Source organism: Sceloporus occidentalis, unplaced genomic scaffold (genome assembly GCF_023333645.1).
Source record: "Sceloporus occidentalis isolate IW3139 unplaced genomic scaffold, rSceOcc1.0.p SCAF_28, whole genome shotgun sequence".
Lineage (NCBI taxonomy): Eukaryota > Metazoa > Chordata > Lepidosauria > Squamata > Phrynosomatidae > Sceloporus > Sceloporus occidentalis.
In genome coordinates this window covers 10,153,047-10,225,135 of record NW_028317008.1, presented here as the reverse complement: position 1 = coordinate 10,225,135, position 72,089 = coordinate 10,153,047, and the positions used below count along the sequence as shown (strand labels likewise).

Sequence of the window (72,089 nt, the reverse complement as noted above, 5' to 3'; positions counted from 1 at the left end):
GTCATCCTGGTGTCTACCGATTGGATGTTGTTTACTCCGTCTGGTTTGCTGTTAACATCTGTGGTTCATATGGACTGTTGTTTTTCTTAATTTTGTTCTCTTCGGTTCCAGTTCAAAGAAAAGAGGAAGTTTGATGGCAGTTATATAGGAGGAGGGGTTACAGTGATGGGCCCTTATTGGATGCCTGGATATATGCTGATTTGTTTTCTTGTTATATTTTCTAAATATGTCTTTGCTGCTGAGGAAAAAAAGAAAAGAGTTATGCATAATGCTCGCCTCCGTGTTTTTATAAATCATGACTTTACCTCATAATTTAGTAAAATCTGGCAATTTTTGCCCATTCTTCAAGGCAAAACTCTTCTAGCTCCTTCAAGTTGGATGGGCCCCGCTGGTGTACAGCAATCTTTGTTATACCACAGGTTCTCAATTGGATTGACTGGGCCATTCCAAGACATTTAAATGACAGGTTTGAGGGGACATGGTTGGACAAAAGGAAAGAAAAAGAGCACAAACTAGTTTAATGTAGAAGAGTAAGGAGAGTTCAGTGTATGGGAGGGCGCAGAGTCAAGGGAGGGCAAGGAAAGCAACTGCAGATATTTCACATCTTCAACTTATAGTTTGTTTTATTGAAGTTTGTGGCAAAGTCAGAGGCAGTATGGTTAGTGGAAGAGAATTGATAACTTTAGGGTTATGACACAAGGAAGAGATGATGGTGGTGTCATAGTCCTCATGATTTTAAATACTGTCCATAAGCAGTAGGCTTTCACTAGGCATCCCTCACATGCACTCTCAATGTTGGCCAGTGGGAAATTCTTAGAATTTCTTAGAATCCTTGCACACCATTTCACATACACTGCAGGTCACTGGGAGGGTAGGGCTTCCAAATGATTGAAGCCCCACAGGAAGCAATATTTTAAGTCTCTAATTGGTTGCTTAAATTAATAACCAGTTAGACTGGTTGTAGATTGAAATCCAATTAACACCATATGGTTTAAAATAACGCACCTGATTATTATGGCATATTGAGTAACACTGGCACAAAATAAAAACTATTTGCCAAAAGTTCAGCAAGTTCAACAAGGAAAGAGATTGAAGGAACCCCTTCAATCACAGCTCTACTCATTGTGGACCCACTGTTGCTATAGCAGTTTGTCATGTTTATGAACTTCTATTCCTATATTCCATTCCATGACCTATTTCATACTACCATGCTTGTTCATCTGTTTTGATGCTCTGTCTCCTTCATCATTATGAGAATCATTTCTCTCCCCACCCACCAGCATTACCGCACAGACACTTTAACCAGATTTCTCTCCTTCAACTCCACCTGCTTGCATGAATCTCTCTGCCCCCTAAATATCCCATTCCCACTTTCTTTTGTTGTCTCTCCTTCTTTTCTTAACAACTGGTGATATCGCTTCTAATCCTTGGCTTCCCTTTTCCTTCTGCCATTCATCCTTTCAGACACCTTGATAATCGTATCTGAATACCCTGCCACTCCTCCTGCTCAAAGTTAAACATTGCCCGTTGGAATGGCTTTATGTGTACTAAACCTCTGATTCCTACATAATTCCAATCCAGTACAGATAGCTGCAGACTGGTACTACAAAACACCCCCCTTCATCAAGGAAGCTTCTCAACCGGAAGTTTGAGTCATTTCCCACCTACCTCTGGCTTATTCCTGCTGTCAGTTTGTACATATGCTCCATGATATTTATTTAATCAATGTTTATACTGAGATATACCTGGTGGATGGTTACTTCAAACAATAGCACGATTGGTTTTTCATTGTAAGCACCCCACCTTTTGTATCAGTAAGTCTGAATTTGTATGTCCTGTTTACCTATTGTGCAGCACTACTCAGTGTAATTGAACTATAGGAATCAAGCTCTGCTCACATTTCTCCAAAATGCAAAACTGGTCATCAAATATAGCAGACTAAATGCTTTTCTACATATTACACACAAGGAATCTTCCTGTTTTCTTCTTCATATTCCGACAACTGTTTGTGAAGCCGAGGGATCCTGCCCCAGAGTTGTAGTTAAGGTTGCATTTAGTGAATTCCAGGGTGAAAAACATTTGGATTTTTTTCTGACTCCTTGTTCCTTCTAATCCTCTGTTAAATGAGTCTATAATTTCTTCATCCTTAAATGTGTAAATATCTGTCTATTGCCTTCCCATATCAGCTGAACTTAAACTGAGGCATTGTTGTTTTAGTAAGTGACCATAAACATAGTATGTTTTTGCTACCTATGCTCTTCAACATTGACACCATTTTTAACCCATTCGTGACAAAGGCTGATTTTACTTTTTGTACCCTTCGTGACAATGGCCGTTTTAACATTTCTGCGCTGCTCGTGTTTAGCTGTAATTTTCTTCTTTCCCGTTTACTGAACCCACACACATTAGATATTGTTTTTTTTCAGGACAAGAAGGGCTTTCTTTAGATGACATTGTTTTGATTGTATCATGTTATTTACTATTAAAAAAAGTATAAAATATGGTGAAAAATTTAGAAAAAAATGACTGTTTCTAACTTTTAGTTGAAAAATCTTTTACTCATCTATAAAAGGTAATGAAAAAACCTGCTAAATAGATTCTACTATTTGTCCTGAGTTTAGAAATACCCAATGTTTTTATGTTTTTTTGCTTTTTTCTACACATTATGGGGCAATAAGTACAGGTAGCGTTTTGCTATTTCAAAGCCTTTTTTTCCAAATCTGGTAATTCTTCCCCCCATGTGCCATTTCGGGTATCGGTTTCGGGGATGCAATTTACCCCATCAAGTCATATATTTTTGAAAACTAGACAGCCCAGGGTATTCCAAATGCTAGTATTTTAACCCTTTTCAAGCACTAATTCTACCATCAGCCTTTGTCAAACTTTATGGTAGTAATTTTTTTTGCATTTGTTTTTTCACACACATTTTACTTTAGGTATGAATAAACAGGTTCTGGTATATGTCACTATCATAAAACACCCCAATATGTGTTTAGCAACACCTCCTGAGTACAGCGATACCTCACATGAATGATTTTGCCTGGCTGTTTGGGGGCAAAAGGGCCACATTTGGGGCATGCGCATTTTTCAATGTTGAACTTTGGCATTTGGGATCCACTGCCCATGCCCTATTTGGTACATCTTTGAGCCGGGCCATTTCAGTGTGGCCAATAAAGCCATATATTTTTGAAAACTAGGCACCCCAGGGTATTTTAAATGCTGGTATTTTAACTCTTTGCATGCACACATTTTACCACCAGAATTTTTTCAAAGTTTGCAGTAGTATTTTTTTGTGTGTATTTTTCCCCCACACACCTAATTTATGTATGAATTTGCAGCTCCTGGTTTATGCCGCTGTCACATGACACCCCAATATGTGTTCAGCAACATCTCCTGAGCGCAGTGATACCCCACATGCATGGGTTTGTCATTTTTTGGGGGAACTAAAAGGCCACATTTGGTACGTGTGCATTTTTCTAATTGGAAATTAGATGTGTGGCCATCCTTCCCCCCGTGTTAATTGGGACATTGTTGAACCCGGCCAATTCAATTTACCCCATCAAATCATACATTTTTTAAAAGTAGACACCCCATGGGCATTTAATATGCCAGTATTTTAACTCTTTCCATGCGAGAATTGTTTTAAGCTAATGTGCTAATTTTATTCAACTTGAAGGTTCCCCTGATAGTGACATCAGTGGGAAATTATTTTTACATTTTACTGTTTTTTTTACTATTTTTTTCTAATTATTAATTTTATTTTATTTTTTAATTTATTTTTACTAATCACACTGTGATTAGAAAGCTGGGCTCTATTGACTTGCATGGTTGAATGCAGTACCTGTATTCAACCTGCAAGTGGAGCCAGAGTTCTCTAGAGGGTCAGGAGACCGTCTAGCGAACTTTTTCACCTTTATTGTTTTTTTTCCCGGGCCGCCGCCATCTTGCAGATGGCGAAGATCACCGGCAGCTGCGGCTGTGACCGCTCTTCGGAGCGGTCACAGCCCATCCAAAGGTAAGTGTTTGGTGTCGCTGGATGCCTCCTGATCGAGGCATTCCAGCGACACCATTTAAGTTTAGGAGGTGATCGTTGATCGCCTCCTAAACGCTTTTAAAACGGGCGTCCGCCGCCATACAATGTATGGCAGTTGTTGACGCCCCGTGGAGGGGCCAGACATGGCCCCTGGCGCCGGTCGTGGCATTGCTGAATGCCTCGAGGTCGAGGCATTACAGCAACGCCGTTTGGGTGCAGAAAGCGAACGTAGATCGCTTTCTGCACCCGTTTAAAGGCGTGCCGGTTCTGGCACGTCATTTGTCATAATCGACTTGTTTTTCCGTGCCGTGCCAGAACCGGCAATTGTCATTAAGGGGTTAAATATATCAGTTCTTTAAGGTCAACTTAAGGGGTGGTTTCGGAGAGGGGACACAATTGGTGATTGCCATTACGGTGATAAGAGATCTTACATTCATAATTCTCAGCAACTTTTCATCGAATGGCACTTGACCTTGTCTCACAGACAATGAGTGACATTTTTGTAACTTTTCACAGTGGATACAGGATGCTCAGAAACATAGCATCAAGCGTATATTATAGGGTGAGAGAATGAAAAATCAATGGTGTCCCACAGGATGAGGTTCAATACATTTTACTGGTGCTGATAAAGCAATTATATACTTTTATGTAAATGCATTTTAATGTCTGATTTACTTAGAAGCATGACAACCTTTATTTTGTGTTAATGCATATTGTAAGTCTATTTTGAACGCATGACTTTTACAGCATGTATATTATCATAGGCATTCTTTAATTACTGTAATCATAAATGTGCACACTAATTATTAGTACATCTAACCAAGCAGCAAATTGCAACTGTGGATTCGTAATTATTTGCTGGTTCACATACACATATGGTTAATAATTTAATTAGTGTGCAGATTTATGATAACGTGTTGTATATGATATAACCTCATCTAGGTTGATTACTCTATTTTTAGATAGCATATGATTGCCTGCTGTTTCAGCGACTTCGACATTAGTGCTACGAAGTTTATATACTAATGGTTGGTTTTAGCAATAGGTGGAACAGGAAAATTGTATGTACCGTATTTCCCCGTGTATAAGACGCATCTTTTTTAGAAAAATTTGGGGTCTAAAAATTTGGTGCGTCTTATACAGTGGTGGTAGATTTTTTTAAAAACTTTTTTTTTTTTTACTAAAAAGGGGACCGGAAAGGGGACCTGCTGCTTACCTGTTTTGCTCAGCAGCGTCTCTTGAGCCGTCGCGGCGACACAGGAACACTGTGGAGTCACGTGAATCCACATCACATGACTCCGCTCAGTTCCTGCTCAAGCAAGGCAGAGGGGGAAACAGTGCCCCCCACGGAAGTGTGCAAGTGGCACCAGAAGATCTGCAGTTCAGGTAAGGTGGGGAAGTGAATGAATGAATGCGTTGTGTGTGTGTTAGCATGGATCCGTGTGTAGGGGGCACAGGGAGGCTGAAAGAGACTGGCTGCCTGAGCATGATAGGATTGTGATTGCTAACAATTGCTAGCAGCTAACTTCAATCACACACATAGCATGCCCAGGCAGCCAGTACAATAATTAAGGTGCGTCTTATACAAGGGAGCGTCTTATAGTTGGGGAAATACGGTATATTGCATGTGTCTCGTAGAATCTATTTCAACAAAACAATGGTCGACAAAGAGGTGCACGGTCTTATTGCTATGTTAATCAATAAAGCTTTGTATTTCAATTTATAGACAACCTTGTCCCCTGGGTTTGTAAAGGATTTTTCATGTTGCACTTCACACTGATATTAATAGAAGTGGCAAACCTTTATTATTAATGATGGGCACAATCTTTTGGTGTTGAAAATTATAGAAGATTATGCCTTCAAACTTAAATCCGCGAGTAAACCAAATGGTAAGTGAATCTGATGGTACTATATAATTCATAAACAAATGCCCAGAAACCTCACTGAACTGAAGCAACATTGTAAAGAACCGCGTGTGAGAGTGATAAATTCGTACAGAAAACGATAACTTCCAAGTTATTGCTGCTAAAGGTGGTTCTACATGCTATTGAATCATAAGGTGTACTGAGTTTTTCACACATGGCTTCTCCATTTTGGCTTTATTTTTGTTGAAAAAATAATGACATGGTTTAATATATTATGCTTTGTTCATCTGAGGTTATACGTCCTCAGTAAAATCAAAGAATTCAAGGAGGGTGTATTTTCTTTTTCATGCGACTGCAGTAGCGTCACAACATTTTTAGGGATTCATATGAAAAGTAAAGTTCTAATTTAGTTTGCTGTTGGGTCATTTGAAGCATCAGAAGGGAGACGTGAATCATGAGGTGTGTTCCCTTTATTTTGGGCCAGTCAGAAGGAGATACGTGACAGAACAGATAGTAAGAAATTGACATATAACGAGATATAGGGCAGAGATAAGGTGGAAAGATACAGGGCAGATAATAAGGGGAAAAAAGGATATGGGGAAAGGGGGAGAGAGTAGGGGACGATAATGAGAAAGGGGTGAGATAAGGAAGAGGATAGATAAAAAAGAAAGGGAAGGATCAAAGTGAGAGATAAAAAGAAACCGGATGGGAGATAAACAGAGAGGATAGGGATAGATGGTGCAGAGATAAAGAGAACAAAAAGAGTAGGAATAGAGAAAAGTGGTAAAGAAGAGGAGATATAAAGAGAAAGTGGGTGACACGAGAAACTTCCCAACAACTGTAAAACATATAGCGAACAGATTTAACGCGCGACATTAGTGTTATTTGCGCGCAATGTGATGACGATATTCGAGTTCTAAACACGCCACAAAAAGACGGGTACCGGAACTCATGCAAACTGTCTCCGGTTACATAGTTAGTTGCTATTTATTTCGAATAGAAGGTCACTGTCAAAATGCCGCACGCATTAGAGACACGGAAGAAAGCTCGTCATTACATCTCGTTTTTAGAACTCTGTTGCAGTTGAATGCGGATTGGTTGCATTGTTTTAAATTGCCGCTCCGCCCAGTGTAAGCCGTGCGGCAGCGATAAGGAGGTACATATCGTACCAGCTGCGGGCATTCCTTCCTTGTCAGTCATCTCGGTGACGTCAGCCGGTCCATGGCGTCTGTGTTGGTGAGACCGTGTTTCCATAGAGCTGACTCGCTGCAATTATTCTGATTGATTTGCTGTGGAATAGGTTGGAATCTCTAGTAGTAGTTACATGGTCCGCGTATTCTGTGGTAAATCTACTACACTAAATGGAGAGTATGAGGGGAACCGTATTATTTACCTTTGTTATTTGGCGGTTCCACCTCAGTCAGTAAACATTAAATATAACATGGTATTCACGGGTCTCTCCTTATAGCCTTCAGTCATTTTGTTCTCCTGGCCCGTGCATTCACAAAGCCGCAATTGGCAGGAGAGCTGTGGTTTCACCTCCTAGGCTTCATAATGCGTTATGAAGGGCCATTCTCTGTTAAATTCCTCTGCAAGAAGGGTTGAGCTGACCCACAATAATTCACAGCTCAACCACAGAGGTCATTTTGAAGGAAGTTGAGGTTGCCTCTTCATAATGTCAATCAAAGTCATTGAGATGAAACTGCAACTCTCCTGCCTGCTCCCTGTTGTTATGGGTGGTTAGGATTGCCACAGCAGGAGGACATTTAATCTGCACCCGACATTTAAAAGGAAAGGACGGTTTATATTGCCCTGCATAATACATAGTTTAAAGCGCATGGGGTCATCTGTAGGTAAATCTCATGCTGTGATAGTGAAATGGTGATTGTGGCTGCGCTGTGTGCCACGTTTATAGGAAAGGGAAATTTAAGTCAAATAACATTTCACCCGTACATTTGCTAGCCCGTTTGGCTATCGCAATGCTTTGGTGAATAAAAGTCTACAAAGTGACACGTCATTTTCAGTGACCGGTGCGTTTCGATATGTCAGGTGACTTTCCGGCAATCTCGCAGTTCCACTTGGATAAAACGATTGTGCTCTCTGTTATGTTACACCAATCAAACCTGCCTTTTTGTGTCACATGACAAGAGTGCCCATCAAAAACAGGCATGAGGAATGAAGTAAAGAATCGTTTCTGTTAAGGGTTTGGGCACTGAACCGGACGAGGGGTGTTGTCGCAGATGCTGCGTTTAGTTAGAATAGTACTTTGTTTTGCAAAGTAGGTGGAACAGCACCTTTATCAATGGATTATACATCGATGACAAGCTCGTCTTGCAGGAGAAGTGCGGTTGGAATGGACCTTCATAATGTGTAGTGATGATTGCGTGTTGAAACCATAAGTCTCTTGACAACTGCTGCTTTAGTAAATACACCTCGTTGTAGCAGCCAGTGTGATTGCATAGGTGGCAAGTTATGGCTTCCAGAAGGTTTCGCTATAATCTACTGCTTTTGGGAAGGCCTGGGTTTACATTGCAGGTATAAAGATCCCCGGCATTCTCCTATCTCCTTACTGTGTCCATCCTCACAAGGGGGGGTAAATGATTTGTAGACTTTGGGCCAGTAGTTCCGCATATAGTGTTCAGGGTGTTTGGTTGAACGAGGTCTTTTGGCGGCTGTTACTTGATGGCTGGATCCTGTCTGTGCCTTGTTGATAGGTTTCTTATGAATAGACATTGGGTGCGTTGTCTGCCAGGTAGTTTAGTTATTACTTGGCCTCTTGGCTGGCTCCTGGCCTGAATATTGCCAGCCCACCTATTTGGCATGCAAGTAAAACAAATATTGAGCCAGCCTGTTGATTAGATAAATGCCAGGAGGTAAACTTAGCCACTAGGCAATCCTCTTACCTTGTGACAGTATAGCTGTCTATCCATGAGCTAAGATAGGGGAGATCCTGAGGAAGGGGCACCGAAGCCTTTGTCCACCTAAAGAGCTATGAAACCTAGGCCTGGTTTGATTCATACATTCACACGTGCGCTTTTCCCGGTTAGATCAAGGTTGGTACTTTCCTTGTCCACAGTGGTTATGGTGTTCTGCTTTTTTTTTTCTGCTTGCAAGGTGTTGGTTATTCAAACATTGTGCTGATCTCTATTCACCAAAGGGAGAGTTTGCAGAAGAGTCATTGGGGTAGGGCTTTCATAATATAAAGTTAAGTCAAAAGAGTTGAAATATGACTCTTCTGCAAACTCTCCATTTGGTAATAGAGATCAGCACAATATTAGAATAACCCACACCTTGCAAGCAGAAAAAAGCAGAACACCATAACCACTGGGGACAAGGAACGTACCAACTTTGTTCTAATCCGGAAAAGCGCACGTGTGTATTATTGTGTTATTGTTTCTAAGGCTGTTAGTATATGAATTAATGCCTTATTGTTGTGGTTTTTTTTTTTTTTTTTTTTTTTTTGACAGGAAGATCCAGCTTTGCAGCGCCACTTTAAAGGACATAAAGATGCTGTTTCTTCTGTTGATTTCAGCCCAGACAGCAAACAGCTTGGTATATTTGAAAATGTATCTATAAATAATCTGTTGTATTGCTTATATATAAATTTACCATACAGTATTTGGTGGTTTGGTGAGGGTTTCAGATATGCCATGCGATAAGGGTACCTCAAATAGTGTTATTAGACGTAAGTTAACATAAGTAACATTTTTGCTAATGTGTAACTTTTAGTAAAGTTAATTAGGTGTCCTAGCCCCTTAAGTACTCCAAAAGTTATATGTAACATAAGAGAACCAAACATCAGGTGTCATTGTTGTTTTCCACCTAATGGTTTGTTCACTCATGCAGTACAGTTTTGTAAAGATCTCCCCATGAGCACAAAAAGGAAGTACCTTTGTTCATATGATGAGATGAAAGGTTCCAGGGGTTTTTGAAACCTTAGATAAACTAATTTTGATGCTTTCCAACATGACCATACTGCCCTCAAGCAGCCATCACTCTGGAGAAGAGAGGCTTTCATATTCTCCTCGAGGGCTGCTAATCTAGACCAGCATTTTGAACTAGAGGCCTGTTAGCTGTGTGCCGTCCTCTTGGAATTTTACCAACCATTGGCATTCAAACATCGTATCTCTCTATAATCATTAGTTTTCTTATTCGTATATTTCATGTATCTGTTTAAAATCCTCCCCAATAGACTCAAGTCACCTCGTGACGTTTCACCTGATACTTTGATACCTGAGAAATTGTCCCGTTTACCAAGCCCATGACACACATTTCATGACGGTACCCCATTAAAATGTGCGTTACTGTAATTTCTGCGTTTACGCAATGCGGTATATGCCGTCATAGGAGATAATGATTTGGCTGGCGTTTTTTGAGAGAAGATCTGTCTTATTTTAATGACACAGTTTACTAAGACATCTTTTTATTTTACAAAATGCAATAAAGAAAAATAAAGTGACATAATGCACAAATCTTCTCATCCAGCTTGACAGCTTCAATGTGGATTTTAAACACTTTAAAAGTAGCTGAATGCTTGAAATTAGAATGATGAGTCCAAGAAGAGATATGGGCACAGGAAAAATGCAGTCAACACGTCCATCGTATGCATAGCAGATTCTTACCCAAGCTGGGATGGAGGGGCCATGCCTTACGTCAAACAAATTATTATTATTATTATTACTATTTACTGTTGTATAAGCTATACACCCAGACTGGAATTAAGCAATTTCCGGTTTATGTTCTCAGAACGCATCAACCTCATGTCTGGTTTTATGTATTGGTGCATGTTTTTCACACTGATTTTGGTCAGATCTGAGGGAACGCGTGACACTGAAGTTAGGCACTCGTTACATTTGTTTGATGCGATTAAACATGCAACCTTCAGGTGCGAAAATGTTTTTGCCCCCCCTTCCTGCTCAGTTAATCGAATGAATGAAGGGATAATCAGGTTAAGGTGGGAAAACCTTTGTATACAACCAAGCCTTATTTGAATGGGCCCTGCCCAATATAAATCTGACTGACGCTGGCTTTTGCGATGAGATTAAAGGTGTCACCACTCAAGGTTCCAAAACCAAATCGTGCCACGTTCAAAAGACCTAACCCCCCCTCAGCCTATGGAGACTTACTGAATCTGCCCAGGAATGGTTTTCCTGCCAAAATCTCTCAAAGAACCATGCATGAAATCTCTAAATGACTTCAGAACAATATCCAGGAATCTCACCTCCACTTAGGTTAGCGTTGTGGTGGAAGTGTCATGGATTTGTTTTTTGTTTGTGTATGTTAAGGAACCATGAATTCTGCTTTATGTCACAGATTTCTGCAGGAGGGATTTCTGCAATCGGCCCTTCCACCTTCATTCCATTGAGCTGTGACAGGACCTGAAACATGCAGTTTGTGATTTAAAACAATAAATAAAACCTACATATGTCACTTGGTTAAAGCTGTTCTTCATGGAGGAGTCAGATGAAAATATCTAAACGTCTCTGTGAAGTTAAGATGAAATCACAGCTTCTATGTATTTTGTAAAGGTTTATTTGTTAGACCAAAATAGCATACATACAGTGGAGCTTGAGTGCTGTAGGCATTGTGGAGGTGAAAGATTTCACCTTTCTAAACACGGATTAATAATTACAGCATAAATCGTATTCTCAGTCTGTGGGCGAAAACTTTTTACAAAGTTACCTAAATTTCTTTAGCAAATAAGGTATGAGGTAGAAGCTGCAGTTTGTCCTCCACCTCCATGGTCTGACAATTCTTGATATTGAAATCAATTTCCACGTATAAGCACACAGGGGTCTAAAGAGACACCCACCCGCAGCTTTCATCTAGCCAGCACTGGAGCCGACTGGCATTAAGTATATTGTGCAAGGAGATGCCTGAACACATTTTGTGTATGGAATATAGCCGGGACGGAGTGGGCAAACATGTAAATGCGCGTGAGGGGATTTTGCAGAACCCCAAAGCCTTTTCCAAATGGACACTATGTAAATTCAAAGGTACCTTTTGGCGATCATGTGCGTTAAAGTGCATGTGATGGCTGTAGTGTCCCTTGAAGCAACTGCTTAAGGGCTTTTTCACTTAATACAACCTTGGGTAATCAAAGTACGTTTTGGTGCTTTGTCATCCCAACATTCCTTGTTTGCTTTGTCTGTGGTACCTGAAAAGGCTGTTTTTGGGGCTTTTGTAGTTTCCTTGCTTAAGCAACACCAGCTTAATGGTTCAGAAATGTACTTTCCTCCACTTGGCATGTGATATCAAATGTTTATTCAATTAATTTGAGAAAAAAATAACTGCAAATAAGTATCGTTTCTGTTTATTTTGCTGCATGCCCAATATCTGTCACTAGCTGTTTGTGCAACTCATTAATGCATTAGATAAACATTTGTATGATAAATTCAGTACTTTTTTGTGTATATTTTTGGCTTGTAGCCTCATCGTCTGCAGATGGATTTGTCATGATATGGAACTTCAAACCTCAGTCCCGCGCCTACAAGTTTCTGGGACACAAGGAGGCTGTGACTAGTGTGCAGTTTTCCTCTAATGGACAATTGGTGGCATCATCTTCTAGAGACAGGACCGTTAGACTATGGGCGCCCAGTATGTGAGTACTTCTATATATTTCACTTCAACTACTTGAATCGCAAGCTTTTACACCAGTCTATGCACACGGGACTTAGTTGTCTTGGATATTCGCTCTCTGCATTCTTTATTGTTTCTATTAATTTCAGGTTTTGATGTTGGCTTTGGATTTGACCCTTTAGTTAGTAGTGTGACTACTTTAACACTAACTATATATGATATGTAATGTATAATGTGCATGTGTAATGTATAATATAAAGGTATGTAAAAATCTCATAATTTAGTTCTTTATCCTGTTCTAGATAAACTGTATATTTATAACTAATTTTATTCTTTTTCTTTAGTAAAGGAGAATCCACGGTATTTAAAGCCCACACTGCTGCAGTGCGTAGTGTTGACTTCTCAAGTGATGGTCAGTGCCTTCTTACTGCATCTGATGATAAATCAATCAAAGCCTGGAGTGTGCACCGCCAGCGTTTCCTCTTCTCCCTTACCCAGCATACAAACTGGGTAAGATGTGCCAAGTGAGTGGACGCTTCAAACACAACGACTGGGCTGTATTCAAATCAAATAATAGCTTGGGCACCTCACTATCACATGCGCAAGTACAATTGTTACCTAGTAATTTACTACCTTCCCTGTTTTTTAATTACTGTGTAAGGGAAATCTGGATGAAAAGTGAACCAGAAAGAACACAATATGGTTTAATTTGGGTAGATCTACACAGGGCTGTCACTAATCGATAAAAATCGATAATAATCTATGAATGAAAATCGTCAATGATTTTGATTATTGATTAGTTGAATTGATTTGTTTGAAGATAAATAAAGGTCAGATTATAAGACTGCAGCGCTGCAGGGGACCTGGATCCTCCTCTCTGGCAGCTGGTGGGCGTCTGTGTGATGCGCACAAACAACCTCCGCTGCTGCCCGCCACTTCCGCCAGGGCTTCTATGATGGAGCACCGTCGTGACGTGACCTTCAGATGCTTCGTGATAGAAGAGGTTGTCTATGTGCATCCCGCTGATGTTCACTAGACACCAGGGAGTCTAGAGCATGGGGGCATATCTGCAGGGGAGGGGGCAACAGGAATATCTGGGGCAGAGTGGCATATAGGGGGTATAAGGTGTATCTGGGGGCAGATGTGCATAATGGGGGGGCAGGTTGGCAAATAAGAGGAAATAAAAAAAAATGCAGTTTTTATTTAATATGAAAAAATTGTTTAATATTTACTAGTAAAACATTTTTAGGCATTAAAACCTTGTTTGAGAAATATTGTGTTTGGGGTTTTGTACCTTTTAAAATATAGCTTATTATTATGTGGTAAAATAAGAAGGTGGTGGTAGCTTGTTTTTAACACCCAGTTTGTTCATTTAATGATTTTAAAAAAACGCAAAACTTGCATTTTCGGCCAACTAGATCTACACTTCATGTATCGAGAACAGAACACCGAAGTAATGACTTTGTATTTCATCAGGTTGCCAACAATGTAGGATGCATCAGTTTATATAGAAAATAATTAGGAAAGCAAAAGTGATAATATATTTAAATAAAATAATTAAAATATTTACATTTTCTGTGTTCCTTTACATTGAGTTGAGGGCTTTCAAGATACCCTTCTCTTACGCAGTACCCTTGTTTCCATTGACTCTGTTCCCCACTCAGGATCAATGTTGCACAAAGCCCTGCAGCAATCAGAACACACGCTGACGTAACCTGCGCTCTGCAACAAGTCATGTAGTCAACTTTAGTCCTTCGCTCCTAGGTTCGATGTGTATGCCCTTCATGCAAAATCTAAAAAAATCACATTGTGCGCCAAAGACCTACTTTATATTCTGAGCAGTAAACTGTGAGAGAGATGTTTTACTGTTTACCTTGAATACATTTTTAAAATTCTCTTGACTTTCAACATGAAGGTCCAACACTTTCTGTAGCTGCTATTCTTTTCTTCAATGCAACATTCCCAGATTACAGATAAACCAAAATTAGAGATCTCCCTTGTTTATATGTGGAGCTTTACTTACGAGTTGCTGGGTTTTCTCCATAGGTTAAAAGTTGTATTTTCATTCCAGCTTTTCACTACTGGCCTCCTTTTGGCTCTGTGACACGCATGCGATTCCCCTTTTTCTTGTTTCCCATGTGCTTAATGTAATTAGTTTTACCTCTTTCTCCTCCACAGTCCAATCTTTTGTCATTTACAGATTTTCCCCAGATGGACGATTAATCACCTCATGCAGCGATGATAAAACAGTTCGAATCTGGGACACAACCAACAGACTTTGCATTAACACATTCATGGATTACAAGGGGTAATTTTTCATTGCATGCAAGGAGAACATAGTCCTTTTGTTGTTGGTATAAATTAAGGCAAACATCATCGATGCTGGATTAAAATGTCACATTTTTACACTCATTACTGTTAACGCACCATGACAATACCATTATATTTAGCATTCTATATGTGTATAAAGTGATAAAACATATTACCTGATGCTATTCTTGCAATGTATGCATTGCCAATAGTTTAATATTATCAGTTTATTTCCAAATAGCCTATAATTGTATTTGCAAATATTCATAATATATTGTAGCTAAAAAATCTAAATGTACTTATCTTTCAGGCATTCCAGTTATGTAGACTTTAACCCTACAGGGACATGTGTGGCATCTGCTGGCTCTGACAGTACAGTGAAAGTCTGGGATATTCGCATGAATAAATTAATTCAACACTATCAAGGTAAAACCGTCGGCTTGTGCCAGTGTTACATATAAAGGTTTTTAGATAGTGTTAGATCCAAAAGCTTTATTTAATCAATATGTATTAAATACATGATGAACAGTCAACATTTTTTCCCCTTTACTGCAGAGTATCTCTATGAAAGATTTTAGAAGGAGCCAACTCTCCATCCCATTTATGTTCATGGTCTAGTGTGCTTTATAGTAGGCTAGAGTGCCATCTTATTAGATGGGTGCAATTGAGCTTCAGTCATGAATTCTGCTACTATAAGCATTGGACATGTGCCAAGGCATGTGCAGACAACATTGTGCACACATACAGTACAACTGGCAGAACTGCCTGCATGAGCAAGGGGTGATTCTGAATGAAACCTTTTGTCATATGTCTGAATGAAGGACATCGGTGAGGAAAACATTGATGCCTTAAAGAAATCTGGGAGTTGCTGCCCCACTTAGGAATTTCAGTGGTGTTTATTTGCTCTGTTAGTCATGGGAGCCTGTTTATCAGTGTAAATGAGACGTCTTGCATCGGTGTAGGAGCTTTCCAGCACAATGAAGATGATGATTAATGCAAACGTCTAAAAGCAGCATTTTACACCCATTACATGTAATGCATTTGTGCTCCTACAATAGGCCTTATAACTTACCAGATAGGTATTATGTGCTTATGCAGACTATACAGTGGCAAGAAAAAGTAAATAAACCCTATGGTTTTCTGCAATAATTCTGATCTACATCTAAGTCATAAGTATAGACAAACAGTGTGCTTAAGCTAATAACACACAAAATGATGATCTTTCATGTCTTTATTGAACACACCCATTAAGCATTCACAGTGCTGGGAGAAAAAGTATGTGAACCCTTGGATTCAATAACTGGTCGAACCTCCTTTTGAAGCAATAACCTCAAACAAGTGCTTCCAGTAGCTGCGGATCAGGCCTGCACAACATTTAGGAGGAATTGTAGGTCACTCTTCCTTATAGAACTGCTTAACCCCTTAACGTCCATTGCCGGGTCAGGCACGTCATGCAAAACGGTCACTTAACGACCTATGACGTGCCTGACACGTCATGAGACTTAAACAAGCTTAGAAAGAGATCAACGATCACTTTCTAAGCTTAAACGGTGTTGCTGTAATGCCTCGATATTGAGGCATTCAGCAACACCGAGATCGGCATCATGGGCCATGTCTGACCCCTCCCCGGGGCGTCAACAACTGCCATACATTGTATGGCGGCGGACGCCCGTTTTAAAAGCGTTTAGGAGGCGATCAACGATCACCTCCTAAACTTCAATGGTGTCGCTGGAATGCCTCAATCAGGAGGGATTCAGCGACACCAAACGCTTATCCCAGGACGGGCTGTGACCGCTCCGGAGAGCGGTCACAGCCGCTACTGCCGGTGATCTTCGCCATCCGCAAGATGGCGGCCGCCCGGGAAAAAAAATAATAAAGTTGAAAAAGTTCGCTAGATGGTCTCCAGACCCTCTAGAGAACTCTGGCTCCACTTGAAGGTTGAATACAGGTACTGCATTCAACCATACAAGTCAATGGAGCCCAGCTTTCTAATCACTATGTGATTAGTAAAATATTTAAATAAAAAGAAAAAGCTTAAAAAAAACATGGTAACATTTAAAAATTATTATGCTTTAGAGGAACTATCCAGTTCCAGCAAAATGTAAAAAAAAAAAGTCCAAAAAGAGTAAAATAAAAAAATAAAGTTTATTATTATGAGCAAGTGCTAAAATTTGCGCTGTATCTTCCCAAAAATCCTGACATGGAAAAATTTAAATAAAAGCATTTCAAATACCCAAGGGGTGTCTAATTTAAAAAAATGAATGGTTTGATGGGGTAAATTGGAGTGGCCGGGCTCAAAGATAGGGCATAGGTACAGACTGACTGAAATGGGGGAAAAAAAGCGCACTTCCAAAATGTGGCATTTTAACCCCAAACACCAGACAAACCCATATATGTGGAGTATGACTGCACTCGGGAGATGTTCCTGAACACACATTGGGGTGTTGTTTGATAGTGACGTATACCTGGAGCTATAAAATTATACCCAAAGTACAATTTGTGTGAAAAAAATACCAAAAAAAAAATACTACCGCAAAGTGTGGCAAAGGCTGGTGGTAGAATCTGATGCATGGAAAATGCTTTAGAGGAACTATCCAGTTCCAGCAAAATGTAAAAAAAAAAAGTCCAAAAAGAGTAAAATAAAAAAATAAAGTTTATTATTATGAGCAAGTGCTAAAATTTGCGCTGTATCTTCCCAAAAATCCTGACATGGAAAAATTTAAATAAAAGCATTTCAAATACCCAAGGGGTGTCTAATTTAAAAAAATGAATGGTTTGATGGGGTAAATTGGAGTGGCCGGGCTCAAAGATAGGGCATAGGCACAGACTGACTGAAATGGGGGAAAAAAAGCGCACTTCCAAAATGTGGCATTTTAACCCCAAACACCAGACAAACCCATATATGTGGAGTATGACTGCACTCGGGAGATGTTCCTGAACACACATTGGGGTGTTGTTTGATAGTGACGTATACCTGGAGCTATAAAATTATACCCAAAGTACAATTTGTGTGAAAAAAATACCAAAAAAAAAATACTACCGCAAAGTGTGGCAAAGGCTGGTGGTAGAATCTGATGCATGGAAAGGGTTAAATACTACCATTTTAAGTACCTTGGGGTGTCTAGTTTTCAAAAATATATGGTTTGATGGGGTAAATTGTAGTGGCCGGGCTCAAAGATAGGGCATAGGCACAGACTGACCAAAATAGGGGGAAAAAAAGCGCACTTCCCAAATGTGGCCTTTTAACCCCAAACAGCAGTCAAACCCATGCATGGGTGGTATCACTGTACTCAAGAGATGTTGTTGAACACATATTAGGGTGTTGTTTGATAGTGACGTATACCTGGAGCTATAAATTTATACCCAAAGTACAACTTGTGTAAAAAAAAAAAAAAATACTACCTCAAAGTGTGGCAAAGGCTGGTGGTAGAATCTCATGCATGGAAAGGGTTAAAATACTAGCATTTGAAATACCTTGGGGTGTCTAGTTTTCAAAAATATATGGTATGATGGGGTAAATTGAATTAGCCGGCTTCAAAGATGGTCCTATTAGGACATGGGGGTAGAATGACCAGATGTAAAAGTTCCAAGTTAAAAAATGTGCACTTCCTAAATGTGGCGTTTTACCTCCCAAACAACCTGACAAACCCATGCATGGGGTTTATGACTGTACTCGGGAGATGTTGCTGAACACATATTGGGGTGTTGTTTGAAAGTGTTGTATACTAGGAGCTGTAAATCCATACCTGAAGAGCAATTTTAGCGATAAAAAACACAAAATAAATTACTACCACAAAGTTTGACAAAGACTGGTGGTAGAATTAGTGCATGGAAAGAGTTAAAATTCTAGCATTTGAAATACCTTGGGGTGTCTAGTTTTCAAAAATATATGATTTGATGGGGTAAATTGCATTGGCCGGCTTCAACGATACCCGAAATGGCACATGGGCGGAAGAATTACCAGATTTGGAAAAAATGGTTTTGAAATAGCAAAACGCTACTTGTACTTAATGCTCCATAACGTGTAGAAAAAAGTAGGGCTGCAACTAACAATTATTTTCATAATCGATTAGTTGGCCGATTATTTTTTCGATTAATCGGATATATTTTTTTTTCATTTATTGAAAATAATTTAATAAAGTAACGTAGGATGTAAAAAACAAACAGCAGAATAAAAAAACTTTGATAAAAATGCATTTCTTGTTTTTATTTCCCAACCTGCCCCCCCCCCCCGTTATGCACATTTGAGCCCAGGCTTGCCACACTGCCTCCCAGATATGCCACATACCCCCAAATATGCCACTCCGCTCCCCACATATGCCTTATATACCCTATATGCCTTATACCCCCAGATATGTCACTCCATCTTCCCCAGGTATGCCATATACCCCCCTGATATGCCATAGTGCACTCATATATTTGCAGACTCATTCACAGACACAATACTTTTATAAATAAATACAGGATTAATCTTCACTGCCCCAGGATTTAGATTCCCCTCAGTTTGCCCCCCCTTTACCTCTAACTGCACCTTACGTTAACTTTATTTAATTCATTAAATTAACCCTCAGTCCTCAACATTAAATTAACCCTGAAGAGAAGACCCCATTAACCACAACTGCCCCTAAATGAACCCTGAAGACCCCATCAACCACAACTGTCCCTAAATGAACCCTGAAGACCCCATCAACCACAACTGCCCCTAAATTAACCCTAAACACCCCATCAACCACAACTGCCCCTAAATTAACCCTGAAGACCCCTTCAACCACAATTAACCCTAAATACCCCACTAACTATACCTGCCCCTAAATTAACCCTAAACACCCCACTAACTATACCTGCCCCTAAATTAACCTTAAACGCCCCACTAACTATACCTGCCCCTAAATTAACCCTAAACACCCCATTAACTAACTGCCCCTAACTTTCAGTAGCCCAAATATACATTTTATACTCGCCAGTTAGACGAGTTCTTGAGCCATTGGGACGGTATAGGAAATGGGCGGGGCCAATCGGCACTTTGACCCCGCCCCTTTATGGCTCCCTGTTCCTCCCTGCAGTCACTGCCGATAGGCCCCGCCCCTTTCTCCCTGTCTCTCCTTTCAGCCAATCGGCAGTGACTGCAGGGAGGGACTGGAAGAAGGAAGTGGGCGGGCCAATCGGCAGTGACTGCAGGGAGGAACTGTAAGTAGGAGCTGCTGCAACTAATCGATAATGAAATTCGTTGGCAACGATTTTCATTATCGATTTTATCGATTAGTTGCAGCCCTAGAAAAAAGCAAAAAAAACATAAAAACATTGGGTATTTCTAAACTCAGGACAAATAGAATATATTTAGTAGGTTTTTTCATTAGCTTTTTTGGATGAGTAAAAGATTTTTGGGGTAAAAGTCAGAAAATTTGTTTTGTTTTTTTTTAATTTTTCATCATATTTTATTATTATTTTTATGGGAAATTAGATAATATGATTAAAACAATGGTATCTGAAGAAAGCCCTTCTTGTCCTGAAAAAAACAACATATAATTTGTGTGGGTTCACTAAATGAGTGAGGAGAAAATTACATCTAAACACGAACACCGCAAAAGTGTTGAAACAGCCTCGGTCCCAATGGTACAAAAGGTAAAACACAGCCTGGTCCTTAAGGGGTTAAGCTCAGCCATATTCCTAGGATGTGAACTGCTCTAGAGGTTTTTCCACAGCATTTCTAATGGGTTAAGGTCTGAGCGCTGACTGGGCCATTCCAAAAGTCAGATTGTCTTGCTGCATCTCCCAACTTCTACTGAGTTCAGTAGGCATTATCTTGACATTCTCCTGTATAATACCATGATAAACTTGGGAATTTATTGACCCCTTGATAATCGCAAGCTGTCCAAGCCCCGCAGCAGCACGGCAGCTCCAAATCTTGATGCCCCTCCCTAGTACTTCACTATCTGGATGATGTTGGTGTGCGGTGCACTTTTTACGTCCTACGTAGTGCTGTGTGTTCTTCCCAAACAATTCAACCTTAGTTTCATTAAGTCAAAAGAAAAGCTACCTCGCAAATCTAATTATTCCATGCTTTTTCAATTTTTCACTCTTGTTCCTGTTCTTTGGTTTTGTTTTTAACACAGAAGGTTCATATACTGTAAATTTACACATTTACTTATGTTTTCACTAGTTCACAGTGCAGGGGTCAACTGTTTGTCATTCCACCCATCTGGTAACTATCTTACTACTGCATCTAGTGATGGTACAGTGAAGGTTCTGGATCTTCTGGAGGGAAGACTTCTCTATACTCTTCATGGCCACCAGGTACAAGCTTGTCTCTAAAGTTAAGCCATGTAAGAAGGCCTTACAGTGCAAGCACACCTTAGAAATGTTTTTCAGTGCCCTAAAAAAAACAGCCGCTATCAGAGAAGCCAAGGTTATTTGTAAAGGTTACTTGCACTTTAATAAGGATCGTCCAACCTTTGTTTAATTAGAAAAATTACAGCCTTGCCATTGGGACTGAAAGATTCAACTTAAGAGTTGACATTGAGACCACTTTAAAGTAGCAGTCTTCCTACAGATAGCTCTTATATAGAACAAAAGATAACTATTTATGTGTATGTTTGATTCTTTAGCTATATATTTCACATGCCCTAATTAGAATGAGAATCCCTAAACTGGTGTTTTTTTACATTGATGGTGGCTTAGTGTAGGAATTGAACTCTGGGGAATACTTCCAACTGGACGACTCATTGAAGGTGGTCATTGAACTCCCCTAACACTTCCCAGGGTGTAACACAGCATCTGAGTTATCTTAATTTATACCCAGTGATGAAACGGATCATCACAGGCCAGCTCCGCTGCTTCTTACGTACAATCATTTGTATCTGGTGGATAAACACGTGTATAGCTAGGTCAGCTCTTTTTTAACTTGGTAAATTTCAGACCTTAATATTCCTGTTTGCCACAACCAGCAGACATTCATGGCAGGGGTTTGTCTCACCGCAGGGTCCGGTTCTTTCGGTGGCATTTTCAAGAGGCGGCGAAAAGTTTGCAACAGGGGGAGCAGATGCTCAGGTTTGTTCCGTGTTAGCAAGTAAATAGGTAATGTTTTTACTGGAAGCGCTTGCATAAAGTTTGACAGATCATTATTCTCACTTGTGAAACTGAAAACCAAGAAGAGACAAATAAAACCCCAAATAAGCTTCAAAGATTCTACACGACTCTCAAGACAATCCAAATTAGCTTGGCTTATTTACATGTTGATAACTAGCTTATGTTTGGCATACAAGTGGCTCCCAAATGTTGTTGAACTATATCTCCTATGGCGGCCAGCCAATAATTAAAAGTAAAGACTGGTAAGAGTTGTGCAACATCATGAGAGTTGATATTTAACTGAAGAGCGGCCTGTGCATTATCCCTGAACTAGGTGTTAATCTGAATGGACTAAATGCGGTAAAGGAGACAAGACATATACCATATTCACAAATGTGTCTCCATTCCTTTGTCTCTCGTTTACAGAATATAGGAATTTAATTTGTCTCATGTCCTTTAACAGCGTATTATGCATGTTTTGTGACTCATTTTTTTTCTCCCCCACTTTTAGGTTTTAGTATGGAAGACAAATTTTGACAGGTTTACTAGCACAGAAATTGTGAAGTTGCAGCTAAAGAGGACACATCCTGACATGCCACCTCATTTAAATGACATCTATCCCCGGTCTCCTCACCTCCACACAAGCACCGGTCATTCCATAGAGGTACTGTTCAACTGCAAGGACAAAACAATTCATGTTTTATGTGAATACTTTTTACATGTGTTTTTATTTATTTTATTTTTATTTTTACTAGTGATCTACATAGTGTTGGCAGCATTCTTACAAATCTAAAGCTAAACTACCAAATGCATTTCATCAATAATCAATTATTTTCTCACTTTAACAATAGTTTGATCCCTGTATAGGTATAGTTAAGTGCAGGAATTTGCAGTCATTTACTTTAAGTTCTTTTCAAAAAGCATGTAATTTCAGCATAACGTAAAGGGGAAGAAAAATATATTTTTGAAGAGTGGCGCAGGGTAATAATGCTTGTTTAGGGACTCCTTGTTGCGAAAGGTAGTGAAATGGATGACGTAATATTTCAGTACACAGCTTTACTACAGCATGAATAGGCAACGTCCTGTGATTAAGGTCTGGGCTCAAAGGGTCTGTCCAACTGACCCATGATCCTCACTACCTGCAAAAGCAGGACAGTGCCTAAAAGTCAGAACTTTCGTGCAGAAAACAATTCAGCGCTGTGTTGTGTAGGTAAACAAACCATACCAAATGGTACATAACACGATTTCCACTTACAGAAACAAAAGATTAGGAGGGCCCTGCTAGAACAAGCTCACACTGTTATTATTATCTTTTATTTATATAGCGCCAACAATCTATGTAGCTTTTAATACAATACATAAATTCAAGGGGTATGACAAGACGAGAATTGACAGACTGAGACAAACCGATACATTATGTGGATTACAGTTATAGAAGGAAGTGACATTGGTGCCCTGAAAATGCAATTTGCTGCTAGCTTGCCTGCAGATTCCCACTTTAGTGAATGAATCCTTCTGTGTTAGGTGTTTAGGAAGTCAAATTACCTCTTGACTAACCATTTTGTAAATTCACATTAAAATTAAAGCCGACACCTGATTTATCTGGTAACTGAACTTTATCCTCCACTGGTAATGTTAATAATTGAACACTAGATGGCAATGTTTCGCTTCTGCTGCTGGCTGACCTTTGCCATGCAATACTTCAGCATCTGACATACATCATTTTATTGAAAACAAAATTAAATTAATTCAAAACACACTTCAATGATAACATGGTTCGGGGACAACTCGTATGTTAGGAAACAAAAAAATTGAAATATAACTCTTAATAAAAGGCATATGCTTTTGGTAAGGTGCTAAAGTAATAATTAAGGCAAAAACACTGTGTCACAATTATTAAAAAAACCACTAAATTAAAATGCCAAACAACTCTACTCCTTGTCATAGCATTAAGCGCATATGTACGAAAATTTCAGAGACAGCAATCTCAGAGTTGAGATGCTATCACTGCTCAATGTAAGTGTGGCAGTGTTAAATAATGCATCATTTTATTAGAAAAAAAAGTATGATGGGGTCTAATATAAAAGCATAATAATAACGTAAGTAATAACCAATCTCTAAGATACTGGCTAAATGCTGATCCCTAACAGACACCGACCTGCCCCATATCGCTAGGTTGTGAATGACCTTTTATAGTTTGCTGGTGCAACTAAAGACAGCTGCGTTGTCTACGTTTCTGAATTCAGCTGCCAAGAAATCAAAATACAATAAAGACAAGGAGTAGAAGCCGAAATGATATTCTACACATACCGTTTTAAAATGTGAATAGTAAAACATAATGCTTCACTTACAGATCTTGCCAGGTATTGTGGGTTATGGGTTAAAAAAAAAGGAAATGGTTATTAAACCAGTAGGAGTTTATGCACAGCAGTATGTATACTTTCAACACACATTTGCTACCACGTGCCCCACTAAAAAAGAAACTGATGCACGTGACAGAGACATATAATGGTTCTTGTATGTCATATTTAATTAAGATACTTTATCTGTTGATCAGCTCTCTTTTTACATAAAAAGGCTGTGTGAAAAAACAAGATAAGCTTCTGGTGATTCCCCGACACAGAGGAATAAAAAGGGGCAGTACAGTACAGAATCAAAATGATCTGAAGAAATTGTGAAAGAGAGAGAAATTACCCCGAAAGCTAAATCCTCAACGATTTTAGAGACATTTGTATGCTATGTGGTTAGTAATAAAAACAGCAATTCTTAACTATAATGTAAACAATTAATTACTTAGTACTTAAAGTGTTTTTAATTATTAAGTGAACAGATGGAGGGACACAGTGCTTTCTGTTTAATGCGTTTGTCCATTAGTGTTACAGCGACTGTTATCTTCTGTCCTGCAGATTAATCCTATGTTTGAATTAGCAGACACACAAACCTTTGATCCACCTGTTATAGAAGTCGGAGCCAACTTCCCTTCCAGCAAACCGGTAAATAAAACATTTTCTGATTACGATTCATGTTGTAATTATTGATTTTGCCAAACCAGATAATTGCTTAATTTCCATTAATACATAAACATTGCTAAAACTATTTTTCAAATACATTTGGATTACTGTAACTGACATTCATAGGAGAAAAGAAAAAAACAATAACGTTTGCTGTTTTTCAAGTTGTTGGAATCTTTAGTCGAGTGACTCCTTTTTATTTGGTAAACCTTTAGCACCTCAGAGGTCCTTTCTTCATATGGAATGGCAGAATAAGGAGCAGGGAGTATTAAATAAATACAGCATGAATAGAAATATATACTCCTCCTATAGATTATCACTAATCCTCTCAACTGTCTTTCTATTTATGTTTTATATATTTAATATTTTCAGTATTGGCTCAATAAAAGCTATTCACTTTAAATAAAGCTTCTCATGGACTAATACAGCTATATCTATTTCCTTCTTTAGTTGGTACTGCCTTTCCGTTTTCTTGCATTTGTTATTAGACTGGAAAGCTCATTGCCTCCGGCTATCCGAATGCAATTGGGATTGTAGTGAAATCTCATTAATAGTTGCTAAACATTCTGCTTTAGTCACTTTTATGTTTGCTTTACCTAGGTATTACAGCCCAACCCCTACCTGTGCTAAAGGCTCCATAATGACTTTGCATTAAATAATGCAATGGCATTATCGAGCCTTTAAAGGGAGAGTGTAATGTCCATTTAAAGGGGCAGTGTATTGACCCTGGAACCCCACTAAAGATGAATCCAAATAAATACTCTGTGAATACTTTAATGTCCATTCTTCCAAAACTGGGGTGAAAAGACAGCGCTGTTACAGCAGCTGCCCTCCTCCATTTATTCTTGTCGCTCACTGGAGGTGAGAATGTCAGGTGCAGGCAGATATATTCGGCGCGGTGTTTAGCTGGTGGGTTGGGAAAAGGGGCAAATGCATATGAGGAATGTTGTAGAAATGGATAATATTTCAATAATGTTTTCATGCCTATACATACTGATATCTGTTTAACCCCTTCGCGACCTTTGCCGGTTCAGGACCGTCATAACAAGAAGGTCACTAAATGACCTTTGACGGTCCTGAACCGTCAAAAAATTAAATAAGCTTAGAAAGTGATCAAGGATCACTTTCTTCGCTTAAACGGCCTTGCTGCAATGCCTCGATGTCGAGGCATTCAGCAAGGCCGAGATCGGCATCGGGGGCCATGTCTCCTAAACTTAAATGGTGTCGCTGGAATGCCTCGATCAGGAGGCATCCAGCGACACCAAACACTTACCTCTGGGTGGGCTGTGAACGCTCCGGAGAGCGGTCACAGCCGCCGCTGCCGGTGATCTTCGCCATCAAGCAAGATGGCGGCGGCCCGGGAAATAAAACAATAAAGACGAAAAAGTTCGCTAGAGGGTCTCCAGACCCTCTAGAGAACTGGCTCCACTTGCTGGTTGAATACAGGTACTGCATTCAACCATGCAAGTCAATGGAGCCCAGCTTTCTAATCACTATGTGATTAGTAAAATATTCAAAAAAAATAAAAATAAATAAAAAATGGAAAAAAAAATTAAAAAAAAATGTGCTAACATTTAAAAATAATTATGCAGTGATGTCACTAGATGAACCATCCAGTACCAGCAAAATGTGTAAAAAAAAAATATAAAAAAAGTATTAAAAAAATAAAATAAAATTAAAAAATAAAGTTTATTATTTTGAGCAAGTGCTAAAATTTCTCAAAAATCTCAACAAAGAGTTAAAATAAAAGCACTTCAAATACCCAAGGGGTGTCTAATATATAAAAAAAATGGCTGATGGGGTAAATTGGAGTGGCCTAGCTCAAAGATAGGGCATAGGTACAGACTGACCAAAATGGAGAAAAAAAGCGCACTTCCCAAATGTGGCATTTTAAATCTGAAACAACCCGACAAACCCATGCATGTCGGGTATCACTGCACTCAGGAGATGTTCCTGGACACACATTAGCGTGTTGTTTGACAGTGGCATATACCAGGACCTGTATATCTATAACTAAAGTACAATTTGTGTGAAAAAAAAATAAAAAAAATTACTATTACAAAGTTTGACAAAGTGTAGTTGTATAATTGGTGCATGGAAAGGGTTAAAATAACAGCATTTGGAATACCCTGGGCTGTCTAGTTTTCAAAAATATATGGTTTGAATGGGTTAAATTGAGTTAACCGGCTTCAAAGATATTCCAAAGAGGAGAGGGAGGCACAATGACCAAATGACCACCTGAATTACGCATGCCCCAAAAGTAGCCTTTTACCAGCCAAACAATCTGACAAACCCATGCATGTGGGGTATCGCTGTACTCAGGAGATGTTGCTGAACACATATTGGGGTGTTGTTTGACAGTGACATATACCAGCACCTGTATATCTATAACTAAAGTACAATTTGTGTGGAAAAAAAATTAAAAAAAATTACCATTACAAAGTTTGACAAAGTGTAGTTGTATAATTGGTGCATGGAAAGGGTTAAAATAACAGCATTTGGAATACCCTGGGGTGTCTAGTTTTCAAAAATATATGGTTTGAATGGGTTAAATTGAGTTAACCGGCTTCAAAGATGTTCCAAAGAGGAGATGGAGGCAGACTGACCAGATTTGTTAAAAAAGATTTGGAAATCATAAAACGCTGCTTGTACTTATTGCCCTATAACTTACAAAAAACAGCAAAAAAACATAAAAACATTGGGTATTTCTAAACTCAGGACAAGTAGTAGAATCTATTTAGCTAGTTTTTTTACTTGCTTTTTTAGGTGAGTAAAAGATTTTTCAAATAAAAGTCATAAAATGTGTTTTTTTTTCAATTTTTCACCATGTTTTTTTAATTTTTTTTATAGTAAATAAGATGATACGATCAAAATAATGGTATCTGAAGAAAGCCCATCTTGTCCTGAAAAAACAATATATAACATGTGGGTACACTAAATGGGTGAGGAGAAAATTACAGCTGAACACAAGCACCACAAAAGTGTCAAAACAGCCTCGGTCCCACAGGGTACAAAACGAAAAATGAGCCCGGTCCTTAAGGGGTTAAATCACTTGAATAAATGCACACTCTTTTGTGTATGTATACACTGATCAGCCATAACATTATGACCACCTGCCTAAAATTACGTAGGTCCCTCTTCTGCCACCAAAACAGCCCTGACCTGTCCAGGGATGGACTCATTGTTTTTAATGATTGTCCACATCCACTTAAAGTAAAATTATCGCTAATATACAATCTTTGATGGAACAGCACCTTTAACCTGCCCTTCAGAAGTAGTGTATGAGAATGGATATTGCCCATCTCCTGGTTTTAACCTCTGTCTTCGCACATGCACCGAACTACTACTGTTTTATGTGTAGCAAATTCCCAAGTCATCAATAGCATCGATCACTTGTGTAAATTATTCACTAAATTGCCGCTCTACCTGCCAGTGATAAATGTCATGTAAACAAGAGGAACATCCAGAATGTGAACTGGAGGTTTTGAAAATGGGGAAACTTCTAGCACTCTTATGAAAAGCCCCCTATTTAAAAAGTTAATAAGTCTAAAAGGATTGACATAACTCGGCCAGAATGTATAAAAGTCAGATATTGTGACATATTGTGCAATCATTTAGCTTGATGCGTGAGTCAGGCTGGTTTGTGGAGTAATCTGCGGGTGCGATTGAACGGATTGGAGTGCGGATTGATGTGGTGTTCTGTTTAATTGGTGTTTGCGAAGCGGGACTGTGCAGGTCACAAACTGATTGCGATTCTGCTCCCTGCCAATATCGATATGTGATCTTATTGGTTTGGCAGTTTCCGTTTGACTCAATCAAGGATTTGTGTTGGTAGAATGTACCACGTTTCCTACTAGTCAGTTAATGACTTGCCTTTCACCTCAAACGAACTAGCCCTGAGCCATTTAACCTTTTAATAGTCCATCACACCGACTGTATGTAGTGATTTACTAATCGCAACCAAATCATTCTAACGAATCAATGTTTATGACGAGATAACACTGATCTGAATTAAGTCACCTGTACTGTACCTGTATTGTAGATGATGATATTGAACAAATCTATTCGCTATTTGACTTAATGTCCCTTTTTTAAATTATCCAGAGGTCCCTTTTTGCAATTTTTATTAATTTATATTTTATATAATTGCATGAGATTTTTTATATCATTTATACATGTTATATGATGTAACATGAATATGAGGTGTAGGATTTGAAACGTACATGTAAAGGCTGCATTTGGATCGAGGGTATCTGGGCTTTTTATGGCTAGTTTAGGTTACTTGAACCCAATTGTCCAATTACTTTGATTTCATTTGTTTGGATGTCTTTGATCAGCTTGGACAAGCAGTGATTTTTTAAAAAGTTAATAGTGTTCATTGCAAGGAGCTTCAGAGTTCCACGCACTAAACGTGTGCACGCGGAGTTCAATTGCTTTCTTCGTTAATCAGAATTTTGTACAGGGTCATTGAATCGAGCCCATTATATAAACAATAGCGGTATGAAAGACTATGAAAAGAGAGACGGATGTCAAGACATTACTTAATTGAGCCTCTATCCAAGTCATTTAACCCCTTGATGACAATTGCCGGTCCGGGCACGTCACGGAAATTCATGTCGATAACGACAAATGACGTGCCAGGACCGGCACGTCATTAAACGGGTGCAGAAAGCGATCTATTTTCGCTTTCTGCACCGAAACGGCGTTGCTGTAATGCCTCGACCTCGAGGCATTCAGCAACGCCATTATCGGCACAAAGGGGCCATCTCTGGCCCCTCCCCGGGGCGTCAACATCCGCCAAACACTTACCTGGGGATGGACTGTGACCGCTCCGGAGAGCGGTCACAGCCGCAGCTGCCGGTGATCTTCGCCATCTGCAAGATGGCGGCGGTCCGGGAAAATTCAATAAAGAAAAACAATAAAGTCTAAAAAGTTCGCTAGACGGTCTCCAGACCCTCTAGAGAACTCTGGCTCCACTTGCAGGTTGAATATAGGTACTGCATTCAACCATGCAAGTCAATGGAGCTCAGCTTTCTAATCACAGTGTGATTAGAAAAAATAAATTAAAAAGAAAATAAAATTAATAATAATTAGAAAAAAAATAGTAAAAAACCAGTAAAATGTAAAAATAATTTCCCACTGATGTCACTATCAGGGGAACCTTCAAGTTGAAAAAAAATGTAAAAAAAATAAAAAAAAGGCAAAAAAAAAATATATATATATAAAAAATATATTTTTGTGAGCAAGTCCTAAAATTAGCATATTAGCTTAAAACAATTCTCGCATGGAAAGAGTTAAAATACTGGCATATTAAATGCCCATGGGGTGTCTACTTTAAAAAAATTTATGATTTGATGGGGTAAATTGAATTGGCCGGGTTCAACAAGGTCCCAATTAACACGGGGGGGAAGGATGGCCACACATCTAATTTCCAATTAGAAAAATGCACACGTACCAAATGTGGCCTTTTAGTTCCCCCCAAAAATGACAAACCCATGCATGTGGGGTATCACTGTACTCAGGAGATGTTGCTGAACACATATTGGGGTGTCGTGTGACAGCGGCATATACCAGGAGCTGTAAATTCATACATAAAGTAGGTGTGTGTGGGAAAAATACACACACAAAAATACTACTGCAAACTTTGAAAAAATGCTGGTGGTAAAATGTGTGCATGCAAAGAGTTAAAATACCAGCATTTAAAATACCCTGGGGTGTCTAGTTTTCAAAAATATATGGTTTTGTTGGGCACACTGAAATGGCCCGGCTCAAAGATGTACCAAATAGGGCACGGGCAGTGGATCCCCAAATGCCAAAGTTCAACATTGAAAAATGTGCATGCCCCAAATGTGGCTCTTTTGCCCCCGAACAGCCAGGCAAAATCATTCATGTGGGGTATCACTGCGCTCAGGAGATGTTGCTGAACACATATTGGGGTGTTTTGTGATAGTGACATATACAAGAACTTTTTAATTCATACCTGAAGTAAAATGTGTGTGACAAAACAAATGGAAAAAAATGACTATCACAAAGTTTGACAAAGACTGGTGGTAGATATGGTGCATGGAAAGAGTTAAAATACTAGCATTTGAAATACCCTGGGGTGTCTAGTTTTCAAAAATATATGGTTTTGTTGGGCACACTGAAATGGCCCGGCTCAAAGATGTACAAAATAGGGCATGGGCAGTGGATCCCCAAATGCCAAAGTTCAACATTGAAAAATGTGCATGCCCCAAATGTGACCCTTTTGCCCCCAAACAGCCAGGCAAAATCATTCATGTGAGGTATCGCTGTACTCAGGAGATGTTGCTAAACACATATTGGGGTGTTTTTTGATAGTGACATATACCAGAACCTGTTTGTTTATACCTAAAGTAAAATGTGTGTGAAAAAACAAATGCAAAAAAATTACTACCATAAAGTTTGACAAAGGCTGATGGTAGAATAAGTGCTTGGAAAGGGTTAAAATACCAGCATCTGGAATACCCTGGGCTGTCTAGTTTTCAAAAATATGACTTCATGGGGTAAATTGCATTGGCCGGCTTCAAAGATACCCGAAATGGCACATGGGGGGAAGAATTACCAGATTTGGAAAAAATGGCTTTGAAATAGCAAAACGCTACCTGTACTTATTGCTCCATAACGTGCAGAAAAAAACATAAAAACATTGGGTATTTCTAAACTCAGGACAAATAGTAGAATCTATTTAGCAGGTTTTTTATTACCTTTTATAGATGAGTAAAAGATTTTTCAACTAAAAGTTAGAAACAGTCATTTTTTTCTAAATTTTTCACCATATTTTATACTTTTTTTTAATAGTAAATAATATGATACAATCAAAACAATGTCATCTAAAGAAAGCCCTTCTTGTCCTGAAAAAAACGATATCTAATGTGTGTGGGTTCAGTAAACGGGAAAGAAGAAAATGACAGCTAAACACGAGCAGCGCAGAAATGTTAAAACGGCCATTGTCACGAAGGGTACAAAAAGTAAAATCAGCCTTTGTCACGAAGGGGTTAAAAAACACTTTCATGTCAAGCTAAAACAAACATGCAAAAGCTGAAATGCATATAGATATTATGTAGAGATTTTATCTCTATACAGTCTAGCGTACCGTATTTGCTCGATTATAAGACGACCCTGATTATAAGACGACCCCCAAAATCTGAATATTAATTTAGGAAAAAAAAGAAAAAGTCTGATTATAAGACGACCCTATAGGAAAAAAGTTTTACTAGTAAATAATAATTCATGTCTATTTTTTTGTTTTTAATTTCCTTTTATTTACCAACCTGCCCCCAGTTATGCTCATCTGCAGCCAGTTATGCACATCTGCCCCCAGGCATGCCTTATACCCTCCTATATGCCACTCTGCCCCATGTTATGCCTTTTAACCCCCTATATGCCACCCTGGCATATAGGGGGTTAAAAGGCATATCATGGGACAGAGTGGCATATAGGGGGACACTTACATACCCAGACACTAAAATACCCACCCAGACACTTACACTTACCTACCCACTCTGACACTTACCTACCTACCCAGACACTAATATACTCAGGCACTTCACTCACCGCGATGCCTCAGCAGGCGCTTGCTGCAGCTCCCACGGGATTTCAGCATGATGCTGTGTGACCCCGCTAGGCCCCGCCTCCTCCAGAAAATTGAAGAGGTCTACCGGATCTGCTTTGGGACGGCACAGTGCCGCCGGGTCCCGGTCCTGCAGCAATCTCCCCAACCGGCTCTGCTTCCCCGCAGTGGGCGGGCTATCCCGGGAGCAGGAAGGTACGCGCGTATGCAACCTCGGCTGCTGCCGGCACTTTCGCCGGCGCTCGGTGATAGACGCCGGCAGCAGCTGAGGTTACCATACAGGAGGATCCAGGTCCCCTGCAGCGATGCGGGGGATCTGGATCTTAGTCTAATAGTCAGACCTCATTTGAGGTCTGATTAGAAGACGACCCCGATTACAAGACGAGGGGTATTTTTCAGAGCATTTACTCTGAAAAAAACCTCGTCTTATAATCGAGCAAATACGGTAATATCCGAAGAGCCACCTGGATCTAGCCAACCCGCTCATGCAGGATCTATCCAACCCGCTCATGCAGGATCTATCCAACCCGCTCATGCAGGATCTATCCCACCTGCTCATGCAGGATCTATCCAACCCGCTTATGCCCATTGTCTTGCTGTCCACAAAAGTGGTAGTTCCCAAAAACCCTGTGAAAATTGGGATACTGTTTGATATGTCTGTTTAATATGCAAGAGAACGCATAGGTAGCTTGGTAAAACTCCAGTATTCTGAGACGATATCTCATACCAAAACAATATCAACAGGGAGAGACTGATGGAAGATTTAAATCTTTGTTTTCCAGATCTAATGCAAATCAGTGAAGGATTCTATTTTCTTTCATCTGGATGATTTTAAACTTGTGCACCATGACTGCATTTCATCCTGCATGCCTCCAACAAGCTTATAGTTTGGAAGCTGACAAAAGAGAGAGCGTCACCAGCGTTCTCCTATACCCCATCTGAAAAAGCAGCTCCCATGTGCCTGGATGCAGATGGCCTAATCCCCACAGCCTCTTTGTGTGTGGATGCCGGGAGAACACTACCTACTGGGATGCATAGTGCCTGCTGTAAAGTTTGGTGGAGGAGGCATAGTGGTCTGGGGCTGTTCTAAGGGTTTGTTCTAGACTCCTTAGTTCTGGGGAAAGGTTAATGCTACAGCATACAAAGACATTTTGGACAATTGAATGTGTCCAACTTTGTTTAGTCGAGGCCCTTTACTCTTCCAGCAGGGCAGGGCACCTCTGTATAAAGCAAGGATCAAAAAGACTGATGAGTTTGGATGAAATCGAGTGGCCTGCACGGAGCACTGATTTAAACCCCACTGAGCACCTTTGGGATGGATTGGAATGCTGGTTGCAAGGCAGTCCTCCTATTCAAACATCGGTGCCTGACAAAATGCTGTTTTTAGCTGAATGAGCACAAATCCCCACAGACGCACTCCAAAACCTTGTGGAAAGCCTTCTATGAAGAGCTGTTATAGCCAGAAAGGAAGGCAGGGGCTCCATATTAATACCCAATGGGTATGGAATAAGATGTCCAACATACTCATCTAGGTGTGATAGTCTGATGTCCCTGTGTAAAAGTTATATTTTTTCTGAAAATTTCCCACGTGGTGGAATAAATGCAATAACATGCAATGCTATCACTTATATGTTAAGCTTAGGTAGTTATGGACAAAAAATGCCCACAAAACCATATTATAACGCCCTGTTGTACAACACTGAGAAATTTGGCACTATATAAATCCATAAATCATTAATAATCTCATGTCAATTTTCAGTTTGCTTGCCAGGAAAAGTGTAAATTACTAAATATATTAGAATAACATATAGTAAAATAATCCAATGTAATTGATCGTTTCAGATGTTTTTTCATGGCCTAATTTACTGATATAAATCGTGGTTCCATTTGATTCTCCCTGTTTAAATTTGATCTCAAATTTTGGGTGATAATTGCAGGGCCCTAGTATCCTGCGTTGCAAGTGCACCTTCACAATTTGGACAAGTCTCGCTGGAGTCTCGCCTGACAATTTAATATTGTTACAGGAACGGTGCTTGACGTTTTTTCTGTGTTAATATGTTTATACGATGCAGTAGCAGAGGGTCTGTTTGACATCCCTAGGACATCTGTGAACAATCCCTGCTGTTTACAAAATCTCGTATTAGGAAGGACCGACTTAAAAGTACTTCACTACCAACCTCAAAACACATTATCTGCTCTAATCCACACGATCAATCCAAAAACTGTAGTGAATGCATGTTTAAATTGTCCTTTCCTCATTGTTCTGCACCTGCAATGCTAAAGAATTGAATAGAATTATTTTAAATATACTGATTTTTGGCAAGTTTTTGTGTACCCACCAAACACTGGACATGATGGAGAGACTTGATATGTGCCTGTGTGGCTATCACTCTGGCATGAACAAGCGAGGCACGAAACCTTCCACTTCCGAGGTACTGATATTAATAGCAGCAACGATAGTATTGGTTTTCTTACAGTTATTCCCCACTAGTTATCTCCAGCTTAAAATAGCACTGTTCAAAGTGATATCGCTAGTGTCATCAGAAACAAGATACTTCTCTTAAGGGGATCTGTCATACTAAAGACTTGTCTTTTACAGATTAATTTAGAGAGTGAATTTCTACAATACAGTACGGCCATCAAATCCCAAATGCGTATAACAACCTGTTGTAGTGATACAATAATCCTTGTCTGTACTCTCTTTGCAAATGGCATGTTACGTAATAATGTAGTTCATATAAGGGAAAAAAACGTAAAACAAGCAGGGACTTTTAATGAAAAATATCAGACTGATTCTTTCCTGTAATATTATGTATAGTACTCAGTATGTTAAGGCATTTGCCACAGTAATAGCTGCTTTGATATGACATGATTGGAAAAAACTTCTTAAAAGTTCCCATAATTTTGTTTAGTGTGCTGTCCTCCAATTGGGGACCAGCAAATTAGGAGGAATAACTTGTCAGTGACCAAAGGGTGGCTTCTCTTACATTGAAAAGCTGCCTACTACCATGGTGACAGTTTTAGTAAGAAACATGCTGGCAGCTGGGCTATCATATGGTCAGCTTGTTGGCACACAACCAATCGTGTGATGCCTGCTGGCATGCAGGGATCACCCATTGACATAACCGTTGGGAAAAGGGTGTCATAATTGTGGAAGTGTATATCTTATCCAGATGGTTTCTTTTGTATAATTATAATATTTAACTTCATCTTATTTGTATCTACATACATGTTATAAAGAGTCATATTAGATTTGCTTTTACATGGTTGATTGGAAGCTTCTGTTCCTTCAACATTTTACATTATGGCTGAAGGAAGAGAGGAGCATCAGCAGCATGCTTCTATCCCCATCTCAAAATGCAGCTACTCTACGACATGATCCCCCCCAGCCTCTCTTCGACCCTTGGATAGAGTGTCAGTATGAATAAGTGTGAATGGAACACAAGTGTTTAATGAAACTATGTAATGCTGCATGAGTTTCCCTAGATAAAGTGTAAGTAAATGTAACTTGCAGAACTGCAAACATTGGCCTGGCCTTCGGGACTCAAATAGTTAATGCAATAAATACCTTCATCTCAAACCAACACAATCTGAACAGCTGAGAATATGTATTTTGCTTGGATGCACATACCTAGGCACCTACCCTATGCTTAAGGACATAAACACCCCCTCTTTATACTCTTTCTCTCCTTCTAATAAGTTGGTACTTATGTCATGTTGACACCCTGGGGTCCATGTAATTATTTTTACTATATATTTTCTTTTCTTTTTTTCCTACTTTTTTTGGAGGATGAAATAGTGTGACCCAATGTCCCAAACAGGTTAAAATAGATGCTAGGCATCTATATCATTGGACTAAAGCATCAATCATCAAGAAGCACATTAGTACAGCAGAGCATCTTATTGGTTTCTTACAGAAAGCCTTAATAGTATGCAAGAGGAAAGCTGCAGCAATGCAGGAGACTAGTAGCATGAATGCTGGTAAGACGCAATACTGCATTAACTCCTACTATACTACTGTATATAGCCAGGGATGTAGTACTGCCAAACCCGTCTTGGAGTGTCTTTTTGTTCTCCCTCCTATTTATACAATACATTTGCAGTATGTTTATACAGTTGTGTTTAAAGAAAAATTACCAGAACTCTTGTGTGTTTTTCCTCAGTATGTTTCTCCTTTTAGTGTGTGTGGATGGGCTCTTTCAGACATTTTCATTCCAGGAATCTTTTAGTCCTGGAAATGTACCACAGTCTCTACCTGCCAAGCCAAAGAAAGACCTTACAACCTGAACTGTACAAGTATGGTATCTGTTTTCCCAGGTACTGTAAAATTGTTGAGATGTTGTAGCTTAATTTGCTGGCTCAGGTTTCCCTGTGCTTTTTAACAGAGTGTCTCTCTTTTACTGTTCTATCCACTTGCTAGGCTATGTGGGATCTAGGGCAGTGGATGTTAAATCTTGTTAGCTGCTTGTGACAGCAACATAGAATCACTACAAGCTTCGGCAACACGCCATCTGCTGACCTGCCTTGTATAAACATATCTTACGCAGAAATGGCTCCATGTAAGGTCAACAAACACAAAGCAAATGATCAGCTCTGCGAGCATATAACTCTATGAAAAGCATTGAAATTCTTAGTATAAATGCTAGTTTGTTTTTTAATTTTGTTCTGTTAAACACCAATAACTCCATAGTAAGCTCTTACATTACTTTGTGTTCAGACATTATGGAGGTTATGCATCAATTAGCACAAAATGATTATTTTTGTTTTCATGATGTTAAATTCATAGCTTCCAGAAAATTTACCTTTATTAAAACTATCTGTAACGTGTCTTTTATTGTAAGAGTAATTTGTATGCAAATATTTAGTTTAAAAGTAAGGAACTATTGTACCTCCGATTCTATCCTGCTCTGGTGTCCCCTCCCTTACAAAATAGTGTCACATCGAAGTATCATCATTTTGATTCTTCTTGGGCTAATGATTTATCTTCATTGAATGGGGATGTATTATTTAACCTATGAGTTATTGGCTTTTACGGTGTTCTGGCTACATGCCAGAGTAAGCTGAGGACACAAGCAAATCAACATTATTAAAGCCCAAGGGGCTTTTGTGCATATCGGAGTTAATATTAGACTGACCTAAGAATAATAGGCTGCCCAGATTCAAAATACCAGACAAATGCCCTCTGCTTACATTCCCGTTCTACAGCGATACAGAATATAATGGTGTTATATAAAATAATCAGAATTTGTGTCTGTGGTGGATGGAATGTTATTACAGAGCAATAACTTACTTTTTCTTACATTTATACCAAGTCCATTATTGTTTGTGTAACTATATACACAAACACACCTAATTGTGTGAATAAATATTTGCCCCCTCTTGCGAACTAATACTTTAATACTATGGGGCTTTTTATACCCTAAATACATTCTTTTGTCTTAATTTCTTGGAAGAAGGAGACATTTTGCTTCTCTTTCTGATTTAGGAATCTATATAATCCTAAATTGCTAGTCACAATGTATGTGATCATCCAGGATGTGGAGTAATCAGAGATCCCAGAAGGATCTTCTTTCCTACAGACGCCTTCTGGCAAGGGAATGCCTGATCACATAAATAGGCATTGAAACATTAACAGTGCACCAGCACTCGCTCTGAGCGCTGTTGCACTGGATCTGTCAGTGGGAAATTGAAGCGCAAATGTCAGCACACATGGTTACAAAGCCACAGCACGTAATATTCCTAAAACATTCCTAAACACATCTGGGGAAAAAATGTTTATATCAGTCTGGAAATGGTTACACAACCATTCTTCAGGCTCTGAAGTGACACCAAACCACTGTTAGAGCCATGCTGAAGGTTTGGGAGAGTAGAGAATCTTTCTAGTAGTGGCCTTCTTGCTAAACTCAAAGAGCAAGGTGTAACAGCCTCACCAAATATGACTGGATATAAAAGTGCTTAGTACATACTTTAATATGCATTCTTTACTTTGTGGACAAAAATACATAATATAAGAATATGAAATAACTAACTTACCATCTTGAGAACACACAAGTGCACACAGATTTTTGTTTGACTTGGAAACATAGGAGCTGGCTGGAGGTAAGTTCCCAGCATGTGCACGGTCCTAGCAGAAAGTGTTTATTGCTGATTGCACCTCCCGCAAGAGCAAAGAGCTGGGGAAAGAGACTCATTCACATTGAATAGAGAGGATTCCAATGAACCAGTCTATGCATTTACAACAAAGAATGCAGTCCTCAGATAACACTGTTATGATGTATTAAAGTAGATATGAAGGCCACAATATGACTTTAGCTTCCTAGTCTCAGAATTTATATGAACTGCTATTGTAGGGGTGGGGAAGACTGACAGAAAATTGATTACACTTGATGCTTTTGCCAACTTTTGCCATAGGTCTTCGCTTCCTAAAGTAAAATTCCCTTCGTTTTGGGTCAAATATATCCAAAGCAACTGAACTCATTGGAAATTAATATATATAGCTATATATATAAATAAGATATAGGTGGGTTTGCTAATAGTTCATATTTAAGAAAACCTTTATTTAAATAATCTGCACTCCCAAGGGAGTTTCAATAGAGGCCATCATCACGTATTTAATGCATTGCATTGAAAGTGTTAAATCTGCACAGGTCCAATTATGACATGCTATATTATAGAGAAGCTGGAGCAAGCTGTGCAAAAAAAAAAAAAAAAAGAAGTTTATTTTTATCGAAGCGGTTTTCATCGTGCAACTATGGAGAATTATTAACCTTAGGCCAGTAAGAGCAGTGATAATAATTTCAATTACAAATAAGTCTCGGCTTGCAAATGTGGTAATTGAGCATTACTCCATTATTGGAATAATCGCTATTGCTTAATTAAAGCCACATACTACAATTCATAGGAGAACATATACTCCCTTTTGACGGTAAATTAAATTGGACTAGCTATGCCATCCTAAGATCATTTACATGCTAAAATACTAACCATGCCAAATTCCGGCCCCTATTCATGTTTAAAGTGCACCTGCCACTTTGAAGAGGGCAACTTTTTGTCCTATACATTCTGCTAGCCACAAATACACACATGGCTATAGGATGGGCTGTGCACGCCCAATCCTCTGTACTATGTCGCAGAATACTGTGTGTGCCGTTGCTCATATAGCATTCTGGGATTCTGGCAAAAGGGTGTCTGGGTGGGTGCACAAGCGTACGCATTACTCCAGTGTTGAGCTGTATATGTGGCCCAGATTTTAGGACTGTTGCGCTCTATACATCGTGTTTATGCCAGGAGGACAAAAGTTTGTTTAAAAAAAAATAAAATAACCATCCGTTTAGTATCATTTTGGCTCAGGTAGTGCACCGAAATGAATTATCACTCTTCAACATGCAGCCATAATTATTCTTGACTAACAGCTGCTCATTAAAGTCGCATTTCGGCACCCAAGGAATTAACATCTTTCAGCAAATAAACGTCAAGGGACATAACCATTAAGTATTACATAATCTTGGCAACAGGTTAGGGATGTGTAAATTGCTAGCTACTTATACGGCCTCCCTCTACTCCGATTAAAAAGCCGTTATTTTTCTTACTGAACATGGTCAGGAGTGCAACAAAGCGTTACACGTAGGTAAAAAGGATTAAGTAATGTTTGTGTCAGCATGATTTATCTGACTTTGCTAAGTCTTGGATTAAATGAGCAATTTCCTGGCAGTGGCAAGGTTTAGATGTTCCAGGTGTTATTTCTGTCTGCTAGCTTCCTGGGATCACTGTACTTGTAAAGCATGACCCTGGTTTTACAAGCCCTACGTTTTATTTTTTTTACCCCCTTCACTAAGCTGGGAACTTGAGCCCAAGCCATCTTTCTCACAGCTGATACCGAGGCATGCAAAATATGCCCGACAGCTATCAACCCACACATTCAGCAACAACTGGTTCCTTCCTCTCTTCCTGTGGAAGAGTAACATCCTCTTAGAAAGAAATATACCCCGAGGAATGCGTCTCTAACTGGAGGGCTTTCACACCGGAAATTATTCATGTGTCGCTTGGAGGAAAGTGCTTCTGTAGCTTGAACTGTCAGCTCCTAATGAGCATCCTGCTGACCTAGAAAACGGAGGCGTCCACCTTGTGGCAGCGAAGGTCCCACAGACCTGCCAGAGTTTGTTTTTAGCACTTTTATAAATATGTAACCAGTGTTGTGCAACTTTACTTAATTGTGCTGGTAAAAGTAAATGATTCATGTCACCTGATTTGGCTTTATTATTCCTTTCCCTTCTACTTATTACTTAATATGGCTTAGATTTGGTTTGGCTTAGATTTGTGAATGGCAGTATTTCTGCTCTGGTTTGTTTACGAAAACCCCAGTTGTATCATTGGTTATACCATTGCTATTCCTGTTGACTCTACTTATGTCATCATCACCTCCTCACTAGCTGTTCCCTACACACGGACCCTGAGGTGTTTACATACATGGACCTTGACTGACTCTTAGATATTGTGAGTGCATAAATATACCCATAACAAGACCACCTGTTTTTTGACTACTACACCATCATAGTTCTTTTTCATTTTTATTTTTGTTTATTGAAACCGGTTTACACGAGCGCCCCCTAGTGAATCATATCTATATTTCTAAAACACCAGGAGAGTGTTGTTACGGGCAGCAGCTGAGTATCCAGTAAAAAGAAAAAAGGAAAGTATATATATATATACATATATTTATTCCCTAGACACCCTTTTACACTGGTTTTCATCACTCCCAGTGCTACAACCCCAGTTGTAGCATTGGTTATACCATTGCTATTCCTGTTGACACTACTTCTGTCATCATCACCTCCTCACTAGCTGTTCCATGAGTTAGTACTTGGCCAATGAACCAATCTGATGTGTGGATAAAAAGTATTAGATAATATTCCTGACTCTTACACCCAAATGTACACAGTTCAAAGTTGGAAATGCAAGATACCTTCTGTTGACTTCTGTCTGCAATGAGTTGTCATTCAGTGTAGAAGATTTTTGTTTTCATCACATATTGCCCCACCATCGTAATATATCATGGAGTGGCTGGTAGATGAGTTTTGTCAGCCACTTGGTATGTTATGTGTGGCAATCCACAGTAGAAGGAATATACTCCCAACATGGAACAATCACACAGAAATTTAGGACTGCTGGAAATGAAAGTTTGCAACTTGCATGCTCGTGTCCCACTACAAAATCATCGCATGACTGAGTATATCCATCTCATTTATTTTTCTCACAGCTAACTGCACTGAATCTGTTCTTGCATATTGACAGGCAACCCAATATAGTAACATAGTTCATAAGGTTGAAAAAAGACCAAAGTCCATCAAGTTCAACCTATATACATATTGTGTCCCTACTGTGTTGATCCAGAGGAAGGCAAAAAACCCTTATGAAGCAGATGCCAATTGCCCCATACCAGGGGGAAAATTCCTTCCCGACTCCAAATATGGCAATCAGAATAAATCCCTGGATCAACGTTCTGTCCCTAATATCCATAACTTGTAATATTATTGCTTTCAAGAAACACGTCCAGGCTCCTTTTGAACTCTTTTATTGAGTTTACCATTACCACTTCCTCTGGCAGAGAGTTCCATAATCTCACCGCTCTTACTGTAAAGAACCCCCGTCTGTGCTGGTGTAGAAAACTTCTTTCCTCCAGCCATAGAGGATGTCCCCTTGTTATAGATACAGTCCTGGGTATAAATAGGTCCTGGGAGTGATCTCTGTAATGCCCCCTTATATATTTATACATAGTTATTAAGTCCCCCCTAAACCGTCTTTTTTCCAAACTAAATAACCCTAATTCTGATAATCTTTCTGGGTACTGTAGTCCTCCCATTCCCCTTATTACTCTGGTTGCCCGTCTTTGAACCCTCTCCAGCTCCACTATATCTTTCTTGTACACTGGTGCCCAGTACTGTACACAGTATTCCATGTGTGGTCTGACTAGTGACTTGTACAGTGGTAGAATTATTTCCTTGTTGTGGGCATCTATGCCCCTTTTGATGCACCCCATGATTTTATTTGCCTTAGCAGCAGCTGCCTGACACTGGTCGCTACAGGTAAATTTACTGTTAACTAAAACTCCTAAGTCCTTTTCCATGTCAGTCGTCCCCAGTGTTTTCCCATTTAATACATATTCCCAGCCTGGATTTTTCTTCCCCATGTGCATAACCTTACATTTATCTGTGTTGAACCTCATCTGCCACATCCCAGCCCAAGCCTCCAACCTATGCAGATCCATTTGTAATCGTGCACTGTCCTCTATTGTGTTAACCACGTTACAGAGCTTAGTATCGTCTGCAAAGATTGATACTTTAGTATACAATCCCTCTACAAGGTCATTAATAAATATATTAAAAAGAATAGGACCCAAAACTGACCCCTGTGGTACCCCACTAGTAACAGTTACCCACTGAGCCAGTTACTTACCCACATACACACATTCTCCCCCAGCCCAAGCATTCTCATTTTATGTACCAGCCTTTTATGTGGCACCGTATCAAATGCTTTGGAAAAATCAAGATATACGACATCCAGCGATTCACCCCGATCCAGTCTTGAGCTCACCTCCTCATAAAAGCTGATCAGGTTAGTTTGACAGGACCGATCCCTTGTAAACCCATGCTGATATGGAGTCATACATTTATTTTCATTGAGATACTCCAAAATAGCATCTCTTAGGAAACCCTCAAACAGTTTACACACAACAGAAGTTAAACTAACAGGCCTATAATTCCCCGGGTCATTTGCTATGCGCCAGTCCTGGGGAACAGACCCTGTCACTATAGAGTCCTTGAATATTAGAAATAGGGGTCTGTCTATTACATTACTTAACTCCCTTAGAACGCGGGGGTGAATGCCATCTGGACCTGGTGATTTGTCTATTTTGATTTTTTTTAGGCGGCACTGCACTTCTTCCTGGGTTAGACAGGCGACATGTACTGGGGCAGTTATCTCATCCTGCTGTATATTACCTGGCATTTCATTTTCCTCTGTGAATACATCAGAGAAGAATATATTTCATAGATTAGCTTTTTACTGATCCCCGTCTATAACTTCTCCCTCATTACTTTTTAAGTAATAGTATATAATAGTGTATAGGGGCCCTGCAGACATTGCATGGTATGCTGCTTCTTCTTTTGTTTATTCTGGCCTTGAAATGGAAATCCGGAAAGATTAGTGAGTAGAACTATTACCCTGCACAGGTGTATGAGTAATTGTGCAAGATTACACATGTATGGCATACGGCAGACGCTTGTTGAGATAATATAACCCCTGGTCTAAACTAAACCCATAGTTTTGTATTTAGTGTTTTCAGCTTTTTTTTTTTTTTATGAATCCTTAAATTTTTAGAAAGCCTTTTATTGCCAATTGGCTAAATTTGCTTGAGATAATCTATATGTGTAATTATTACACATAATTGTATTTATAATTATGTATTTGCCTGTTGCAGCAAGGTAAAGTGTTTCAGTGGTCCATAACCTTGAAGAATGGCCAGATAGGCTTCGCAGCTAGTTTCAGCTTCATTGTTAGCAATGTGGGGCCACCCCTGGAAACTTTCCAACTGGGTTCACCTAGAGCGATCTCCCTTCAGCTCCATATTGGAGTAACTTTTTCGGGGGGGGGGGGTTAGTTGCATACAAAATGAGTAGTTGTACCAGGCTGGGAAATAATTCCATTAAGTTTTTAATATATGATGATTCATAGTTCTGCCTGTGTAGTACAGAACAAATTTACTGTTATAGCTTTTATATTTTAAAACCTGTGGGAGGATAATTGTGTATGGGTAGTGAACCGAGGCGCCGTGCCAACTGGACCTTGCTTTGGATGATGCTCTAGTTTGCTGGTGTCAGTTTCATAGATGAGACTCATATTTCTCTTCTGACTCCAGAATGCTTCCAATGCCTTTTGACACCATAACGTCGATAGGAAAATGTAACACTTGCTTGAGTTATATCTGTTCTGGAGCAGGTATGTGAAGCATTCTACTGAGAAGGCAGAAGTCTCCAAACACAGTGGTGTTTGAAAAATATACGCAGGGTGATTAGGAAAAATGATATATAATTTGGTAAGTAAAATCACTCAGATAAATTATACTTCCCTTATGCTCAATTCTTAAGCATAATAGGGAAATCTTCAACTGAATTATCTTCAACCAGCTTAAACATATAAAAAAAAAATAGGAAAGACACAGTGTGACTGTTTATAAAGCACAGTAAGTTTAAACTATTACATTAGATGAACTCTTCCCTTTTGGGGAGCAATAAACTGCCTCTATGTATTGTAGCTCTCTGTGCCTTCCTTAGTTTGTCTTTTTCCTTCAGTTGGTCCACAGGTGTGGGAGGAAAACACTCATCCAGTTAGAAAAATATGAGGGGGTGGTACACAGAAGAAATAAATGATACAAATGATATAAAATAGATTTTAATAATAGAGCTTGAAAATATGCAATATCTACATACAGTATATAGGTATATGTCCATGAAAGTCCGTTCATATGGACTAAAACTTCCCCGAACTTCTGCCAGCTACAGGGAGCAATATTCAGGAAGCGTATGCACACTACACGTTTCACTGTACCAGCTTCTTCAAGGCCTTCATAGGCTGACCTATGAGAGCGTGCATTTTTTTGGACAAGCTTCTCGTTTCCCATTGTCTTATTGTTGGCATGGAGTGATATGCTGTGTTTTTTTACATTTTTTATTTTATTATCTGCAATTGACTGGGCGCATCGGTGACTACAGCCTGCAACCTAAAATCCAAGAGGCGGCTTCCATCTTGGAAGCCAAAGCAAGGTGGGGAGGTGTTTTGTTCGCTGTAAATCAATAATCATACTCTGAAACACTTGTGCTATATGCAGTCAATAGTTGCAATGTGAAAAGACTCCTTTTGCTACCTATTGATTGTGGTTAGGTGTTATCCAGCCCATTTCCAGAGATCAAAAAGCAATGTTCCATCTCCTTAGTTATATGAATATCACTCCGGTGATACTTGCCAGACCCTCATTGTGAACTGCTTTCTACAAGGACTAAAAGAGATCTGGTTGTTTTTAACACGTTAACGCCTATGGTTGTGGTAATTGGAGAAAGGGTTCTCTTTTTATTGCCACCTTTTTTAACAGATGCTTTTTAACTTCCAGAGACTATTTGAAGATGAAAGATACATGGTAGGTTTGGAATTATATTAAACCTCTCTTAACAAGATATGCATGTCAATATTTGTGGTGCTTGTTTTATACACTGACTACCACAATCCGGTTTGCTTTAACCAATTTGTGACCTAATGACTGGAACTTTTTGACATTGTTACTATAAGTTTGTTCAGTCACAATTCTCATTTTATGTTTAAAGTACCAACACAAGCTATATATTGTTTTTTTTAGTGATAGAGCTTTCCCTTTATAACATTTTTATATATTTAGTCCGCATTTTTTTTTACATTTCAACCTATTGTTGTTTTTACAGACCTCAGGGATCTTCTTTTGAACCTTATGATAATTATGTCATGGTGGCGATTCTGTGATCTGTTTTACTGATTTTTTTATGTATATTTTTAACAGGAAAATAAACAGTTTATCTGTTTGCTAAAACACTTGGTGTTTACAAGTGTTTCAGAATCTTGCAAAACCAGTAAGTGTACAATAATATGTTCAAAGGGACATTACAGTACCCCATGTAGTCCCACCAATAAAGAGTGCATAGTAATTTCTAAGTGATTTAATATGCATTTTTGCTTGAAAGATTTTTGTGATGGTTCTTGCTGCTCAAAGTAGTCAATTGCTATCTGCAAAATGCTCCTACCAAAATCCCTGGGTGCTCCTTCTGAGCATGTGCATGGGGGTCTCAGACCTCCTTGGAACTCTCACAGGAGCTGGCTGGCAGTGTGTATAGCATGCATTCTGAACGCATCTCCTGCAAGCCAAGGAGTGGTAAAGTAGGGCATGTTAAAGTGCATATGATGGCCATGTAATTTGAACCAACACTAAAACCTCTTTCTAACTTATCTTTAACGGTCATTTTTTAAGATTATTATATTTCATTCATGCAGATACATTTTCCAAAGAAGCCCCCATTATAATGTACACTGGAGATTATGATGACCTGCCTGATATTGTTCCTCCCTTTTGCCTCCAAAACAGCCCTGACCTGTTGAGGCATGGACTCCACTAGACCTCGGAAGGTGTGCTGTGGTATCTGGCACCAAGAGGGCAATATCTTGTTATCTGGTGTCGTTAGCAGTAGATACTTTAGGTCCTATAAATTGTGAGGTGAGGTCTCCATGTGATGTAAAAGAAAATGTGATTCATCGGACCAAGCCACCTTCTTCCATTGCTCCGTGGTCCAGTTCTTTTTTTTTTAAATTATTATTATTTTTTTTTCTTCTATACCGACATAGTACTTTTGTCAGGATCCTAGAATATAACATTAGATGTGTTATAAATATCTTAGTTATGGTCTGACACCTTCCACTTTACTCCAAGGAGGTTATTAATTCCAAAGACAAGCTGAAGGGTTGTGTACATTATTAAAAAATAATTTATACCAAAGACTAGACAAAGCAAGATGAATACATGTACGTACTTAAAAAGACTATCCTGAGACTTTTGGAACACAAGAGAAGCAAAGGGGTTAAATCTATGAACCGCCTCCCAAGTCATCAGAATGACTTCCAAGCAGTGATGTATCTTGGCAGGATGCTGCCCTAGGCCTGATCCCTGGTAGAGTCCTAGCCATCGCTGACCTCTTACCTCTGCGGTGCCAGATCCTGATGTGCTGCATTTTAAACATCTAAAGTGCGCAGTAAGATCATCATGGAGCCTGATCCAGACAGGCATGATGCTCAATAGTGTATATAAGCCTTACTAGGTTACAAGGCGGTGGCGTGCTGGGGAGCCAGATCCAAGTTGTGTAGCAGAGGGGCTACTACCTACTCGAACTGCTGGCCTAGTAAGGCAAGTATACTGTTTATCGCTATACAGTCATCTGTGGGTGCAGGATAGAAGGACAAATGCCATTAAACACGTGTTCCCTATGTTATTTGCCCTCTTTAAGAGCTTTCTGATCCCTCTATTTGCAGATAATTCAAAGACTAGTCTACATTGCGTTCCAGTGCTACTTTTTTCCACACACACCTCACATTGTTATTTTTAGCACCCAGTCTGTGCTTCAGTGTTTCTGTAATACATGTTATCCTTCCTGAGCTTGTTAATTTTAGACTTGGCGGCCTGTTAGGGAATTTCTCACCTTTTTAGAGAGCTGAATTCAGCTGCCTCTTCCAGTTGAGATGGATTTACTTCATAGTAATACACGTATGAAAGAAAATCTGGGTATAAAAATCTAACACATTGTGTGGCATTAGTAAAAGATTATCTTTCATGAATGAATGTCTGTGTTTTTTTCATGTCTTTTTGGAATGCTGTGTATTTCCAAGCACCCTTTTTTGTTGTTAAAAAATTGTCACTGCCCTACAATCATTGGTTTCATAGGCACATTTTCCATGGTCTAAAGAAGCAGTTAATTTAAAATATTAAGTCCCACTGTAGGTGATTGAAGGGTCCAATTCTAAACCTGTATTCTCAGTGCCCCTGAATGCATATGGTGCACCTGGCGGTGCTCTTGGCCTGGGAGGTGCACAGCAGCAGCTGGCAAAGGAAAGAAAAAAAGATTGGAAAGAAACACCAGAATTTTCACTTTGAGATACTCCAGCCGCCATGTACATTTTAATGCAGATGATAGCAGAGTTTTCTCTTTAAAAATTCATGTGGCCCCCCTCTCAAATGCATAGAGGGATTCTGCATAATCCACTGATGTCCATTTAATCCCTTTCCCCAGCTATTTGCCCTATATTAAAGTACACAGTGATTTAATATATCATCGGGGGGGGGCTGCCCGGGACACTGGGGTGTCCCTTTCAGGAAATGCACCAGTGAGAAAGACAATGTTTGCATCTTCTTTGGGAACATATCTGATTTTCTTTAGTTTACTGTCTACAAAATTAGTTTTAGCTGACTATTTGGAACATTATTTTGCAACTATGTCACAAATTAGTTTACTAACCTGTAAAACACACGAGTGTACCTGAAAGACCGGTATTCTCCAGATGAAGCCACACTTCCCCAGGCCAGTTTCTTCAGGTGGATGGTGTTTTGCCACATTCACTACCTGCCTATACCCTCCCATTCACCACCAACTAAAGGCTGTCTGAGGATAGCCCTAAGGACAGCTAGCCTCGCCCCTAAGCCACTTCCTCCGAAGAGCTCCAAGAAGTCACATGTCTTGCTAAAGCCCCACCGCAAGGCTCACCTATATCCACAACCACATGTCTTGCTAAAGCCCCACCCACCCCAAACCTCACCTAGATCCACAGTCACATGTCCTGCTAAATTCTCCCCCCAATTGTGTGTTTAGTATTTGGTGTAAGCATGTGTGTGTCTGTGGTTGTCAGTGTATGATTGTCAGGGGTGAGCCTTTGCGTTAATGGTGCCTGGGATGAGAAGAAGAAGGGCAGGAGAAAACATTGTGTATGGTGGTAGAGTGAGTGTTAAAGTGAGTTTAAGTGTTAACCTGTATTAGTGTTAGTTTTAAGGTGACCTAGAAGAAATATTACGCCTTGACGCCGCTAACACAGGCTTGCATCTGTTCTCATAAGGTGTCCTTATAGGAGGGTCTTAAGGCAGAGTGATGTGTAGAGCAATGGATGGGATGGATATATGGGATGGGCATGGGGGCCCAGGCATAAGGCATGTACTGGGCCTCAAGATTTCTGTTGGCAACCCTGATTACATGATAGGGACACGTACTTTGCTAACCACTTATCATGCACATGAGTGACACTGAAAGGATTAATGGAGACATGGAATTGAACTTTGAATGGATAAGCTTAATGCACTTGTAGCTTTTTTTTCAGCATTACTATGTGTAACTATGCACTTTACCTCATCTTTAAGTATTTGCTTAAATTCCCCTCTGTGGCTCATATATCCATCTGACGCTTTATTATTTTAACTGTGAATCTGAACATAAGAGAAAAAGTACACACAACCCCCCCCCCCTTTTTATGCCCTACTATGTTCCCAAATGTGGATTAAGTAAAAGGATCATCCTAGCTCTAAGGATCTTTAATAAATGAGCATTAAAGTATGTGCTGTGTATGTGGATAGATTGAAAGAAACACAGTCCACACTAAACCAGAGACGATCACCATCACGCGCCTGTACATGTTATAAACATTTCAGTTTGCAGCCTGTGCATGTGCTCTGTGATGGCCCTTTAATTTTATTTATTATGTATTTTATGTACTTGAAAATTAACGTGTGTTTATGTCTATCCATAGTACAGCTCTATAAAATATGATGTGGTATAATAAACTAATTCATAATGGTTACAGCAGTCATAACAATTAAAAGCAAACCAGCCCCACAACTAAGATCCATGAACCCATATGCTGTGTTGCGTAGTACACATTAAGGTTTGTCTGTACTTTTTAATAGGTTGTTATTAATGTGTTCAGACAGTTTTGTGAATCATGAAGCAGTCCTACTGTCTGATATCCTGAAGGCCACTGTGATTTCCGCTTTAGAGTCCTAGACAGAAATGTGTTTAGGATTCGGAGTAGTGAAATGAGACTTTGTTTTAATGCAGTGGATAAATATTTTCAAGCAAAAAGACGCACAACAGTAACTTAAAAGGACGCTCCAGTCATCATATGGTAGATGCGTGGTCCGTTTTGCAAAATCATGGGGGAATCCCCCAAATGTATTTGCTTTTCCCCCACCCCCCGCTAAATGCCCTGCAGGAGATGCATTCGGCCGAATGCATCTCCCTGCACGTGATGTCTTCACCTCCAGCGGATCCAGTGCTGCTGCTGAACGCTGCGTGTTTTTAGACTCCTGTGATTTCAATGAGAGCGCGTTCCTGCCACTGTCATCTGTGACAGAAATCTTTCCTTTAATTCATTCATAAACTGTGGTGCGTAGGGCCCAGAGTATAACATAGAACCTGGACAAGGTCAAGTTTCAGTTCTAAAATGTGAGTTATACAGCATGTAAAGCATACAAGTCATTTACCTTTCAGTGTGAGACAGACGGGCAGGATGTTGGTTAGGGTAGCAATTGCTTACAGGTTGTGTTATTGGGGGGGAAAAGTTTGCAACAAACAGGTTAAGAAACAAAAGTGATCTTTTTTCGCTAGTTATTTTACAGCGTAATACTCCTCAAAATCTCAGTGGGGTTGGTCCTTCATACTTTAAAGTGAAGTCAAGGAGTTAACACTCTTATTATTAGTTATTTCGTCAACTGAAAAAAGCAATGCTGTCTCATGTTCCTTTGCATTTAATCACCCCCACTGTCATGTGTTGTTATGCGCATACCTTGTTAAATATTTACTTACACATATCTATAAGCATGTCCGATTTTACCCTGCTTTTCTTCGGGGCCAGATTGGGGCCCATGGTCATGTCATACACAGGTGTTATTCTGAAGGTCTTTTGTTCTGTCATTCCATAAAAACTCTGTAAATGTTTCTAGGTTGTTTCTTCTGTTCACCTTATCGTTGGATACCTGCGAGAGCAGCGACTTTCATTGCTTTGTCCGTCAGAAACCTTTCTTTTGAATCGGTTTATGGAGATTGGGTTATTTTATCATTCATTTTAAATAACGGTAGTGCAGGGTTTCCATTCTGCACAGAGGAAGCATGGTGTTATCGCTGCGGTTAAACTATGAGGATGTGGTTGGGGATGACACTGCTCCACATCCAGGATGTGGTGTTGTGTAATGCTGTTCCCATGTTAACTTACAAATAGCTTCTTTGTTGCTACCATATCCGAAATACACTACACAGTATTGTATTTTGTTCAGTGGTAATACCTTGTATCTTCAAAGCAGACGCGTATTTGTTAGCAAATGCTATGCGTATTTGTGATGGACTGATGTTAAAGCAGAACAGGCTTTCACAAACCCCTACTACGGTGACTAGAATTTATCCGATTCCCTTTTGGTTTCATCGGCTGGTTGCTAATTGGCTCTTCACAGCGTCGGTTCATTGGTCCACTGGTTGACTATACAGAGCAAGCTGATTTCTGTGTACCGCCCGGAGGTGGCTGCTCATCTAGGTTGTGTGATGAAACATCGCAGTGGTAGTGGGGTAATTCCATGCCCCCACGTTTATGGCTGGCTTTCAAATATGCAATTTGTTGATCTCTGGTGTAGGAGTTGCAGCTGCGACAGACACTCATGAACTGCTTGCTTTGTACTCTCTGAACTGTTCTTTATAGTAGACAAAGCGGCCACAAAGGAGGTAGCTTTAACTTGTTTTGTTTTTTTATCTATATCGTTTATGTCAAAATGACACCACAAATAGTGGGGTAATTCTGTTTCGTACATGTGACACTCTTGAAAGTTCTTGCGAATTCCATCTTTAATGAGATCTCTTGTCTCGTGTTGATCTGAGATGTTTTCATCCGTTTTATGCAATGTTATTGATGCGTTTCCTGTTCAACAACACAATGTATTGCGGTTGGAAAATAACTAATGAAAATATCCTTAAATGACTTGTATCTATTTGGTATGCTGTATAACTCACATTTTATAATTACAGACTCGACCTTGTCCAGGTTCTGTCTTATACTCTGGGCCCTACGGAGTACATTTTTTACATGTGTAATCCACGGCTAAGGATTCAAACTTGGCATACCGTGCACCTCAGGAACACACACATCTATGTTGGCAATAGTGTTTTGTTTTTTTTATTATTTAGGTTAAAGTTTTGTAATCTAGGCATACAGAGTAATTGGAACTTGATCGCATAGAAAAAAATGAAGTTAATTGAATCTGTTTAATGACTTTTCACCTATACATTTGCCAACCGCTTTTTTTACAAATGGTATCGGGGCTGCATTTCTCAGTTGCGTACAAAAGATGCACCATTTACCAATATTTAAGGTTATTATTATAACTGTTTTGGGGAATATCATTAAGTGTATGAATGACCAATTTTTTTTGTTTTATTATGCATTTTTCTGAAAGGGAAATCATATAGGTTCGTAGTGCAGTTGGTGTTGGATTAAGCGGCAAGTATTCTTTTACATACAAAAGACGGTTGTTGAGTAGGATAGCATCATGTACCAAATGTGGCCTCTGTCAGCAATCATAAAGACATGATAAACAATCTAATCAAAGTGTGTTTTGGTACTTTTTAAATAAAGCCAAGACTATGGTGCCTCCATAGTTACTTTATCTGTCTCTCCCTAGTTAGTGCGGAGACACAGATTACCTTAGAGGTATTTACATTAAATGTTTGCCTTATGGCCACAAAAACGATATGTTAATTGCGCATCCTGTTTAATGGCTACCAGGTTCTTTAATCAGCAGCTATACCAATGTAATACCATGAAGAAAACATTAGCCCTGAGGCCGTCTGAGATCAATGTAAACTGACCCTCAACGTGTTTGCAAGTATCGGCTGGTCTGTTGTCTCTGTTCAGTGTAAATTGGAAAGGGCTGTTGTCTCAGTTAAGGCTCCATAGCGATTGGGATATTTTTTATTTTATTTTGAGTTTTTATTTTTGCGTTTTACTGAATTAACAACGTTTACAATTTTGGTGGGAAAAAAGCATCTTCTACTGTGAGCATGTTAATATATGAAGTGTCACATCTTCTCAGTCCTCTAGTGTAAGCTATGTGAGTGTTAAATATGCATGTTCATAAATATATTTAAAGCAATGGTATCACATCATGTTTCCTTGTTCTATAAATACATTTGGTTCCAATACATCCCTATGTTATTTAATTGGCTTTAAGTAACCCTCAGCCTAAGTTCCATGTAGTCAGTAGGGGGATGTCCCTCTTTCATCTGTTTCCAAACTATATCCTGCAGAAATATCACCTTGGGTTCCCTTACGTTTTGTAATTACTGACCCAAAACGTGACAAATGTAAATTATGATACAGGGCCAACCAAGCTCTTCCTGCAGCAGAAGCTCAATAGGGTTAGCCCATCATAATGGATAGTAAGTCAGGGAGCTGAAGTCACAACTGTCCTGTGGACTCTCCCTTTATTCACATTGTTCACATATTGTTTCAAGGTGCTGTTCTACCTTCTGTCAGAATACTTCAGCTGCATTTTATTGTTGAATGCCCAACCCTTCCTAGAATTAACGATTTAATCATGTAAAAAGCATGCATCATTTTTGCTGGGAACATTTATCATCAGTCACGAAAGCGGGTATGGGTAGGCATATCTGGTAGCCTCCCAGGGTTGGCTGGCAGATGGTTCCAATCTCCCAGGCATGTGGCTGTAATAGGGGACAGGGTAGCACCAATTACAATGAAAAGTGGTGGGGAGTGGGCAAAGTAATAGATGCAAGTGGGCAAAGCCTGGGCCAAGCCAAACACTGCTACCTTGTCCTGAGACTCTGGGTGAAACCTAGCAAGTTCCCATGTCTGCCCTAAACCAAGAAGGATCTAAAGCAGCTTCTCTAGCTGATTTGACATATTCCAATTGGTTTACATTCACCTTTCTATGCTGTGTGTGACTTGTATTACTTGTTTATGTTATATTCTGTTCCTTCCTATAGCTAAAGCCATCACACAACTGGTGCGAGGATGTACGAGAATATGACAAAGTGCCTTATTACTCTTCACCTCCCCTGCCGGCCAGCACAAAGAGAAAAGGGCAGGAAGAAAATCCTTTGGGAAATGGTGAAGCACACCTCCCCCCCTTAGTGAGCAGTACCTTGGAACACATTGCGGATCAGCTAAGTGTGTTGACACAGGTGAGAATTGTTTCTTTTTCCTTAGAAAGCGTCCTTGTAGTTCCCATACTCCCTTTAGTCTAGAAAATAAACAGGCAAATATTTAGGTGTTTATAACTTCACAAAATAGGGTGTTTGGAATTGTAATGCATACAGATATTCCTACATGCAACTACCACCTTCAGAATGTCTCATTTGAGTTTAAAATATATTTCCGGGGTTTTATTTGAAAATAGATGTATTTTTTTTTTATTTTGTAACCATCTGTTATTTAAATGTATTTATAAAAATATTTACACTGCTAAATGGAACATTTTGTTTTTGTGGCTATAGGCACACATAACTGGCACTCATATCTTCTTTAATCTTAAAGGATTTTATTTTTTTAAACGTGGTATTATTAACAGGTGGTTTGGGTTTCTGGCAAAGTTTATTCTGCTGGGCTATGGATTATGGTACAACATTAAACTGCTGTTGGGCAGCATGCCGGTTGACCTGATCGAGGATTCTTGCCAGAACACACTTCCATGTGGGATATGTAAACCCATCAGATATACATCCCACATACTTCACTTCTGCTGGTTAGTATCAAACACGGTCACCCTAGTATCATGGAACTGTTCTGTGCTGTGTTACATAGAACAATACAAAACACTTTTAGTGAGCAAAAAGAATATTCAGAATTTAAGGAAAATCCAAACCCTACACAACACGTGTGTTCACAAGTACTGAGCCGGAGATTTATGTATTTAAGCTGCGTTGCCGCTAAGTGCAATCAGGAGCTCTTATGTGATGGGGATAAGTTTGGAATTCCTCGGATCATATGTCTTTTATTCAGAGAGAGAAAATGTGATGAGGGAGGAGAAGCAGATGACACAGATATGGCAGGGGAATGGTGGGTGTTTAGGTAAAGTTGAAATATGAACGCCTTGATGGGATTTGGTAGGAACTTTTTGCAATGCCAAATGGCAATGTTGTTGCATTTGTAGCTAAAGGTTTTTTTTATTTAAAAGTTATTTAAAAAGGTAGTATATTTTAGTAATGTTGAGATGAAAAACTTGTGAATAGCGTGTAATCTGGTAATCAAAATAACTTCTGGACAGTGAACGTAGGGGTGCAGGTTAACATCAGTGAGTGCAGTGTAATGGCAATTTGCAGGCCAGTTAGTCTTAGCATAGCGAACTCACATCATTAAAGAGTGCCACAGGGCTTATTTTCAAAGAAGGTGTAGTCCTTGCTTTCTGAGTGACACTCAATTTTTTTTATTATGAGTTTTATTGAGTTATTCAGGGTATGGTACGTTCGCCAATAAGCTCCCATATGCAATACAGCCCACATTAGGTGTAGATATAATGTATACATCTTATTCTAATTGTATGATACTTGGCATAATGTTCTGCTGTATTAGATATATATTCTTGCAGGGCAATTTTTATTGTACCACTTCTTATATTTCATACCCAGGCAGCCATTATTCACAATTTTCCTTCATGCAGTGCCGCCAACTTTATATTTAGTCACCATAACTTTGACTCTTAAGGTGAACTCTCAGCTATCATATGCATTAAAGAAAAAGATATATAGAAACAGGAACACAACCTAAAGGCAATAAAAGGCACAATCAGATTTCGGGGGTTGCTGCTAAAGTAATAATAGCCAATATGTTGACAACACAAACCAAGAAATCAGGGCATACCCAGCAAATACCATTCATAAAACACCTATCTAAGGCATAAAAACTGTGGATTCTGTCACATTATATGGCCATATATTGCTTAGCCTGCCACACCGTCAATTGAAATCGCTTGAGAATTTCAGTGGGTTAAAATGCAGTGCGGTCCCACTTATCCAGGTTTTGGGTAAGCAATAAAGCCATAGAAAATGAAATAGGTCTTTCCAGACTTGGGGTACTTTGACATAATGGCGGCCAATGCAAAATATGGTCATATAGAGTACTTGTTTTGTGTACTTATTGGTCTTTATTATTCTAGCAGCAACCTGGGAATCAAAATGTTTAGCATTTTATGCTTTAGGTTCTGCGCTCTCCTGTTTTTGTATATTATGCATATTTGCAGGCTCTGACGGGGAACAGTCCCTCCTTGCACACAGGAGCCTTATTAATGGTCTCCAGACACGGCTTTAAATTGCTTGAGAGTCTTTTTTTGGGTTAAAATGTAAAGCAGTTCCACGGATTCAGCCCTTCGGTAATATATATAGCTCTGACGTAGTGGCAGGCTAAGCAATATAGGGTCATATAGTGTGATGGGATCCCCAATGGTTATGCCTTACGTTTGTTTTGTTTGTTTGTTTGTTTAAATTATTTCTTGCTTTATTTTGTGTATCATATGCATACGATGGCTGAAGTGTCCGTTTTAAGTAGTCTCAAAATGGGACAGATTTATTTACCAGATACATTTGAACTAGATTTTAAGAATCTCGATTAAATACAAATCATGATTACTGTTTTGCATTTGCAGACTGTTTCAATTCTGGAACACCGGCTGACATTAACAGAAGATAAACTCAAAGAATGTCTGGAAAATCAACAGAAAATTGCATTGCAGATTTCGAGAGCAGAGTGAAGCTTCAATTTGGATGTATACATTTTTACATGTTCTTTCCTTTTTTGTAATTTACATTTGTAGAGACATTTTGAAGTACAAATGTTTCCAGGTTTCATTAATAAAATAATTCTTATTTTAAACTGTCATACTTTTATTGCTTTACTTTTCAGTATAATTAAAAAGGAGAGGGACGTTATTTCAGAACACAGTCAACTGCAAGAGGCCTGTTTTTGAACTATGACTCCCATCATGTCCAGCCAGGTGTTTGGACTCAGGAACTTCTTTGATTCTTGTTGTTAAATAAATACATTTTTTTTATTCCATAGAAATGCCTGTAAACATTGTTTTTATTGTGTTACAAACAGAGGTCTTGTGTAATGTTGTGCTTATTCTTGAAGAAGTGCCACAATGGTTAAAACCTGAGGTTAACATAAAATGTCATTAGATGAAGATAGGAGTGCTAGCTGGTGGGATAAGTTTTGCTTGTTGAATGAGACCATGTAGAGGAGGGTTTTCACAACAAAGAAAAGTGAAGTTGCAGATTTACTGAATTACTAATCCCGCGTCTGAGTGCACTTTCATCTGCACTGCGTACCGATTATTCTTGTAAACTATAGCAAACTTAGAAAGAAAATATTAGAGTGGATTACATTATAAGGAATAAAGAAAGCCTTAGCAGCCTTGGAGACCCTGCAGTAATAAAGACGAGAGCATCAATACCTGAGCTTTTATATATACATACGAGGCCAAAAGAGGCACAGATTGGACCTTACATTTATGGAGATATGTATAAAATGTGCTTTCAAGTTTGAAAAGTGGTTTATTGGTGTTATTGTTATTATTGGGAAAATGAGTCCTAATATTAGCACTGGATATACTGAATTATTATCACTTCCAATGCTGTTTCTGGTCAATGTTTAACCACAAAACTTGGGGGGGAAAAAACATTTAATTGTAGCACTGTTCTCTACCAAAATGCCCCATGGCTGCTCCATTATTTTTGATAACCAAGGACAGTTTATGTAAAAAATGTGTTCACTACTGACTTGTACAGTTTTTTAATCTTGAACATTGATCAGATTTATGGTAAGAGGAAACATTTTTTTTGGAAGCTCCTATCAGATGCGAAACATCTGCTTTTGCATTTAGTATCCAAAACAGCATTAACAGACTTCCTTATTCTGTTTCTAACTAACCGTAAACAGAGCTCTGTGCTGTGCATGACTAACAAAACAAAGAGGATCAAAGATGAGAATAGATAAACCATGAAAAATCATTTGCCGCGGTACTTAATGGAATATTTTTTTATGTGTTGGTCAAAGGTCATATTGATGGGCAGCCGCTTACCGTGCTTTTTAGGGGGTATGGATCCCAAAGGGTTTTGATATCTGTTAGATCTTCCCCACCTAGGTCATCTGTAGTTAGAGGTATAGATAAAAATACTATGGAAACATCCTATGTAGCTCCATACAGCCATTACACTTTTGGCAAAAAAGCTTTAGCGTCATAGTAGGAGTGATGGCAGGAACAGGAGTGACACCAATCAGATTTTTAGGGTCTGTTTAGTGCTTTGCTGATGAACCTGTGTTTTTCAGGTACCAGGTGCTGGCGTGTCTACATTGTGTATCATACATGGTATCCATTCCTTGTTTACAGCCTTGTGTTCAAATAAATAATTTACTAAACTCAAAAGGGGTAGGATAAAAGCGCTAAAAGCAATTTAAAAAAAATGAATAAATAAATGCATTTTTTTTAAAAGTCCTTTTTAAAACAAGATTATTGTAGATGTAGCAGCAGAACCACTTGCCAAGGCTTGGACAGGTAGAGTAGTTCACAAGGGGGTTGTACACTATGAGGAAGCCTGTGCAAGTTTCAGGAAACTAACGTTCCCTCTCAGTAACATTAAACAGGTCCTTGGTTCACCAAAAATTGCAAGCTGTCCGGTCCTAACTTGATTCATTAAAAATGTCCCTTCCGTCTGTCTTAGATCCCATAGTCTACTAAACTGATAACTCTATGGGTGTTATTTGTTTGGCATCTCAACAATTTCTCAAGATGAATAAATACAATGAAGCAGGTTCTTGGAAAAGAATTTGGAGAATTTGAATTTTAAGATAAACAGACATCAATCCAAACAGAGTGAGCTTTTTGCAACACGTGTAGGGGTTAACTCCTCGTTTCATATTTATGCTGGTGTGACACACATGTTACAACCTTTAGGTGCATTTATACATGGTGTGTATGTATATATATATATATATATATATATATAATATATAATATATATACACCCTGTTATGTATTACATATGTCTTCATGAAGAGGAAAACGAAAAAAACACGCCCCCTATTTCTTAGCAACAGGTCCCTTTCACATCAGAAAAAAATGCTGAACATAAAACTGTCTTGGCCACAAGGAGGACTGGACTGAGAATTCAAAATGTCCCTGGCACTTTAAGGCCAGTGGCCAATAAAATGATGTAAGTGAGGCCACTGGCTGGACTGACGCTCTTACACTTTTGCAGCTTACAGCCATGGATATCTAGGACAGAATCTGCTGCACAGCTGCAATAGAAGTACATAAAAGGTTCAATTTGGCCCTGGCCACTGGCACCAGACATTTGTAAGGTTTGTCTGTCCAGGCCTGACATCAAAAGCAGATCTCAGATTTTTTTCTTAAACACACCTTGGCGTTAAGTTATTAGCAAACCTGGGATCTTTCCTGGTTTAACTCTGGGAGAAGCACCACTTCTCCGGGTCAACACTCGAATTCTCTGGGTCGTTCCCATCGACGTTAGTGGTACCGCCGACACGTGTCCCACAAGGGTAGCCAGAGCCCAGAAGTTCCCAGGCATGGTTATTAGTCTAGTTGAGACATAGGTTGATACTGTTCAGTGCAGTTACAGCTGGATCTTTGGTTAATCAACCTCATAATATACTTCTATGCAAGGATATCAAAATAATCAGTAAAAAATGCCTGACTACAGATAACAACTTACAATTTTCTTAATATAATTATCATGAACTGTACAAAAAGAAATTAATTTAAAATGGCTGTGTGATTGTAAATATGTCCCAATATAGGATAGAAAAGGAATAATCAGAAATGCCATAACAATTGGATCATAATATACCATTACAACTATAACTTGGCTGTATTTTAAAGTACTACTCACAATTTTGTGAGCATATTCATAAAACTACTCTTACCAATAAAATGATTCTTAAGCAGACTGGATCCTGCAAACTTTTATGTTAAGTCTATGGTGAGACGTGGATATCTGTTGCCAACAGGTCAATAAGAACACACTGAGGCTAGGTTTCCACTTGGGTTTTTGTCCTGCGTTATTTTCTTGATGAAAAACGCCAGGAAAAGCGCCAAGAAAACTGCCACTGCATTTACCTGCGTTTTGGCGTTTTTTCTGGAGTTTTTTCAGGCGTTTTAGCCTTTCTGTGGAAATTGCTTTTTTGACCTTAGGCAGTTTTGCCAGCCTTTACACATTAGAATTTTCACCCAGCTAAAAGGGATTAAGATAAATGGCAAGTATCTGCCCCCTCCTGATGTCATTTCCTTGGTAGAGTTCTACTTAAACGCCGCGGCGGACCCTTTTGTCACTTTTCTGTGGTTTGTAAGGCATGCTATATTCCGAATGTCTGCTCCTCTAGGAAGATTGGCCCCAAGTGCTTTTGGCACGCAGGATCCGGTTGGGTATGTTTGTTTGTAATGGCATGTTTGTTCCAAATGGTGCAAAATTCAATATGAACTTTGTTTTGTGTGAAACTGTTTGTTTCCAGCCTATTTCTCGTAGGACACACAGATACTGGGTCCATCCTTTGCATTGTAACTGTGGAAAAAACGCCATAAAAAACGCCAAGGCAAAACCCACATGGCTTTTTCATGGCGTTTTTTCTCTCCCATAGACTTCTATTGGAGAAAAACGCCAGAGTGTCAACATGCTGCGATTTTGAAAAACTGCCACAGAGCCCAAAAAAGCAGAAAAACGCCAAAGAGGACTGAAAAAACGCCAAACAGAAAAACGCCAAGTGGATATGGCATTGTGCGATTTCCTATTGAAGAACAGCTAACATCTGGCCGCAGCGTTTTTTCACTAAAAAACCGCTGTGTGGCTGAATTGGCGTTATTATGGGCGTTTAGCAAAAAACCCCAAGTGGAAACCTAGCCTGAGGCAGATTTTCTCTGGAATCTACTAAAACACGGGGCTTGAGGAGCTAAATGTTATAATTTATAGTGCAAAACAAATAAAGTGCCATATAGTAAAAGTGTAAAGTGCAATAACAATGTAAAAAACTAAAATGTATAACATACATCCTGATATGGCCTAAAATAGTTGTCTACTTGAACATTAAGTAATGGCTGGTCCAAACCTAGTAGTCATCATTTAATAAATGTGTATTTTTCCTTTTATTGTCTATGCTTTTTTGAGTGGTTACACAATACGTTATTAAAAAAAATATTTAAAAATGCTTAAGCTACATTTCTAATACAAAGAGGTGAAGCCGACATTCTTCTCTACAAACTATAGTCTCCCTTTGTTAACAGCAATGATTGATTCCATTGAAGTTTTTTATTTTGGTTCCGTGTATTTAAAGTCACAATTCTTTCTTAATATGGTAGCGAAGCCACTCCATTGTAAAAGATCAGCCTTTTTTGTAACAAAGAATTTCTGGCATTTTCAGTGTATATAGGAAAAGTTGTATGACATCATTTAGCAGTGGTGTTCATTTCATGTGTTTAGAAATAAGAGGTTCTCAAAGCCCAAACATTTAGAACACTGCAGTAAAAGGTAATGTTTAAATCTGTTCAAATTTAGATATGGTTCAGCCGTGTTTGATTTATCGACTTGGATGCCTGAGGCACGTGAAATAGGAAATGGCTTGTTTTATTTCCATTAAACATAAACCATGGTTATAATGTATGGATAACCCCAATATAATATATTTTAACAAGCACAACTTCTTGCTGGCTATAAACCCGATAGGAATGTTATTACATCCTGGAGCAGATCAAAATACTGTAAAAAAGAATAATACAAAGTTCTAAAGCTGCAAAGCTGGTAAGTTTATAACATATGGTTCTGGACTTTGTCTTTCCAACACACTCCGTGAACGCAACTGCCTTGAAGGATAAATAACACATTGCAATAGTAATCTGGCTAAGGTTTTGAAATGAGACCACGCAATATTTTTTACAGGTGGTTTGGGTATAAAAACAGTATGTGTATGAGCATTCTTTAACCCCTTAATGTAAGAGCTCAAAATGCATTGTTTTCAATGGGTTTAGGGGCTGCCTATTGTCCTTAAGGGGTTAATACATAGGTATCTCTATAATATGCTTCCCACTCGCAGGAATAAAAGTGCCATTAACTCCAAGCACTTGTAGACTTTTCATGCAGTGTCTGATATTAAGTGCACAGCGTTACAAAACATTAACCAGATTCTATATTATATCTTTTCCCATGTTGATAAGGGCCATGGCAATGGAGCAGTATCATGAGAAAAGTTCTGGGCTGAACATGTAAATGATGTGTCAGATACTGTAAAATGTTAAGTGGTGATAAAAGCAATTTCTGTTTTTATTCACATTATATTCAATTTATCTAATAGCCTGGTAGCTGAGCAAGTCACCATTGCCTGCTTCCTCTGACCTGATAACCACATCCTACAGATCTTTTTGCAGACGCTTCCGAAGAGCTCTTACTTAGGGGCCAACGAGTTGGCAGGAAACTCATCCTACACACAATAGGAAATCTCTGGTGTAGTGTTAAAAATGGTGAAACAAGTCAACTATTTTTGCAGATTGCTCTACTTTTTTACCACTTTACACCAGAATTGCTCATTATATAAATGATTGCAACATATGAGATCGATGTTACAATTAAGGTCATAGAGACATAAAATTTGATGGCAGATAAAAATACAATTCGGCCATAAAGCTGGCTCATTTTCTGTCTGCGAAGAGGTGATATGACTGTTTCTTTAATATTAATATAGACTAATTTCTTAATGTTTCTTTCCCCTTGGAGATGAAAGTGCTTTAGAATTACTTTTATCAATTTAGTTAGTCGTTGGGATAGACAATTCAATAAAACACAATAAGCTCAGTTAAAGTTGTGTGGTCTTTTGTGTTTTTACTATCCTTTCAAGCTAATAAGAACAACTGATATCGCCATAAAATCTGGGGTGAGGGGTTATGGTCACAATATTGCAAAGGCTATTATTATTTATTGATTCATATAATCCCATCATATTCACACAACAAGTAAGATCCGAACCTTGTTTCTTGCCGTGAAGGTTTAATAAAATAGATTTTTTTATTTAAGCACTGTTTAAGTCAAACTATTTTTAGGATGTACGCAAGGTTTAAAAAAATAGAATTATTAAATCTGGAATTATAAAATGGTTTAGAGAATGAAGAGAACAGATGCTTCTTCAAAACAGTAATAATCAAAAGACCATCTTGTAGGACTTAAATTACAAATTAGGAAGGTTATTCTGGCCAAGACGTGCAAAGTAGAGTTGAAGCCAAGAGACTCTGGCAACAGGGAGGGTTATAGTAGTCAATGTGAGAAATGATTAGGGTTTAGATTAGCACTTCGCTGTTGTCTTGAGTAAGAAAGGAGTGAGTCAAAAAGTGTCCCATAAGTGGAAGTGATGATAGGATTTATGAAGCAGTGTTTAATATATCACTTTAAGCAATATAGTCATTAAAGACATACTATGTCTTTGTCGGAAATGGAAACAAGACAGCTCAGTTGCTCTGCTGTAGTAATTTTACTGCTGCATTAGGAAATTTCAACTGCCTAAAGCAAGAACGGAGAAGAAGCGGTAATAAAACAAGCCTGGTTTATTCTATTGTATTTGAAAGAACCACACAGTGATTACATTGATTTTGGATTTTAATTACAAAGCAACACCCACATTTTTGGTGTCTGGTCTCATTAACGAGGTATATTCACTTCTTACCTATTCAGAACAAAGTGATATGTAATGACTAGTCTGCATGCATGGAATGATAACAGGGAAAGAACAGCTGCTTAAATAAGCAGAGATAACTGAGCTGATCTGTGTGTTAATCTCCTTTTTACTTTCATCAGACATTCTTTCTCCCCATATCACTGATTCGAGACACTTTATGGGATATTTGTGGAGGATGCTTGTACATGGTAGATCAAAGGGTATGAACAGCCATTAATACTGCGTGCAATGCCAAAATCTTAACAATAACAATACCTTTCTTTGATCTGTTCAAAGTAGTAATCCTTTTAACTTGCTAACTTGGTTAGCTAATCATATAGTTACCTAGCTGTGTATATCCTTTCACATATCTACTGCTATGAGTACAGTTTGGGTTTTTGACATTTCTATACATAGGAACTCATAGTGTGACTAGCCTCTCAAGTATGTATAGTACATTAGTTATTATTCTCATTCATCTTACCCATGCTGAAAGATATGCCCCCTTCTATGTGAGGAACGGCTAAACAAGGGTCACTAATAATTTAACAGGGAAGAATAATCAACACGTTGTAGAAACAGCATTTTAAGAATGCTACCCACATGGTATAAATACCATGTTTCTACACACATATTTATGGATTTATGTGGCAAAAAAGTATACATTAATTCCTAGGGCAGGGCAGCTGGAACCTTCTGGCCCCTTTAAGTAAAACCAGGTGACCCCCTAGCCTCTGACAAAGCACTCTCTATCTATGTATGAGCTCATATAGTGCATAAACAGGGTAAACCCCCAGGGTTACACGGTGGTCCCCATTTTCCTAGCAACGCCAGACCGCTATCAGATGTGGGGCTCAATAGCTTCACATAATAAAACTTTATGTGACTCTGCAGTAGTAGCATGCCATTTTTTTGTTAGCCTCAACACAACACAAGGTGAGTATTTGTATTAGAATGAATGTTAGTGGTAGTGTATATAGTCTGTGTGTAAGTGTATGTTTTAGTTTCTTGGAGAGGCCCACTCGTTAAAAAAAACAAACCATCAATGTTTTGAAAAGTTAATTGGTTTGCTTATGCCTGGATCCATGTAAAATCGTTTTATAGTAGACTAATACATTGGATTCCCTGCCTCTGAAGAGCCTTCCAACCTTATTACCTGAATCCGCACATCTAGTTTTCTCAACGAAATGTCATAGCGAATGATCTTTTAATGTAAATTGCAGATATTGCTAGAGAAGGTGCATTGGGAGATTTTATTTGCAAAGGAGTAGCTGAGATCGAGGTATTTTTGGGTGCAGTGACAGCCATATATCTCTTCCTGCAGGCTGTCATCAAGTTCAAAAATATGTTATTTTTAATATCCAACGTGTTATTCAGCTTAAATTATATTTACGGAACTCGCTGGCTGTGAAGAGTCACAATAAAATCAGTTTCTGCCTCTGTAGTACACTTTATAACCATGTTTATGTATACATTTTGAGATATGATGGAAGAAGGGAGGAGAGAAAAAGGAGATATATAGAAAATGCAGCAGAGACTGAGAAGATATACATGTCTGATGTACTGCACCGCCACAAATAAAACAGTGAGAGGCTTAGAGGGTTTGGCTCTCAATTTATTCCCATCTGTTCCCCATTAGATTACTCTTGCTTTCTTGCCCACATTATAACGGTAAAGTTCTCTACTTCATTTTGCCCACATGAGGTATCCTTGCTGCCCGCTGTCACTTTTCCCACAAAGTGTCTTTCTTTCAATGTTAAGTGTTTATTCTTACTGTTCACCAGCTGTAATGTTCCTATTCTTACTCAAGCTTTTCCCAATGTCCATGCTAGGTTTTACCACTATTGCCCTAGTCAGTATGTTTCTTTCCTAGACCAATTCTCTTGTGTCTTCCCTCCCTTATCAGCGCTAGATTTTTATAATGGCAATTTAGTTATGTGAAGGAGGAGACATTGAGCCCAACAATGTTGCACGGTGTTTGCATTTCCATGAAGGCCTTATCTATTTTAAGGAGGATTCCTGCACTGCCTTATATATAGGCTTACAGTTACAGAAGAAGGCCTTTGTCATCTTTGCAAATATAAACATTACATTTGGTTAAGCATATAAGGACGTTAGTTATACACAGTTCCTACGTATGAATTACCCATGGCTCTTTAATAGTGATTTGTCTTTAGGGGGCAAGACCCCTGTAATAATTCTGCATCATGCCAACAGGAGTTGTGTCAGTGTTAGCCTTAATTAAAGCCATATTCACTGTAAGAATCCTACAAATATTCCTTGATGGTGACAGCACATGTGTGGTACTTACACGCATGACAAAGTGAGAGAGTCCAGCCCCACATGTGCCAGTGTAGATGATAATTGTACTTTGGCATTAGTTAAGCAGCAATGGTATAGTTGCTTGGAACATCACAGGATCTCAGTTATGTTAACATTAGAAATTCAAATAACAAGTACCGATTATAAGACGACCCTGATTATAAGACGACCCCCCAAAATCTGAATATTAACTTAGGAAAAAAAGAAAAAGCCTGAATATAAGACGACCCTAAAGGAAAAAAGTTTTACCAGTAAATGTTAATTCATGTAAGCAATTTTTTTTAAATAAAAGCTATGATTGAGAAAAATATTTTTTTTGTTTTTATTTCCTTGTATTTTCCAACCTGTCCCCCAGTTACGCACATCTGCCCCCAGGCTTGCCACACCCATGGCCCATGATATGCCTTTTAACCCTCTATATGCCACTGTGCCCCATGGTATGCCTTTTGACCCCCTATGTGCCACTCTGCCTCCAGAAATGCCTTATACCCCTATATCCCATTCTGGCATTTAGGGGGTTAAAATGCATATTATAGGGCAGAGTGGCATATAGGGAGGTATAAGGCATTCCAGGAGGCAGAGTGGCATTAAGGGAGTTAAAAGGCATTGTATAGAGCACTCTGCCTCCAGAAATGCCTTATACCCCTATATGCCACTCTGGCATTTAGGGGGTTAAAAGGCATATTATGGGGCAGAGTGGCATATAGGGAGATATAAGGCATTTCAGGAGGCAGAGTGCTCTATTAAATGCCCCTTTAACGCCACTCTGCCTCCTGAAATGCCTTATACCTCCCTATTTGCCACTCTGCCCCATAATATGCCTTTTAATAGTGCCAGAGTTCCAGAAATCCCCTATGCCCCCATTTAACACACACACACACTTACCGGTGCTTCCAATTTCCTCTGGCACTCTGGCACTTCCAATTTCCTGCTGTATTGCCAGGGCAGCGGGTTTACGTCTCCTTCCGCTGCAGCCGGAAGGAGGTGGAGTTGGCAGTGGGGGTTTGTCTGCGTCCATCGCGGATACCTTCCCCGGCTGTCAGAGATCAGAGGCAGGGCCGGCCGAAGACTTAACGCCGCCTGGGGCGAAGTTTAAAATGCCGCCCCCCGCCGACGCCGGGGGGGGCGGCATTATCTACCCCGCCCCACCGGTACTTACCCTTAAACAGTCCTGCGGCGAGTCTCCCTGTGCTGCCACGGTGCCGGCTTGTAATGCTGAGCGCCGGAAATTCACGTCACTTCCGGCGCTCTGCATTACAAGCCGGCACCGAGACCGAACAGGGAGACTCGCCGCAGAGGAGAGAGAGAGGGGCGCCGAGCGGGTAAGCGAAAACCACTCGGTGCCCCTCTCTCTCTCTCCTCCGCTTCAAAAAAAAAACCGCTTGGGGCGGCAAAGTGCCGCCCCTTCTGAAGTGCCGCCTGGGGCAATTGCCCCAGTCGGCTCCATTGTAGGGCCGGCCCTGATCAGAGGAGTGTAACTGGAGACAGAGACGCTGAAGGTACGATCAGAGAGGTAGCCAGTGAACCAGGAGAGAACAGTGTCACGAAGACCAAAAGCTGAAAAGTTTGAAGGAGAAGAGGGTGGTCCACAGTGTCAAAAGCAGCAGAAAGGTTCGGTAGGGTTAGCATGGAGTAGTGGCCCTTGGATTTAGCAGTGAGTAGGTCATTTGTAACTTTAGTAAGGGCGGTCTCAGTAGAGTGTCGAGGGCGAAAACCAGATTGAGGAGGGTCAAGTAGGGAGTTGGAATCAAGAAACTTAGTTAATTGGGTATAAACAATTATTTTAAGAAGATTTTATTATTGAAATATGTGGCAAAGTCAGATGCATTAACCCCTTAAAGACCGGGCTCATTTTTCGTTTTGTACCCTGTGGGACCGAGGCTGTTTTGACACTTTTGTGGTGCTTGTGTTCAGCTGTAATTTTCTCATCACCCATTTAGTGTACCCACATAAGTTATATAAAAAAAATTAAAAAAACATGGTGAAAAATTGAAAAAAAACCCACATTTTATGACTTTTATTTGAAAAATCTTTTACTCACCTAAAAAGCAAGTAAAAAAACTAGCTAAATAGATTCTACTACTTGTCCTGAGTTTAGAAATACCCAATGTTTTTATGTTTTTTTGCTGTTTTTTGTAAGTTATAGGGCAATAAGTACAAGCAGCGTTTTATGATTTCCAAATCTTTTTTAACAAATCTGGTCAGTCTGCCTCCATCTCCTCTTTGGAACATCTTTGAAGCCGTTAACTCAATTTAACCCTGTCAAACCATATATTTTTGAAAACTAGACACCCCAGGGTATTCCAAATGCTGTTATTTTAACCCTTTCCATGCACCAATTATAGAACTACACTTTGTCAAACTTTGTAATAGTAATTTTTTTTATTTTTTTTTTCACACAAATTGTACTTTAGTTATAGATATACAGGTTCTGGTATATGTCACTGTCAAACAACCCCCCAATGTGTGTTCAGGAACATCTCCTGAGTGCAGTGATACCCGACATGCATGGGTTTGTCGGGTTGTTTGAGATTTAAAATGCCACATTTGGGAAGTGCGCTTTTTTTCTCCATTTTGTTCAGTCTGTACCTATGCCCTATCTTTGAGCTCGGCCACTCCAATTTACCCCATCAGCCATTTTTTTTATATATTAGACACCCCTTGGGTATTTGAAGTGCTTTTATTTTAACTCTTTGTTGAGATTTTAGAGACATTTTAGCACTTGCTCAAAATAATAAACTTTATTTTTTTATTTTATTTTATTTTTTTAATACTTATATTTTTTTTACACATTTTGCTGGTACTGGATGGTTCATCAAGTGACATCACTGCATAATTATTTTTAAATGTTAGCACATTTTTTTTATTTTATTTTTCCATTTTTTTTTTTTTTATATTTTACTAATCACATAGTGATTAGAAAGCTGGGTTCCATTGACTTGCTTGGTTGAATGCAGTACCTGTATTCAACCTGCAAGTTGAGCCAGAGTTCTCTAGAGGGTCAGGAGACCGTCTAGCGAACTCTTTCTTCTTTATTATTTTTTTTCCCGGGCCGCCGCCATCTTGTTGATGGCGAAGATCACCGGCAGCTGCGGCTGTGACCGCTCTCCGGAGCGGTCACAGCCCATCCAAAGGTAAGTGTTTGGTGTCGCTGGATGCCTCCTGATCGAGGCATTCCAGCGACACCATTTAAGTTTAGGAGGAGATCGTTGATCGCCTCCTAAACACTTTTAAAATGGGCGTCCGCCGCCATACAATGTATGGCGGCTGTTGACGCCCCGGGGAGGGGCCAGACATGGCCCCCGATGCCGATCTCGGCGTTACCGAGGCATTACAGTAACGCCGTTTAAGCGAAGAAAGTGATCGTTGATCACTTTCTAAGCTTATTTAATTTTTTGACGGTTCAGGACCGTCAAAGGTCATTTAGTGACCTTCCTGTCATGACGGTCCTGAACCGGCAAAGGTCGCAAAGGGGTTAAGTTTAGTGGAAGGGGTAATAGGGATATGTTGAAGAAGGGAATTGAAAGTACTAAAGAGTCATTTAGGGTTATGAGACAGGGAGGAGAGGAGGGAGGTGAAGTAGGTTTCTTTAGCAAGTTTGAGAACAGAGTAGTAGGAACATAGTTTACATTTGTAGTGCATGAATATAAGATAATAAGAACGTAAGGACATGAAGCTATAATTTATGTATATACATACAGTTTTCAATGTTCTGGAACTACATCTCTTGGATTCTTTAGTTACATAAGCATAGCATCACATGTCCTTCTACTCAATCTGCCATTGACTTTAGTCCCAAGCAAACAACATGGCCTCTTTTCTATTTTTTTACCTGAACAAAATAACTAAGGAGTGTACCTACAGAAAAAAAGCTCTGAGTCACTTGCTGCTCATCTACAAATTAATGAAAAGAATATAAAATAGACAGAGTTACACAGTACTGGAGCACGAGAGGTGTCTGTTACTGGGTCACCAGGGGCTCTCATTCATCATACTGAGCATTGCACTGTACAACTGAATGAACATACCTCCCCAACATTTGAGCAATGCTAGCAATGGGAGCTGCGATTGAGGTCTGTGCAGCAGCAGCACATATCTTCATTGGTTTTTTACCTGCCTGGACAAGTCAAGGAAGATCAAAGGATCACCTCAACTTACCTTATTTCATGGTGCCATTATAATGCAGTCGGCACATGTGTGGGGTCCCAGTTGGATGCTGGTCTGACCTTGTTTATGCAGAACATGGAAACATATAGATCAACTGACTAGCACATGCAAACCCTGCATTGCGTGTATGGAAACATAGAGTTCCACGTAATATTACATGTAAACTCTGCATTGCAAGTGTATATCAACTCAGAAACAGATATTAACAGAAATGCCTATAACATTGTTTTAACTAAATTTCCTAACAAGATCAAGTGCTTGCTGTTGGAGTGGCTGAGTGTATGTGCGCATGTATTTTTGTGTGTGTAAGTGTATAGTGTTGGAGTGACTGTGTGTGCATGTTTGCGTGTGAGGTGTTTCAGTATGTGTGTATGCATGTATGTATGTATGTATGTGGAAGTGTAGAACTACCCATGTAGAACTATCATCACACCCACCCACATCATAATATAATTCATGTCCCTCAAGCACTGTATATGTACCTCTCAACATTATCATATTCCTCCCCATCATTTTTTCAATTCTCTATAATTATCACCCTATAATGCACCAAAATTATCCCCTCCATCACTATACCCGGTATTATTTCCCCTTCATCTTCAGACACTCCCCCAACATTGCCTGATTTATATTCTTCTAAGTGTGTATTAATCCCCTCGCCTCTGCTCTGGATGGGAGATCTGTGCCTCAGATTGGATAAAACTCAATCGCCACAGATTTCTCTTACAGCGGCAGCGGCTTGTATAATCGGATTGCAGGCCTCAAGCCCGGCCCCAAGTGAAGCAGCCTACCGGGAAATTTACTGGTATGCCAGTCTGGCCCTAGCTGTAATCTACTGTTAAAATGTGTTACAAGGTGCTGAACCCAGGTTGTTTTGATATAAGCCTGTCCCATAATCCCCCGTAAAGCACTATCAGTACCCCACTATAAGGGAATGTCTAGTACTATTCAGCCAAGGAGGCAGGCAGGGTGAACACAGCCTGGTGGGTTTCATCCTTCATAATGCATAATGAAGTTGGTAAGCTAAAGCCACAACTCCTGAAAACATCTGCTTTAGTGATTACATTGAAAGATTGGAATTAACTTTCTAAAGATATAATGTTTCTTTAGATTCTTCTTGGTCAACATTTGAAACAAAAGTATGTTTTGCCATTTATATGTTCATTTTTGTATCTTCCTCAATATTTCTGCTCATTCAGCTTTCAGCAGAACACCCAAAGTCCATATTGCAGGTGTAGAACGGAAATAGTTCAGTTATGTATGCTGTTTGTGAAAGTGGGGAAACACGTACTTCTTTGAATTTCACCATATTTTGTTTCGCTTCTTTATATTTCATACTGGGGTAGGAAATGAGTAGTTATGTCAAAAGGCATTCTTTTGTTGCAGAACTGTGCAGAAAAGTAAAAGCATGAAAAACTAAAAAATTCCTACAATAAAATAGCTTGATAACCATTTCATTTTTACAGAGATTTTTTATTTTATTTTTTTTTTTACCAAAAATGAATGTGCAAATTATATTGAATGTTCTTGACGTGTCCATCTGCCACTGAAATTTATATTTTATGGCATTTTAAAGACCAGCGTGACACACCTGCCTCCCACAAAGAGCCTGCAGTCAGCATGTCTGCTCTCAACAATGTTTACTCATTTCCAGGGTATAGTATGTTCTGAGTAAACGCACTGCTCATTTCCTCTTTCTTAAAATGGAATTGTTGCACAGAATGGTTTTGAAATAAGAAGCACCTTGAAATGGGAGCTTTACTGCACTTTATTCATAAAAAAAATCATGTGGAAAACAGTGACTCACAACAGGACCAATGATAACAGAAGTTGTGGGT

The 72,089-nt window shown here is 39.2% G+C and overlaps 1 protein-coding gene across 1 annotated transcript; it reads left to right on the top strand.

The window, feature by feature from the left end:
* Positions 1-12,338: 12,338 nt before the first annotated feature.
* On the top strand, positions 12,339-56,806 carry LOC149299795 (uncharacterized). Its single transcript, XM_089486057.1, has 10 exons — positions 12,339-12,499; positions 12,822-13,001; positions 14,678-14,785; positions 15,098-15,213; positions 20,948-21,081; positions 21,766-21,834; positions 22,364-22,516; positions 24,759-24,845; positions 54,048-54,245; positions 56,702-56,806. Exons 1-10 carry the CDS (start codon positions 12,354-12,356, stop codon positions 56,804-56,806), a joined length of 1,296 nt encoding a protein of 431 aa, XP_089342183.1. The 5' UTR covers positions 12,339-12,353.
* The last annotated feature ends 15,283 nt before the right edge of the window (positions 56,807-72,089 follow it).

What these genes read in the sequence shown, in the direction of transcription:
- LOC149299795 (XM_089486057.1), top strand. Translation starts at nt 12,354, where the DNA reads ATGATATGGAACTTCAAACCTCAGTCCCGCGCCTACAAGTTTCTGGGA. An exon ending in AGACTATGGGCGCCCAGTAT is followed by an intron (nt 12,500 to 12,821) that starts GTGAGTACTTCT and finishes CTTTTTCTTTAG; the next exon opens with TAAAGGAGAATCCACGGTAT. An exon ending in ATTAATTCAACACTATCAAG is followed by an intron (nt 15,214 to 20,947) that starts GTAAAACCGTCG and finishes TGTTTTCACTAG; the next exon opens with TTCACAGTGCAGGGGTCAAC.